General features: G+C 39.6%; 1 protein-coding gene across 2 annotated transcripts; it reads right to left on the reverse strand.

The window, feature by feature from the left end:
- Positions 1-5,902: 5,902 nt before the first annotated feature.
- On the reverse strand, positions 5,903-55,264 carry EMC2 (ER membrane protein complex subunit 2). 2 transcript variants are annotated; one of them, XM_064442231.1, is made up of 12 exons: positions 55,157-55,196; positions 53,513-53,555; positions 46,250-46,363; positions 42,761-42,825; positions 38,588-38,673; positions 35,042-35,099; positions 20,029-20,114; positions 19,799-19,858; positions 17,202-17,283; positions 15,968-16,078; positions 13,519-13,623; positions 5,903-6,433 (listed from the first exon to the last, which is right to left on the reverse strand). In XM_064442231.1, exons 2-12 carry the CDS (start codon positions 53,547-53,549, stop codon positions 6,347-6,349), a joined length of 891 nt encoding a protein of 296 aa, XP_064298301.1. In that variant the 5' UTR covers positions 53,550-53,555; positions 55,157-55,196; the 3' UTR covers positions 5,903-6,346. The 2 variants fall into 2 exon arrangements, with proteins under 2 accessions (XP_064298301.1, XP_064298300.1); XM_064442230.1 differs by lacking the exon at positions 53,513-53,555 and having other exon boundaries at positions 55,157-55,264.
- Between the last annotated feature and the right edge of the window lie 16,825 nt (positions 55,265-72,089).

Raw genomic sequence — 72,089 nt, forward strand, 5'->3', positions numbered from 1 at the left:
AAGAAAAAACAGACATAAATCTCTCGCCAGGCTCCTTCATCCAATCCCCTCCCAAAGCGATGGTACCACGTATCGATTTACTCCAGGTTCGCTCCCAAGTGGCCGCCTCTACATCTCTGCTTTACGAGAAGCTGGTTTGTATGTGGAAAAGCCTTGACGTCCTTCGAAACTACTCTGGTAATAGGTGTAGCTGTTTCTTTCATACAGCAAATCAAGCCCAAAATTACCTGAATATGGGAGCTTCCCAAGAGGAGTAAATTATCTGTATTAGCGAAGGCTCCTTTCTCAGTCCAGGCAGTGCCTACGCTTAACTAAATCAAAGTTTACTTAAAAGCTTATTAGAGCTTTTGGCTCCCTACAGACATCCCATTTCTGGGAAGTTTTGATCAAAAAGCTTGGCATGGCTACAATTATAATATTGTTACATGTCACTAAATGTTATTGATATGTTTAAAACAGAAATTCTCTGTTCGTTTTATATACAATTTATCTCAATTGCAGTCAGAAAGACCAAGGTATTTACAGGTTTTTCAGAATTTTCATCCTCCCTTTGAATCTCTCGAATGTATTTCCAGCTTACAATGAAGCCTGCTAATAATGCCCAAGCAGTCCATGTCATAATCATTCAATAAAAAAACGGCAAAGGAGTAACAAGGATGATTACAGAATTAAAAGGACACATCGGCTATTGATTTTTAATCGACTTATTAATTTTTCATGGTTTTCATTTTTGATTCCAACTTAAACAGAATGAACTGCAACAACTGTCCAGGGAAACAGACACCAGTTTACTGGGCAGTTTTCTTACGCTGCTGCCCACATCGTGATCTATCCACATTTACACGACTTCCGAAGTCTAAACTGAAACAAATATTCTCCAACGGCCAGTGACAGCTTTGAGTGTCCTATCTGTATTTAATGGAATAGAAAACACAAACCAACTTGTCAGACACACCACTGTGTCAAGCTCAATTACCTACATAAACAGAAGTAATGGTTAATTTTACTTGCTGCTCACTTTTTTTGAAACCGCCTCAGTGGTGATTTTTGCAGTCTCTTCCCGGGTGAATTACGTCTGCCTGGTTTAACGTTTCACTTCCAAATACCGTATCTAAAAGCAAAAAGCTCACTGCAGAAAAACTGGCTAAATTTGGGAAAAGATCCTTCACTCTCTAGGGAAAATTAGCCTTGATCCTAAAAGGAACCTTATTTAAGCAAGCACCATCTGAGGGACAAATACTGCTATGATGGATGTCCATCAGGAACCTCTCCCATGTGAGCAGCCACTCTAAATGCATCTTTCTTCACTGGTACCTGCGGCAGATGCCTAGGTGCTAGCCAGTCGGCATGAGGAGCTCTAGCATCAGAAGGTCACACTGAAAACAGTTAAAATACACAGGGGTGAGGAGAAAAATATTTTTGTACTGCAATTTCAGGGTTTTTTTTAAACACTGCCCTACACCCCTCATTATTTGTGCAATGCAAAAGCAGCAGATTTTATCATCCTCTACAGCGAACTACTGGACCTACGCTGACTCAGGCAAGCTGAAAAGGTGGCCCTTCTTCCCTCCAGCCATCCCTTTTAACCTTGGGTAAAGGATCTCCCTTCTGGAAGTGTTTTCCCCAAGTTATTCACTCTGTGCCCTTTCACACACGCACACAGAGGCCCCTTGACTGCGAGAACTAAACTGGGCTCACCATGACACCATGAGTACTAGGTCTTTCTATACATTTGCATCTTGTTCAGCATAGACAAAAGCCACCCACTTACAGGAGCTAAGCAGACTGCAGATGTGTCACAGGACAGGTCTGCTGTCTGATGCCCTTTCAGTCCGAGGCAAAGGCTTATACGCTGACCTTTAGGTGTGCACTGGTAATTGAGTGCCCTGAAGCTGAGGACGTACAAAGCCCTTGCACATCCAGGATCAATCCAGCAAACCCATCCACCCATACCCTCACCTCCACGCCTAGCCCCACTGAAACTGGTAGGGTACCGCATCAGCTGGAATCTTCTCTAAGATTCTCTCCTGGCTCTGCAGAGGCCAAGGGGAGAAAAGTAAAACCCAGAGGACAGTCCCTAGTAGGGGCACAAACCTGGAGGCAGATTCACGTCGATGTGCAGCCCTACCAACAGCTGGGTGGAGGCTGGCGCACTGCACTGGGTCTCTCAGCACGCGTACCCGAGCACCTACTCTGTGGGCTCGGGACCGTGCTGGTCCCGTCTTATTGAGCCCTTTTCTGTTGCAACGGTGCCTGCTCACCAGGGGCGCTCGCCTCCGGGAGCCTAAGTGCAGATGAACGACCTTATCTTTGCCGCTTGCCATAGGAAATCCTGCCATGGCATATGGGTTGAAGAGACCCTTGTGCTGCTCTCCAGCCCTTCTTCCTTCTAGACAAGCATTAAAAGGATTGCACTGCTTTATACAGGGGATTTCCTCATCACAGAATAAAATAAATTCACCTATGAAGTGCACTGATAAAGGTTTTGCATTTCACATCTAGTAGCTGAAAACCAACTTTCTCTACCAGAGGTGGCTTTTGCGGGTTTGGGGTTTTTTTTGTTTGCTTTTTTTCTGGGGTGGTGCTCAGGGGGTTTTGGGGTGTGGTTTTTTTTTTTGTTTGGGGAGTTGTTGTTTGGCTGGTTTTTTTTAAGAGACAGGTAGAATAACGACCATTTATTTCTAAAAACTAGTCTCTGGGTTGAATCCAACTTCTAGCTAGTACCGATCAAGAGGATACTGAACTCCAGGGGTGCAGAGTCATTCCAGATAAGACTAATGACTAAATACTTTATTCTCCATGTAGACTCAAGTAGCTGTAGTTAAGCAATAGCTAGTCCTAAAATTCTGTACATGCATTGAGCCCTGCAAGAAACAAGCAGTATTCTGAGATATACTAACCAGTACTGGTCTTCTAGACAAACCACATTCAAGAACTGACCTAATGCTCCTCCACTCCGACACCAACTCGAGGGAGGGTGGCAGAACTGTCCTTTCCCTGCACACCGGCGTACGTGCGCACTGTGCAGCACTGTTTCACTGGAATCTGTATGGTTTAGATTTTGATGGGTGTTGGTTTAAGGGCTGAATATATGGAAGCTCTTGAGTTACAAGAAGAATTATTATTGCAAACCCGACTACAGCTACAGTTGGTGTTCTTGGAAGATGAGGATGCAAGTAACAAGAAGCTAACAAATCCATGCCAGTAAGTCAAGTTTAATTTGCTTTCCTTTTCCCCTCCCTTCTAAAGCTGGCTGAAATACAAGTTCCATTGTAAATGCAGCGACTAGCAAACACGGATGCCATCACAAATACAGCGCTGCCAAGAGGAAGTCCTCCGTTGACTAATAACAGAGTTTCCAATAGCAACTGCAAGATATTCTGGGCACTGAACTGAAGAGATTTAGGGATATATTCTAAACAAGATGTGCTTTTTGCAACTACAGAATATGAAACGTGTAACATTTGGAAAAAGGTTTTTAAGTCACCAGTAACTTGTGTTACAAGGCAGAATCCGAGGTTTTGCTGGCTCTTCAATGACCCTTACCTCAAGAGGTAACACTAAGCTCTCCCTATCAAGCATATTATCAAAGTACGACTGCAAAAAATAAAGACACGAGTTATAGCTACACAGTTTGGCATTGCAAAGGTCTCAAGTGTTTGCTGTTGACTGAAAAAATATAAAAACACAGCCTTTTATTTTGGGAATTATAATATTTTTGTGTAGCATTTGTCACTGTCAGAGCACAATACAGAACATAATCAAGTTCATTTGTTAACTAAGTAACCCCATTCTTTGAAAACCTATTCTTCAATGCAAGACAGCGTCAGTGACATATTACAAAATCATTTACTAGAACTGGAAAAATAATTTTATAAAGATCACATTGTATCACAGCTTCTCTTCTGTACCCTTTGCTTGCTGAGACTGCAGGGCATTTCATACAAGCACTTCCCCTGCGGGCACAGGATTTTAAAATTTCTTTTTCATTTGAATAAGGAAAACCCCCTGAATTTCCACTGCCACAATTCAAGAGTTCCATCAAAGACTGCCCATGTATTTTCATAGGAGTAATTTATCTTTGAAGTAAATACAGATTTGTCAAAAATATTTGCTCGGTCAATTTGTAAGCTCTACCATGTGGGAATTATGCCAACTACAAGCACAACTCTTGAGTGCTAAAGAGTAATTTAAAAAAGATGCTCAACAGTAGTGAAAACTAGAAGGTTCTAAGCAGACAAACGAGATTAAATTTGTCATCAAATCACTGAAAACAAGAAACAGAACAAAATTCCTTACAGAGAAACTGATACACTATACACCCAAGTCTGACATTGTTATGTTAAAAGTTGCCTCTGAATAAAACGTTACGTGCAACACCTGCCAGCAGCACAGATGCCTGCGGCACACGAATACTGCACTGCTGTTTAATACCTTGGAGGTAAATGTTAAGCACCGCTAAGTAATTTTAGTCTACAGTACAGCTTCCCACCATTTGTAATTTTAGAATACAGCCAAGTTATTTGAGATATAGGTAAAATAAAAAAAGACCAATGGTTTAAAACTCTAGATGGCACACTCATACAGTAAAAAGACTATAAATCTGAACAGAAATACATAGATTCACCTAAGGTATTTTCTTGGTTTTCCACCTGGAACATACATAATCTATCTGCAAATACTGTTCTGAGGCCACTTCATGAATTACTATTATAAAAGGATCTGCACTATTTCCCCAAGTTAGAATTGGGTGATTTAATATAACGCTATGCAGTATTTGCAGTTTTATATTTCAACAGTACAGAATTAAGTTAATTTAAGATTCCACATACAGTTAGTTCTCACGACATAGCAGCCATCCTGTCACACTATCATATCCCATCCTACTTCATGGATAATGGGAACAAGATCTCACACGTTTCTTAAAGGCACGGTCTCATGCAACAACCAGTTCAGTCACACACACTCTCAAGCTTTAACTCACAGGGGAAGTTTTTGTCGCTGCTTTGTTTTTAAGCAGGAGCTCAGTTTTGTTTTATCACGTCGAGTTCAGCGTCATGAAAAGGACATTTTAATACATAGCCTTTAACCTACTCATCTATGTAGGATAGGCAGTATAAAATCTGAAACTCAAACCAGTGCAGATGGTGGCAACAGCCATGCAAGTGACATTGCAATATTTGTCATGGCCATGTTGCTGCTGTTATGCAGACTTACTGAAACTGTAATAAATGAGATGTTAGCTGTGCGACTGAATTGCCGTACTGCGCATCTGAACAACATCCAGAATGGTCAGAACTGCAAAATTAATGTATTAGGGTGTTTGACTAGTTATCTGAGTAAATAACCAAGCACCTAAGGACAAATACAATATAGATTTACAGCGTGGTAGATGCTTCAGTGCTAATGGTGTCAAAACACTTTTATCCTCCAGCAAGTACAAGGCAGTCAAACAAGTTACTTCATCCTGACAGTGCCATAACACTTGGTTACGGTGGAGAAGCTAATATACTGTAGCTTACACCGCAGTGAAGGGGTACCCACAGCGTAGGTACAAGATCAGCACAGACCAGCATGCAGCCCTCCATTCAGATGGTTTTTAAATCCGTGTTGTGGAACATATGCACAACAAAGGACACACAGAAGGAATAAAGAAGTGCACGTGCATATAATGACTGGAGAACTACGTGGACACAGAAGCGTTTGCCCACAAAGCCACAAAGAAGAATGTCTTTGGCCTTAAGCCAGTATAAGAGTCCCTCTGAAGCAAAGTACACAAATAAGTTTCTCCATTTCTACAGTACCGGATATCAACTCCTTATTAAAACTATTAACATCAACTTTTCTCTCTACTGAAGTGTATTAATAATCACTCCTTGCCGTAAATATTTATCAGGAAGTGTACATCTGTAGCATGCTTTTATTCTTAAATATGCAAATAAGATAAAAATTTCTAACATACATTATTTGTCTACATATATACATTTGTAAATTCCATTTGCAAGTCGAATAAATCACTGTCATGTTTCTTAATCATTTAACAAGTTTATTTCTACAAATTATGGCTTAAAGGCAGGTACTGTAGATACAAAAATCTAGAGACTAATGTGCAGCACAATTTCTTCATGCTGTCTTCTTTGTGGATAAGTTACTCATTTCAGTGGGTATTCATCACGTATCTCATAGCAGCAATAAATAGGCATTTTTCTTTTCATAAAACATTATTTTAGATAGCATGTTAATCAATACAAAATTAACTTTTAACAGCACTAGGGTAACACAACCCATGGGTCATTACAGGTTGATCATGGAATTGGAAAATTCTGCATTGGATCTCTGTGCCAACCTAAGACTGAGTGATTTGCAGGGTCTCCAACATGTCTTCCACTGCCTTCAAAGAGTATTTACTTTCTTTCTTACTGCGACCTGCAAACTAAACAACAACAAAAAGGATTGTCATTTGTCATAGATCAGAAATTCTGTGCATAGATCCTGTACAAATAACAGTTCTAACCATTAAGCATCAAAAATATACTCTAATTACTACAAACCTAAAAGCACAGACTTTGTTTCACTAAAATTCAGCATTTTTACTAGAATACAAGCTGTATCACCCTGCCTCTAATAAGTAATGAAAACTACAACAGAACTTAATTTCACTCATTTGCCCTGAATTTGAATATTCAAGCACTAACTTGATACTTGAACTTAATATTCCACTTTGAAATATAACATTTATCTCAACAGAGATTTTCCTGTTGTTTTGTTTGCTCTGTAAAGTTTAACATTATTTTTATATCAGACTTGAATTTTTATGTGATCCAAATTAGATTATATTCATGATTTAAATAGCAGCAAGACTTGACCTGTTATTTAAGCTAATCTCTTTTCTATTTTTGTTATAGCGAGACAGAGACAATCTACAACAGAATAATCCAGTCATCACATAATTATATTTTATGGTTCAAAGTAACTGTGAATAACGACCTTGTATTTGATGGTAACCTACTATTAAAACCGCAATTTCAGAGAGCGTTTGAAATAAAGACTGCCTTGATAACAAAGAAAGATACAGCTTAATAAATACTATGTATAGCTTTAGATTCCCCAAGACACATGCTGCCAAGTTGGGGAAAGGAAGGGGTAGAAGGGCAGGAGATGTTCATCACCCCACACTGACCTCAGAAGGGTTTTTCTAACTATACTGACGATTCCCATCACTCATCGGCCATATATAACGCAGTGGATTTATTGACTAGGTTGGTCTTCAGTCAAATGAAACTCTCGACTATTTTTAATGCACCTGCATTAAAAAGTTTTGCCTTTGGGGTTGGGAGTGTGGTAAAGAAATTACAGAAGCAGTAACTATAACTTGCTGCTAGTAAAATAGCCTATTCTCTACCTAAATGTTAACACCTAAACACTCAATAAATTTTCAATTTAATGTTTTTTATTTCAAATACCACTGGTGTCTTGCATAGTTAGTCCTTGATTTATTAAGTGTCCCTTCTCTCTTGTAATTAACTTAATTTAGCAAACTCTTCATGACCTGTTAAGAAAGATTAAGTCATCAAACCCAGGTAATATCACACCAGCAACAAGCTGCAGGTCCTGTTAACCTGCTTTTGACCCCCAGGCTACAATCTAACATTGGGATTCCCAATCAGTACCAAGTTCCTGAAAAATAGTTTTGGCATAGTAAACGAAATGCTATTTGAAATTAAGTAGTTAGGAGAATAAAATGTTGTTATTGTGACAACACTTCATTGTTAAGAGACATACTGAAACACTTCATTTTCGTATTTTGTATTTTCAGATGATGAACTGAAGTGCCATGTTTCAACTCCAGTTGTATGTATAAACCTATTCTTCAGGTTGTGCAGTTTCCATAGTGACCTGCAGTAATCAACTTCAGCGGAAAACTGAAGATTTCTTAACACTCTCCCAGGTGAGAGAAGTAACTTTTGCTTGGGTCTGACTTAATACAATACCCTCTTTTTGTTCTCACTACACAAGAATAGTCCCAAGCAGATACCTGGGGAGTCCAAACCCTTTCATAAAAACAAGCAAATGAAAAAACAGAACTCAACATCCTCGACCAAAACATTATTTCAATTCGAAGCACTTAGAGATTTCAATAAAAAGCACAGAAGTGTGAATATATTTTGGTCAAAAAGCAAGTTTGTCAAGACACATAGCACACAGAGGAAAGCTTCAAAATACAAAGAATTTTACTTATTTTACTTCTCTTCAGGGACACTGAAAGCAAAACTGACACAAGACATTAGTTTAAAAAATGTTACTTGCTAATTTCAAGAGTGGATGCCTTCATGATACTGACGTGTACTTTAAGCTGAATAAATAAAACCAAACTCTGCGTCATAACAAACACAAGTATACTTGGAAATGTAATCACTTCAAATTTGCCCTGACGAACAATTATTTTGTCTATTCTGCCATTACACAGCAATTTGACTGATTGAGCCGGAATCCATTTCTTAAAATCGTGATTTAATTTTCTGTTTCCCAAATGGTTTGTAACAAAATCACCTCTGCAACCATAAATAACGTGCGGATTGCAAACACAGAAGAATTTAGCAATGTACCCAAGAAGCATGTATCTGGAAAATTACTACAAGTAGGATCACATTAAAGATTTTTGTGAGCATTAATCAAACTTGCCTGCCTCTGCTGAAATGCTTCTACCAGAGGACATGCTAAACCAATTACCTAATTGAAGAACACTAGGTAGCCATATTTTGTTTCGATGTTAAAGTAACTGTGACTCATGTCCTCAGCCACAACAGATACACATTCTTCACAGGGTCTGCGCAGAGACAATATAATGCAGTTTCCCAGTGATAAGGCAAAACTAAGCTTATAATAAACTTATAATAATTCTTTGAGTAAGTACTTCTCTAATATCTAAAATAAAAGATTAAAACTAAGTTGTTTTTTTTTTAATCCAGTCAATTAAATTTAAGTGGCTTAGAGAATAATGGCCTTTTTTTTCCAGAGCATGTGTTAGCAGCCAGGAATTTCCAGCTCCACGCAGCAGCCTTAGATTCAAAGGAAGAAAGAAAGGTTTTGTAAGTTTACATTTCTCCTAGATTAGGCACAGATGAGAAGTACTAATCAGCATGGAGGATTACATATTTAACATCAAAATAAATGTATTAACCAGATAGAATGTCAAATATCTGTACTTTTCAGAAAATTATTTAATTCAACTATTCATTACCACCATATTTTCCTGTAAAGAAACTGCTGTACAGTCTAACCAACATCAGTGAAAGTAAGGTTTTATTTTTACACCCAAAGATTGTTTTCTTTAAATGACAATAAACTACAAAGTTCCTCTGATTTCATACAGGAATGCACAGGAAAAGCAAAAATCAAGTGCCAAAGCAAACTGTCTGAATGCGAGAATAAATCGAATGAAGGGAACCAGTAAAAATATTTCACGTAAATTGCATATAAAATAAAAAAAAAAATTGCAACTACAGCCAGTGCTGAATTTGGAAAAATAAAGGCAGTTTCTCAAAATTACTGAGCAAACTGCTGGTAATTCAAGTTCAAGTCCAGACTAAAAATGGGGAAAGCTCTTACTTTAAGACAACTGCTCGAAAGTAACTTTTTATTAACTTCTATATTAAAGCCACAAACTCATATAATTTATCTAGACACCCAAGTCAAGATCCTAAATGCATCTTATTCTCTAGAACATGACTATAGGAAAAATTGCATTTAACAGTATAAGAAAGTCTAACTAATAAAACAAGGCAATGCCGAACTCAACAAGCTCTTAAGGCTCTTATTACACTTTACAAAGCGCTTTAGATAATGCAAGGAAAGTGGGGATGATTTATAGAGATAATACAAGTATCTAGCTTAGAACCTGGCTAGACAACCCTCCACTAATGGAGGAATGCTATAAGGGTTTCCACTGGCACAAGCGACCAAGGTTTCATCCTTAGGTCCAAAAGGTGACCGTTTCCAACTGCTCAACACTCTAAGGAAGCAACAAATCAATTCTGACTCAGAGGAGTAACTCCCACCTTCTACATCACCAAACTCCATTTGCTGTAGCAGTTGGACGTTGTAAGTCTCTGACACACACAGTGGAGTGGCCAAACCCTTCTGCAGTCATGTAACAAGCTCAGTAGGGTTGGACTGGGGCAGTCCAGCCCAGCTGTAGTCTTTAGAGCTTCTTGTGGTACTTCTGTGAAGAGGACGGGGGTGTTCACGCCCCTTGCTTGCCAAATCCTAGCTCAAGCACTTACATTTTCTGTATAGCTCAATTCCCCATATGATTCCAGTCAGATATGGTGTTCGTCACTTTATGTCCCAAACAGCTAAAAAGAGCAGCTGAAGCATGCAACGTATCACAAAAGTATGAAGTCACAAAGAAGTTATGACATGTGTTTTAAATACGTTAGTTGTGTTAACGTGAACTGTTCTGGTAAGCATCAACCAAAAATGCTAGCGTTGAATCCCAAAGAGCTTCACAGAAAACAGTGGAACAGCACTTTCCAGTATGTATTGGGTCTGCGTGGCAAGGCTTTAGTAGCTGGGAGGCTACAGGGGTGGTTTCTGTGAGAAGTTGCTAGAAGCTTCCCCTGTGTCAGACAGAGTCAATGTCAGCCAGCTCCAAGTAAGACCCACTGCTGGCCAAGGCCAGGCCATCAGCGACGGTGGTAGCGCCTCTGGGGTAACATTCAAGAAGGGGGAAAAACCCCTGTGCAACACCAGCAACTGCAGCTGGAGAGAGAGGAGTGACAGTATGTGAGAGGAACAGCCCTGCAGACACCAAGGTCAGGGAAGAAGGAGGGGGAGGAGGTGCTCCAGGCACCAGAGCAGAGATTCCCCTGCAGCCCATGGAGAAGACCATGGTGAGGCAGGCTGTGCCCCTGCAGCCCATGGGGGTTAATGGTGGAGCAGCTGTCCACCTGCAGCCTGTGGAGGACCCCACACCAGAGCAGGTGGATGCCCAATGGAGGCCATGACCCGTGGGAAGCCAGCACTGGAGCAGGCTCCTGGCAGGACTTGTGACCTCCTGGAGAGAGGAGCCCAGGCTGGAGCAGGTTTTCTGGCAGGACTCATGACCGCATAGGGGACCCACGCTGGAGCAGTTCATGAAGAACTGCAGCCCAAGGGAAGGACTCATGTTAGAGAAGTTCATGGAGGACTGTCTCCCATGGGAGGGACCCCATGCTGGAGCAGGGGAAGAGTGTGAGGAGTCCTCCCCCTGAGGAGGAAGGGGTGGCAGAGACAATGTGTGATGAACTGACCCCAACCCCCATTCCCCATCCCCCGGCGCCGCTGGCGGGGAGGAGCTAGAGAAAATCAGGAGTGAAATTGAACCTGGGATGGTGCTTTAAGTTTTCTTTTTATTTCTCATTATACTAGTCTGATTTGAGTGGTAATAAATTAAGCTAATTTCCCTGAGTCTGTTTTGCCTGTGACAGTAATTGCTGAGTGATCTCTCCCTGTCCCTGCCTCGACCCACGAGCCGCTCACTGTATTTTTCTCTCCCCTGTCCAGCTGAGGAGGGGAGTGATAAGAGCAGCTTTGGTGGGCACCTGGTGACCAGCCAGGGTCAACCCACCACACAGTTAAAAAAAACAACCCACCCAAAACTAAACCCAACCCCCACCCCCAATACAAGTCATACTTTGTTAGAGATACTGTCATGTTAACAGAAAGCAATGTGGATTAAAAAAAAGACAAGCTTATCTGGCTGTGAGTCAACTAACTACAAACCGTCATAATTAAACTTTCACTATATTTAGAACCAGAAGATGCCTATTTCTAGGTCTTAATCTTGGTGTGCCACTATTCCACAGACAACACTGGTTCTACACTACCATCCTGATGCACCCTGAAAGGGGCTGTTTCCAGAAGTGCTAATGCTGGTGCTTTGAACTGGAAACTTCAGTCATAATATTCACTTAAAACGTGTTCAAAACACCTCTAATCTGAGCAGTTCATTTTATTAAATGTAAAACATGGAATAATAGCTTTCACTCAAAGCTCACACGTCTTTTAAAACCTGTTTTGTTCTATCAATGATGAATCCACTGTGTATTCTGTTCTTCAAGGGTTTTGCCTTTTTTTTTTTTAATCCTGCAATACTTGGGTTGTCCATCAATATTGTTCTTACAGGAATGTCAGACAAACTGACGTCAAAGAAGTCCTGCTTATTTATAGGGAATCGGACAAAGCTGGTAATTCATACACACCTTACTGTCATGAGCACATAGACGGTTTATTCACTAAAAGCAGAAAATCATTTAAAGTGCAAAACAGAGGAAAAAAATTCAGGCACAAACATAAAATGCTTAATTATGTCCTCAGGGATATCATATTTTTCACTGTAAAGCACAGTCAGAGGCTACAGGGCCAATCAGGGGAAATGGAAAATACTTCAAAGTTGTAAAACATCAAAAAAACAGTCAGCCACAAGAAGCTGCACTCTTGGCAATGAACTGACATACAGTGTATTACGAAAACTGCATTGGCCATAAAAGAAAACCCTAATTTAATTCCATAATAGATGGAGCTGGCCATTTGGTAGCATTAACTGTGAAACAGCAGTGGCAAGAGAAAAATTAAATATTGTGTCCTGACACTGAGATATTAGAGAGAGAAAGGAGTATTACATGTATATGAAGTCTTTACACTTAATACCAACATTTTTGCTCAGAAAAAGTTCTGGGGAGAACTGGACAGTATGATGTTGATGTTCAGGGTTACTTATAGATAAACTTTGATCGGTAGATCATTAAGAATAGCTATAAGGGAGTCAGTCAGAAATACTATGTTTGGGATGAACGGACAGCAGAACCTATGAGCTAAAACCTGTTTTCATTCACAGCTACAGAAAAAATAGAGAGGCTTATAATACAAAAGCAAATATAGATGTTTATGCACAACTTTTCAAATAGCTGAAAAGGCTCCTAATGACTTCAGTAAGCTTTGATTGTGGCCCACAGAGTCTGTATTTTCTCAATTCAACTGGCATTTTTCTACAAAACAGCATGAAACCAACTTCAGTCACAATTACTAAGGTAATTATTAAGAACACCGTTAAATATTAATTTGAAAGGTCAGAATAAACTGAAGGAAAATAAAATTCTAGAATTGTATTTTCTTTCAATTAAAATAGAAGTAGATGACCAAGCCACTCCAAGAATTAAGACATACCAAGTTTTATTAAAACACTTAGCTGTAGAGCTGAGTCTTGGAGGTCAACATTAGACCAGTGTACATTCAGTTAATGTTAGTAGAAAAAATGTTTAAAGGTAATAAGTAAATAATAGTAATTAATAACTGTAAAATATCAACCTTATATTAATTAAGGCTTCCAGAAAATCAAACAGAAGCAGGACACAAAAAAATCCAAGCAAATTATGCTGATTTACACATTGTATCTAACCTCTCGAACAGCAGCTGATAAAAGTACAGAAAAGAACTACAGATCATGTTAAGAGTATCATAAAACAATGATGTACTAACCTGGTATGCTCTATTTATTTGGTTAGCTGCCCAGCTGGCATATTTCATATTATCTTTTTTCATTTTTGCACTTGCTTTTGGATTGGAAGCAATATGACTGGCAGACTAGGAATGCAAAAATAAAATATATGCCCATGAAATAAACAGAGTATTCAGCACCTTTGCATTCAGAGCCCCACGCACAGTGATAGCAGAAAATAAAAACCCCCAAACATATACCGGTGAACAGCATCCAATGAAGAATCAGGTAAACTTTTTAAACAATTGTTTGTTCTAATTAAAGCTAAACTAGACTTCAGTTGTGTACCGCGTTAGGAACCAAGCCTGGACATGATCAGTTAATCCAATTTGCTTTTCTTAAAGTGAGAGTTATGAATTTGTTTTCCCCATTCAATTTGTTATCAGAGACAATATAAACACATCACTTGTGTGTCCAAACTGTCATTAAAAACATGACATTCTTCCCTGTGGCATCAGAAAACATGTTTTAAAAGCAGGTAAGACTCTATAGATAAACTATGCCCATCTTCCCCTGAAAAAATAAAGTTTACTTACTTCAGAATTAAACTCACCTCGGAGACTTTTCCACTTAGATAAAGAAATCCACTTCACAAGGAATCATTGCTACTGAGAGCAAAAGTACTTGAATGTAAAGAACCACAGAACCCTACTCTCACCCATCAATGAAGAACCTCCAGAGAAGATTTTGTAAAGGTTCATGGAAGCAAATGGCTACATGAATACTACATTTTAAACTCAAAGAACATTCCCTTATAGCTATTTCCCTGAAACTACCTCCAGGAACGGGAGAGGATTAGGACTGTCAAAGAAGCAGCCTCCACAAACTCAGGAACACATTCTCTGAAGCCATGCCCCCATGAGCTGAACTTGTGATGTAGTACAGGGTTAGGGTCCTAACATGAAGAGGCGTTGTTCTCTCTGGTTTCCTGAATTCAATGAAGTACTGACCAGTTTCCTTGGCAGACACGGCTGAAAGCCTTTGTAGAAAATTTAGCAGGGCTATGGACATTCTTTACGGGCTACAAATGCAGGGCACGTCTGTCAAGTACAAAAGCAGCAGCCACAGCAAAACCAGACCCTAAAGCCTGGAAACAGCATTACAAAGAAATCAGGAGCCAAAGGGTAGATTCAAAGGCAGCGATGGCAAGCTGTGCTTGCAAAAACCACCTAGTGAAATATGACAGCAGCCAGCTGAGCAGAACTGAAGAACTGAAACAGAGTGTGCACACATTTTCTGCAGTAATGAACTTGTGTTAAGCAAATCAGTTTATGCATATGACTTTCAGGCACTGTCAGAACAAAAAGTTTCTCAAATGCGTGGGTGATATTAGCTCATGGTTGCCAGCCAGATCATCATAGATAACAGGCTCTAAATCTACTCTCCAGACTGAAAATAACAGGCAGGATGTAAGATCTGACAGAGGACCAGCTGAGATTGACCATAATAAACCCCCAGGCCTGTTCTAGTCTGTATGTACACACACCTTAAAGATCAGTTTAGGCCAATAAACAGATTTGCTACAAAACTTACTCCTAAAAAGCTAAATGATCTAAGGAACAGCAAGGAACCAGTCTTTTCTCCTTCTTGAACATACAATCAACAACCCAAGAATCTCTGCAGATGGCCTAAGAAGATTAGGTCCAAGTGTCTTTGAGTATTAAAGGTGATGCCTAACAAGTCCTTGAGAGGAAGCTCCTATTGCCTGGTATTAATAGGAAGCCTCAAAGTTATCTGCCTGATGTGTCTCTGTAAAGTGCCCTCCTCTCAAGAGACAAAAGGGTGGCCTAGAACTCCTTTTTTTAAGAAAAAAAAAAAAAAAAAAAAGGAAACTTTCTGGTTTTGTCCCTGAAAAGATCTTTTAAAAACGATCTAAAGGGAGATCTTCAACAGAGGCTTCAGGATCTTTGGAGAAACTGAAGAACTGGTACCAGTACACACTACCCATAGCTACTGTAGTCATGGCTACATTCAAGCCAGCAATGCTGTGCAAGCTAAAGACTCATTTTGAAACTGAAAGTAGAAAGTTGTGTTTAGAAATTGGAGTGAGAAAAAACAAAGAAGAAAAGACAGGGGGCGGGGTGGAGAGAGAAACAACCATCATGCTGTGCTGGTACTCTTTGGCAGTTCACCGTCACTTTAAATCCTTTTTCAAGGAGTTCCCTTCACGTGCCAATAACTATAATTCTTTGGAAAACATGGGTAAGACTAAAAGGTTAAGAGCACTTCAAGTAAGAGTACTTACTGGCATAAAATTGTCCATACTCAGTATTTAAAAACAGTGTTAATAGCCTGAGCTATTGAGTTAAACCGGGGGGGGGGGGGGGGGAACAAACCCCAAAACACAAAACCAGCAAATGGTAAAGGATCCTATACATGCATCAAAACATATTCAGAATGACAACATGAAAAATATATAATCATACTTACCATGTAAAGTCCAAACAAAGCTCTCATATTTCTGTTGTTAAGCTTCAGTGCTTGTGCAAAATACTTTCTTGATAGCTCAAGGTTTTCAAGCCCCCCTTGAGTGTACTTAACCTGTAAAAATTTTAAATTCCTGAAACTTGCACATGTCATCCCTACCTCAGGCATTCACTCTTGAAGCAAAGATATTACAGAACTTCACTTCAGGTTTGTTTCACATGATATTTCAAGTCAGGTAAGTCCTACCCAAAGGCCAAATACTGGCTTGGGAGAAATCAGAGCTCTTCTCAATATACACATTTTAAAATATTTAACTATAGGAGAAAAAAGGCAGAATTAATTTAACTAATTTATTGCTACAAGAATAAAATAATTATTTTGCACACTTACAGCCTTGGGATAGTCTCGTATGAAAAGAAATACAAACTTAAATCTAAGGCTAAATTCTGACTGCTATAAAATCCACACTAACTCTATATTCCTTCAGCACAGCATTACACCAGCACACAAAACAACACAGCACCTTTCATTAACTATTCAACTGCAAAATAGCGCACAAAGTTTAGAAGATTACTCCATTGTTCTTCTATTCATTTTGCCTGTTATTAGATCAACAAAAAGAGGGATAAATACTAGAAGACATGCTTCACAGTCCTGCTACCAGAAAGCTATTTAGACTTTCAAGTTTTAATGATAGCCCAATTTTACCCATGTTAACAAAACCAATTAAACCCTTCTAAGCAGGTAACAGTATCATTTAGGAAAAAAAATAATATGTATCTGGGAAAAAGAGTGTGAATGGCTAAAAACCTTGAGCTCAAACTTCTAAGGGCCCTCTCTCCCCACAGTGCTCTTTCAGGCAAAACTTCCTACGTGGATTCCAAGATCTGGCTCCACAACAACAGGCAATATATCAGAACCTCCAAGGCAGCATTGCTGGGGAAAAGTTTAACTCCTCATGCATATAATTTGAAAAGTGCATAAACGCTTCAACAAGAATAGCTCATTTAAAATGAATTTTTATCTTCAATAATTCCTGCCCTTACTCTTATATTTAGCTTAGTCACCCAGTTTTCTTAACATGGTAAGTTCTATGAGATGCTAACATTCCCTGTGTGCTCTCTTAAATCTCCTTGGGGAAAAATAAAGCAGCCATTTTTATTCCATTTTCACCACTTCAGTAACATAAAAACAGAGCATGTATTCAAACATAACGGATTTTTCTGAAAATACTTACTTCAGCATATTGCTGACAGTATAAGTGGTTGTGTGGATTAGTCATCATAAGTTCCTCTAAGCAGAAGGCTGCCTTTGCATAGCTGAGGAATATAAAAAAACAGTGACAAAATGGAACGGAGTATACAGTTTTTTGCTTTGGTTTCTTTACAGCACAAGAGAAGAAGTCTTACTTTCCCCCCTGTAACTTCACATGATTCACAATTAAGAAATTTATTTTTTTTTTTAGATTCTGTTTGAAACCTCAAGTTACTATTTTTACATCATAGATAGTGAAAAATATTCAAAATTTAATAATCTAGGTATATATGGAACAGCTCATGGAAAGCATTTAATATACTCATCTCTTATTAATAAGTGCCATTTCTGATTGACAAGAGTGATGAGTGGAAATAGACGTTAGGTACTATAAGACATTTGAACTCAGACTACAAACTAATTCTTTTTTTCTGCAAGAGAATTCAGCTACCTGAGGATTCAAACCAAGCTACAGACCAGAGCACTTACACTGTCAGTTAAGTTCACCTGCTCACAGTCAACCACAGAAGTGAGATTGAAAAACCACACTAAGAAGTTTTGAAAATCAGACTTCAAATCTACAAATGAAAATAGCATCACAGCAGTCCAAATGGGCCACAACTTACCACTGCAAAAGAAAGGGCTAGTACTTGTTTTTAAATGAAAGCTTTCAGTAAGAATTAAGAAGTCAAGCTCAAAATGCAGGTTTAATTAATTGTAAAAATATTAGCTTTATAATCTTTCAACTAATAGAATTTCCTGCAGGATTTGCATCTTCAACCGATATGTGATAGCACTATTGCACAGAGTTTACACGATAGGATTCCACAATTCTGACGCAATGTTTATAATGACAGTGTGGGTGGATATTTAATATCAGAGTAAAAGCAATTTAATAATTATAAGACAATATTAAGTGATATAATATGTCAAATCTTATTTCTTAAAACGAATATACTGTGGTTTTCTCTTATGCATATTATCATAGTCACGTATATATTTCTAGTATTGATTTGGAGATAAAAGGATAGCCGCCACATTGTCCAAAAGCAGGAGCCACAGTCCTTCTAACAGGACAGAGCGTAGAATTGAGGACTATATAAGCCCTGTATATCTAGGTGTGTTTATGAACAATGGTAACAGCATGGCGATCCCACAAGCAAGACTAGATTTGTGACACTGACAAAACAAGTAAGCTGATTGCTTTTTTAAAAAAATAATCAACTTTTAATTGCCTTTTAGTCAACATTCCAATTTTTCTCCATTTAATCATCAAAATAGTAACAATGATGCTCATAAAAATACAGTGAACACAGTCATTTTTTAGTAAAGTGGAGAAAGTTGTACGTATTGTTTTTTATTGGAATTATAGACCAAGACAAATACAAGCAAAAGCAATTCCTTTTCTCAAGTTTTATTACACAATTTTGTAATAAAGATTATAGGGGGGAAAAAAAAAAAAAACAACCACCCCCCAAAAAACCCCAGCAACAGGATATGTATGTTTGCACCACTCCATCATTCACTTTTGTACTGACAGATTTGACAAGCTTGAATATCTTTCTAACCATTTAAAAAAAAAAAAAAAGCGCTATTTTCTTGGAAAAGTGGCTGGTGAATTTCCCAAAATAAACGGAAATCTGGATATCAAAACTCTAAACTATTCCTGAAGTCAGCATTTGAAAGAGTTTAACAATTATTTTCTTTGAGAATGGGATGGAGTAGAGGTGATGGGGGAGCAATTTTTCTATCACATTGAGAATGGCTATTTCTTCCTTCAGAATTTTATTCTTTTACTGCTCTCTAGAAAGAAAGGAAGGAAACAATGTGATATAATTGAGGCTGGGCTGAAGAACTAAAGAAGGGGGGAAAAAAAGATATGCCTTTGGGTGGAGGTTAGGATTAATGCTGTGATATTAGAAAACTTGCACTAAGGCTTTGAGCTAATCCTCTCACACTGGGATTTCCTCCTGTCACTACAGCAATAAAAAAAAAAGCTAACAAAAACATTAAATACCCAATAAGCAAGATACTACAACATTCGGCATTCTTGATTGCATTGGGGTTTGTACCCAGGCGACCAGATGCCTCTAACTCTGGATACATGTTTTGTTTTGTGGGGGTTTTTTTGGTGTTTTTGTTTTGTTTTTTAAAGGTTACTACAAGTTCTTGCAGAAGTAGGCCAAAAGTAAATCAGAGTATCAGTTGCCATGATCAATTGATTTTAGAAGAATTTAAAATCTGTAACTAGTAAAAAACATCACTTGAATGAAAAATTGTGGGAAATAAGCGCTGTTCCGTGTTACACTCAAACCTCTTCTTTTAAATATTGAATTTTAAAATAATGACTGAAACATACAGGTAATTAAGTGAACAGTTTCTTTTTGAAATCAAATGATTTCTTAAAGCATTTTGTAGTCAAATAAGGTTGGTAATTATTTCCTGCTGATGCCTGTTATATTGGAAATGAGACAGCATACTTTCTACACTAGTCCTTCAGAAAAGATCATTGAGATCTTTGGCTTACACAGAGTAGGTTTCAATTTAACAGTTTTTATGTGGCCTTAGCAAACAACTTACTCATGTTCATTGATGTAAAGTTCTGCAAGTTCATGCCAAGCTTCTTGGTCCCCAACAAATCTGTATAGGGAAGACAAGAGAGGAAAAAAGGAAAGAAAGAAAGAATGTGCAAGGGATTCTGTAAATAACCAGCATGGAAGCAAAAGCGTAAATCAAATGCAAATTCCATTTTAATTAAAAAGATTTATCAGAATAGCAAAACACAATCCGTATTCTTGTAAGACACTCACTGTTCCAGATACTCATTCAGCTCTCGGATGGCCTCAAGATTTTTCCCCTGGGCTTTTCGAATGGCAATCTTACGCTTTCTTGCTGCCTATGGGTTGACATTAATAAAGGATTAGGGTCTCATAATTCCCTGGGTTTTTGTAAAGAAACCAATTTGACTGTGCAAATTATTATCTCAATACCAGTGGAATTCCACTGCAGAGCAACTGCTAGGTTGAAGTTTATAAACATACCCTATGATATCCCACTGAGAGACTGAAAACCTCTTCTTACAATCACATTACATATGCTTTTCTTTGGAGGCACAAACTGTATGCGTTATTTCATTCAGATAAATGACTGTCCAGATTCTGATAATTACAAAACAGCAGGGGAAGCTAATCTTCAGCCATTCCAAAGACCCCCACCTTGTCATTCACAAGATCCATCACTATAGAGGAGAGATGCTGACTGAGTCTTAGAGAATCTCACAGATGCATTTTGGTTGCCACTGTATAAATATGACTTTCAGTCATTTTTAAAGATTCTTGTTGGATTGCTGAATGCATCTTTAATTAATGCTGAACACACACCAATTTCAAAAAAAGTTTCACATTATTCTTGGAGCACAAAGTAGGCTCTTCAATGTAAAGGGAATACAAAACCAGTAATTTCAATGCAAAACTGAGCAGTATTTTGATATCTGGGTAGAAAATATATTTCAACATAAACAATATGAGTTGTAAGAATTATAATGTAGTTCAATTTTGAACTCTATAAATGCTGTTACAGACCACTGGCAGAAAAGATACACAGATTTTTAATAGTTGATTTTCTGTACTTCTACCTAATATTCCAGTTTCTGAAGTATGTTGGTTACAGTTCTCTAAAAGCAGTTTTCAGACCTCTAGGAGTTACGAATCAAGATATACTTGAGGTGTAATTCGAAACAACGGACATCTTCCCAGCAGTGTGACAGAGTTTGGAGCAAGCAGGGCTACACCTCAGGCAGCCTGAAAGTCATCAGATCAGGAATCTGACAGAATGAAAGTAAAACCAAATTCCAGCATAACATGCCTTGAAGAACAATCACCATCAGCCTCCTGCCTTGCCTGTAACCCCTGTTCTCCTGGGTGATCACAGCCACTGCAGTCAGACAAGAGAAGACAGGCAGTCTGGTGCGTGTGATGTGTCTGCATGTGCACACACACTTACATGCCATTTCTCCATGAGATAATACAAAAAAAAACCAACCCCAAAAACAAACAAACAAACCCCAAATGCACACTTTTCCAGTAACAAAGTCCCACTGCTTATTCCCCTTACAGCTCTCATCCCATTTCATATCTTGTAAAGAGGTTATACAGTTGGGTATCATCTTACAGAAGCCTTGACAACACAGGAATGGACAACTCTTCGAAAAAATCTTGAACTATTTTAATCTTTGAATTTAAGACAGCTCTGAAATTAAGTTTCTTCATGATGTACTGTCTTAAGATCACAGTCACATAATACCCTGAAAGAGTTCTTGTATTTTTACAGTATTTTAAACATAGCGATTCTCTTAAATAATTTCTTATCCTTTGATCATCATTTGAACAAATGTACTGCTTCCGGAAGGAGAGTGCAGCATTTAAGTAAACTAGTTCAAGCTACCAAAACAGCATAGCTAGAAAGGCTTAACACCAACTGTAGATTTATTCTTTCCTTTGAATTCATTCCCTTCACCTCCCGCACAAACATCCACAAGCATATAATTGACGAAAATTCTGCAAAAATTACTCAAATGATGAAAAAAATATTTCACTTTTCTGCTTAAATGCAAGGCACAGGCAGAGAAAACTAATCAAAACAATCAAAAGATAAATTAGGACACAGGCAGCATGGTGGGTTTACCCACAGTCATTTTGTTTTCCACTGCTTCTTTGTCAAACTGCAATGTGTGAAGTTAGATTCATCATTCTACTGTTACTGGGAAACATTTGGCTAAAAGCCATAACTGACTCTAGAAATTTTAACTGTTGGCCACATTTATCACTATAACAATAGTACACACTGTTTATTTGTTTTCTGAGTTTTTAAAATAAATCTAACCATGTAATTAAACTTATTTTTTTAAATCTTAAAAGAATAATCCAACATGCTTATCATATTACTACCATTACTGAACAAGAAAACTAAAACAAACAAATAAAAAAAACCCCCAAAACATTGGTCTCGATCACATTTCATGAAGAGGTCTCAAAGCATTTCGTAAAGCAGGTCACTACCTTTGCTATGGTGGGAACACCAGGGCAGCGTTAAACTCGCTACCCAGGGCTGATACTACACACAGCCCAACGACTTGCCCACCGAGCCCGAACCACGACAGAAGGCAAAGTGGGGATAACAGCGTGCACAGCCATGCATATCATGCAATTACAGCTTACAAAGACAGAGGGGTTTTTTGCAGGTGACAGACTATCTACTTTAAAGTGTAGCTTTTGGATTAAAAATTCTGCTGTTATTTTCAGAATTTAAAGAAAAAACAATCAAGAGGCTGAATCGATCAAAACTAAACTGCTTGAGAACTGAAATAACCTGCTTAATATAAAAAAAAAATAATCAAGCAATATGCCTGACAACTTAATTTGCAATGGCAAACAGGAACACTCTACATAAGTCACCCTCCTTTTTCGTTTCTAATGCAACTCCTTCAATTGCATGCAAGTAAGTCCTCCAAGAGAGTCCGGAAACACATTTTCTCCATGGTTGCTTTATTTCTTAACCACAGCACTCCCAAATAACATAAATCACTCTAACCGCAAGACTTGAATTTATGAAAAGCTACAACTATTTCTAGTCACAGATATAAACTGATTTTTACTTATAACAAGTGTGTCATCTAATGCAATCAAATAATGAGGATAAAAGGTTTAGACATAATTAACATGTTCTGATGGTAGCACTTAGGAGTAAAATGAATTACATATACATTTGACAAGATTTATTTGCTTCTAAACTGCACCAAATCCCACAATATTTCTTCAAAATTACACTTTTTGTTTCTTATTTGAGAAAAGTAGAATTTAAAACTTCCTTTTTTTATCCACCTTCCTTACCACCAAAAATCAAGCAGCATCTGGGCTTGAAATCTGCGCTCTCTTCACCCTCAAACAGACCTTCAAAAATGCTGGGATAAGCCAGTTTATTTACAGAGAACTCTTTACAAAACAGAGGCTCAGACACTCAAAACAGCATGACAAACAAAATGCTGTATAGTAGCACAGACTTTTTGAAACTCTCTTTAAAACCACTGGGAAGAAATCAATGAGGATACAGGGTTTTTTTAAGTAATTACTAAAATTTTTCAATCACAAATACAACTGTAACACACATAGTCTGACTGTATTGCCAAGAGACATACACATAGGTGTTTGGTAAATCTGAAGTGTTTAGATCTGTGATTCCTAGGAGTGATATGAAAGACTAAAAAAATAAAGAAAATAAAACAAACCACTATTGCTTTTATCTGTATTCACAGACCACCCTCCTATCTGACTTTGTAGCTTTTCTTCCATTCATGAAGACTGTTTTTTTCAAATGAAAACTGAAATTCAATATGACTCCAGTAAGTCAATGCTTTAAGAAAAATATATATGAAAAAGCTTGCATTAAAAACAGGACATTGACCATTTTGTGTGCTGTAAACTTCTAATTCTTATTCTGATTTATGCTGTGTCTGAGCTGCTATCTACCTTCCTGTGTGTATTGGCTTCCTCCTCAAGAGAGCTGGGGCTCACACTCGGTATGCTTACTGAGCATCCTGGGGAAAGTGGCATAACTAATGGCAATTTACACACATAGCATCAATTTTTCTTTATTTCCATCAAATTAAACAAAATGTTTGACAGGACAGAAACACTGCCAACACTAACAACCACTTTACCAGACAAAACCTAGTTATTTTATACGAAAGGGAAGACTTCCACCAATTCTACAGAAGCTCTACCTAGCATGTTACATACATCTGATTTATTACCTACCTTAGTATCAGCTGATAAAAGAAAACTATGCCAATTTCATATGTTTTATTACGTTTCAAGGCTTTGTTTAGTAAAAATCTCACACTTCAAAATACAGGCTCGTTTTTAAGGGACCTATTGTAAGATACTAAAAAAATGCAGGATGCAGAGTAAAAATTCATGACTGAACATATTTGAAGTCCACTAAGAATAGTCATGAGAAAGTTATTTTTAATTACAAGATTTGAGATTATTTTGACATCTATGAAGCATACTAAAATAGTTGTAACAATTTTGTTGACAAAGACAGAAAAATAACGTTCAAGAGTTACATTCCGGTTCTTTGCATCAGAACAGTAAGATTTTTAAGAACAAGCCTGATTCAAAAGTGAACTCAATATCCTTTCGCCTTCCGCCTTAAATCAAAAGGAAAAGACAAAACTTTCAGTGCTGCAACAAGATCTGCAGTGTTTGACCATGCAGAACCTATGACATGGAATTCCCCCTATCAGTTTTTCCAGAGTTTAAAACAAAAACGCTGGAATGGTTATTGGCAGATTCTATAAATCCAACATTCTTAATGGAATGATAGATGCCACCTTAAAGCACACTTATACTGTAATCAGTATCATATGGACCAAGGTACTTCAGTATATCACGTATTTATTAAACACTGAATCTTTCCAAGCTATTTCTTTTAAAGACTAATAATCCCCAATCTGGCACAAGAACTAATCCTCCATTTGTCATGATTCTTTTTAACAGGCATTAAGTAGACTCAAAGTGAAATGAGGATTTGAACATTTATCAACTTCTGCATTTGATTAGTAACACACACCAAGAGAGAGTCTAAGATTGTTCTAACTTTCATGGTTGTAAAGAAAGTATTAGTAGGAGAATTTTCTCCTACTGACGCCTCTAAGAAAGGAACGATTTCATATCTGTATACTTGCTGCAGCACTGAATAAATTACACTTTGCATCTTGAAAAAAATTCTTAAATCTTTAAAATTAATTTTTATCAAGGACTTAACTTCTTAGAAAATGCGTATTTGGTCTAAGAGTTTGACACATTAAAATAATTTCCTTCAAATTGCAATATGCAAATCAAAAGAGAAGTATAAACAACTACAACAAAGACAAAGGGAAGGAATTACACAGATGTCAAAAAATAACACAAAATCTGAATACAACCACAATACTGAATGTACTCTTTCCAGACTTTTTCCAGACTTTCCAGAGTTTTTTCAGTTAACCATGGAAGACAGCCAAATCAGGCCAAATCTTGCAAATTAATCTATACAGGCACAGAGCTGCTGAGTTGAAGCCACTCCTTTAGGGATAACATAAAAATACTAGTAGCAATGGCGAACACAACTTTTTACAATGTTCTAGGGGGAATCAATACAACTGGCCCATAAAGTCTAACACCAGCACACAGCAAATTGGTAGAAACTATAAAGGGTAAAAACCTAAAGCCTGGAAACAGGAAACATGAAAAATGCTATAGTGGGTGAGCGGAAGGCTGTGGAAGTTGTCTACTCGGACTTTGGTAAGGACTTTGACACTCCACAGCACTCTCCTGGAGAAGCTGGCTGCTCATGGCTTGGACAAATGCACTCTGCGCTGGGTTAAAAACTGGCTGGACAGCCAAGCCCAGGGAGTGGTGGTGAATGGAGCTAAATCAAGTTGGCAGCTGGTCACGAGCGGGGTTCCCCAGGGCTCAGTGTTGAGGCCGGTCCTGTTCAATATCGTCACGGATGATTTGGATGAGGGGATCGAGTGCACCCTCAGTAAGTTTGCAGATGACACCAAGCTGGGTGGAAGTGTCGATCTGCTGGAGGGCAGGAAGGCCCTACAGAGGGACCTGGACAGGCTGGATCAGTGGGCTGAGACCAACTGTATGAGGTTTAACAAGGCCAAATGCCAGGTCCTGCCCTTCGGTCACAACAACCCCATGCAGCGCTACAGGCTTGAGGAAGAGTGGCTGGAGAGCTTCCTGGTGGAGAAGGACATCAGGGTGCTGGTTGAGAGCCAGCTGAACATGAGCCAGCAGTGTTCTCAGGTGGCCAAGGTGGTCAACAGCATCCTGGCTTGTATCAGGAATAGTGTGGCCAGCAGGAGCAGGGAAATGATCGTGCCCCTGTACTCGGCACTGGTGAGGCTGCACCTCGAGTACTGTGTGCAGTTTTGGGCCCCTCCCTACAAGAAGGACATTGAGTTTCTGGAGTGTGTCCAAAGAAGAGCAACAAAGCTGGTGAAACATCTAGAGAACAAGTCTTATGAGAAGCGGCTGAGGGAGCTGGGGTTGTTTAGCCTGGAGAAGAGGAGGCTGAGGGGAGACCTTATCGCTCTCTACAACTTCCTGAAAGGAGGTCATAGCGAGGTGGGCGGGGGTCAGACTCTTCTCCCTAGTAACAAGCGATAGGACAAGAGAAAACAGCCTCAGGCTGCACCAGGGGAAGTTTAGGTTGGACATTAGAAAAAACTTCTTCACCGGAGTTGTCGTCATGCATTGGAACAGGCTGCCCAGGGAAGTGGTTGAGTCTCCATCCCTGGAGGTATTTAAAAGAAGGATAGACGTGGTGCTTGAGGATATGGTTTAGTGGTGGACTTGGCAGTGACAGGTTAGTGGCTGGACTCGATGATCTTAAGGGTCTTTTCCAACCTTAACAATTCTATGATTCTATATACCAAAGACGAGTAAGAACAGTTTATGCAGAGCCAAGTACGGCTTCCCAGATCTACTGGAGTTCTTCAAAGGAGTCACCAAGACTGTGGATGAATAAAGATCCATTTAAAAGTCAATTTCAACTTCAAAACTAATTTTAACAACATGTCTCGCTCTGAAGCCAAAACCTCTGAAGGACCCTACACTGCACCACAGGGTAACATGGGAAGGACTTCACATGGATAAATAAATAAGCCAAAAGATATAAAATAGAGGAGAAAAGAGTTCTTGTCTACCAGTGACTTCTCTGCACTGAGAATCCCAGAGTCACCTGCACTAAAAATTACTGCTCAGTGTCTTCATAAGTGATCTAACAAGGGAATTAACAGTGATGTGATAAAGTTACATGATGATTGTGAACTACTGAAATATAGAGAACAAAAGCCAACTGCAAAAAATAGCATTCACAACAGTGACCATCAGCATGATAAAACAGACCCTGAAATTTATCTAAATAAAGGTTTGGACAAAGGGTAAAACAATACAAATTTAATATCACAGCAAAGTGCTCTGAATTTGCCCAGTTAAGGAGGACAGGCTGGAGTTGCAATAAACAGTTCTATAAAATGTCACTTCAGTATTCAGAAGAGGTCTTAAACAAACCAAAACCCACAACACTATGATGCCCGAATTACCAGAAAAAACTACAGAACACACCAGTGGCATCACTTTGCCACTATAAAATTCCATAATGCTCTTGCATTTTTAATACTGACTGCAGTTCTGTCCTCTCCTTCCTCATCCAAATACAGGAAAAAAAAAACCAAACCAGAACCGACATTCAGAACAGCAGCAGAATTTCAGGGTACAGAATAGCAACATGAACTCCTGGACAGGTAGTAGTCAACAGCTCAATGTCCAGATGAGATCAGTGACAAATGGTGTCCCTCAGGTGTCCGTATTGGGACCAGTACTGTTCAATATCTTCATCAATGACATAGACAGTGGGATCGAGTGCACCCTCAGCAAGTTTGCAGGTGATGTCAAGCTGAGTGGTGTGGCTGACACACCTGAGGGATGGGATGCCATCCAGAGGGACCGGGACAAGCTCAAGAAGTGGGCCAATGTGAACATCACCAGGTTCAACAAGTCCAAGTACAAGGTGCTGCGCATTGGCAAGGGCAATCCCTGGTATGAATACAGGCTGGGCGATGAAGGGATTGAGAGCAGCCCTGCCGAGAAGGACTTGGGGGTACTGGTGGACAAAAACCTGGACATGAGCTGACAATGTGCGCTCACAGCCCAGAAGGCCAACCGTATCCTGGGCTGCATCAAAAGCAGCGTGGCCAGCAGGTCGGGGGAGGTGATTCTGCCCCTCTGTTCCATTCTGGTGAGACCCCACCTGGGCTATGCGTCCAGCTCTGGGGCCCCCAACATAAGGAGGACATGGACCCGTTGGAGTGGGTCCAGAGGAGGGCCACAAAACTAAGCTGAGGGCTGGAACACCTCTCCTATGAGGAAAGGCTGAGAGAGTTGGGGTTATGCAGCCTGGAGAAGAGAAGGCTCTGGGGAGACCTTATTGTGGTCTTCCAGTACTTAATGGGGGCTTATAAGAAAGATGGAAACAGACTTTTTACAAGGGCATGTAGTTATAGGACAAGGGGTAATGGTTTTAAACTAAAAGAGGGTAGATTTAGATATAAGGAAGAACTTTGTTATGATGAAGGTGGTGAAACAGTGGCACAGGTTGCCCAGATAGGTGGTAGATGCCCCATCGCTGGAAACATTCAAGGTCAGGTTAGATGGGGCTCTGAGCAACCTGATCGAGTTGAAGATGTCCCTGCTCATTGCAGGAGGGTTAGAGTAGATGGCCTCTAAAGGTCCCTTCCAACCTAAACCATTCTACGATTCTGTGACAGATTAGGACTTCTCAGCTTATAGGGAAGAAAAACGCAAAAGACCCCTAAAATCATGAGCATGAATAAAGTGAACAGAAAACAACTGTTGAGCATAACAGACAAATTAGGGGTATCAAATAAAATTGTTAGATTGAAGGTTTGGGGCGGGGGGGAATATTTCCCCAATCCATGAACAAATGATGAAATTTCATTCCTGAAAGATGATGTAGACACACACAAATTTATAGAAGTTCAAAAAGCAGTTTAAAAAAAAAAAAAAAGAACCAACAATGCAGAAATTTCATTAAGAGCTATTAAAACCAGTTACCCCTTCTGGCATAGGAAAACCGTAACAGGCAGATGAATATAAACTGGCAAAAGAGACCAGAGCATACTGTATGACTGCGCTTTTCTTACACACTTCTTTCAGTATTTGCTATTGGTCACTATCAGAAACAGGACAAACAAAATGGACTTTTGGGACGACTCTGGTGTAGCTGTTCTTATGTTCTCATGTTCTTAATTTCAAGGGACAAAATCTTCACCAACATTTAAAAGTGCTACACTCACAAAAGTAAAACATGGGAAAAATGCTGGAATGCACTCTGCTCTCTCACTTCACGATTGAACAAGAAGCAAAAGCAACCCAGCAAAGGTCAACGATGCTCTGTCAAAAGAAAAAAACTTTTTTTTTTTAGGATCCATGTAGCGCATCTGCAGCTCAATCATCCAGCCTCCTTGAGGGACTATCTGAAGCAGCAGCTCCAGCTCTACACAACTCTCACCAACTCCATCCTGTACCAGACACAGTGCCAAGCTATCTTTTTCAATTCCCTTTAGAAGTACCACCATACAAACTTAAGTTTAGGACTAGTTACATCTTTCCTGGCACTGCTAGCCATGTATTTAATGAAACAGACACACCTTCTCCGAAAATTCCCTCTGTTAGTAGATACTTAATTTGGTGAGTAGTTCTCCTTTTTGAAACTTAAAGTGTCCTGTAGCTATATGTACAAATCTGCAATAATGGGAGGTCCCTCGTCTGTTCAAAATGAATGCACAGCTACTGAAGTTTTAAAAAACTATCACTGTTCAGATGATAAGCAGATAACCAGTGCTCAGACCTAGTCTCATTATTCTCATTTTATTTGATGGAGATAAGGAACCGGAGGAAAAAAGTCACCTATATAGTCAAGAAGGTAGTAATGCACAATTATAGAACGACATGCTAGGAAGAATAGACTCAGATATTCATGACATCTAATTGCTGCCTATTTACATGATACTAAGTTTTTGCTCTGAATCCTTTCAGTATCTGGATTTCCACACGTCTTCAACCACCTGCTGTGCCTCTTCTGAAACATACCCAGCTTGGCTATAAAAAGAACCTCAAAGTAGGGTAACCATTTTAAGCTAGTAAGGAAAGTGTAACTTCATAGGACCATGTTGTTGACCATACACTTGTTCCTGCACACTCCTATAAACAACAGAGCTGTTAGTGAAGTATTTTACAAACCCTGAAAGACAACAGCTTCACCCAGAACACAACTTTGTTCTCACAATTCTATTTTTAGTTTTTTGTTCACACAATATTACTAGACCCATGAAGTTAATGAGATTATCATTCACATGCCCTAAGCTAAGCAAGCCTATACAGTGCCTTCTTGTATTAAAAGCTTAGTTGAAAAAGCAGTAAGAAAAACAGCAGAAGAATTATCCCATGGAAGACACCAGATTTTCTGTGGATTAAAATTAAGGCAGAACTATGTGCCTTATCTTAAATTCCCCGGGTGTTGACCAAGTGCTCTGCAATCTTGATGGTTGAGTTGAAGCATTAGGAGAAACTGCAGGTGCACTAGGATGACAGTGGAGTGGGTTAGACACCAACCCAACTCGAACGCATGAACAAAATTTCTTTTCTTATCATCAATCTTCTTTGCACTCCTGGACAGGCCACCTCAAGAAAAGTCTGACTGACAAAAATATTTAGCTCTTTAATTAAAATAGATGGGTCTCCATTCAAATTGCTTCCCAAACGCAGAATCTTTGCTAGGGTAGAATAACGCAAAAATGCATTCAACTTAATCTGATACAGACATGTACATTCAGTTTAAAAATTACTAATTTAATATTCATTACAGAACTAAAATCAATAGCACAATCAGATAGCTAACTGCCTGCTTAGGAACCAAGTCCTAAATAATTTTGCAGAGATGGGCTTTCATCTGCTCTCCATACATAAAATGTCAGTACTGTTTCATCTCACATGGCTGCTGTGGGACAAATGAAAGAAAAAAACATTCATACTTCCATTTGTAATGTTCTTATGTAAGAGCCCCATTCCCAGAAACGAGGACTTACATATCGAATAGAAAATATGGATATATCAACTCCATGCAAATTTCCTAATTAATTTTCCACAAGTAATCCATCCAAAACATAATCCCCACTGTAGTGTCCAGAACACTAATAAAGATACCGAGAGTGCTGTGAAGATCAACTTATGATTCAAAATGCCTGGAGTTTGAATGTGGCATGGTACCTCATACTATAAAATTATATCAAAAGTTTAGCTGTTGTATCATCTGAATTTACAGAGGATACTGCTAAACAATAACTACTTCCAAAGAGTACCAGTCCTTAAGGGCATGCAGATCCTGGCATTTTTAAGTAGCATGGTTGAGCATTCAGCCTTATCTCCAGAAGGTACAAAGTGTACCTGGGTTGTCTTTAGTGAAAGAACAGAAATTCCATCTTGTAAAACTACAAGTTTGGTTACTTTCAGCGTTCAAGTGGTAAATGTCTTCACTATTAGAGCTAAAACAGTTACTGACAGAACTAATACACACCAGGTACTACAGGGAATAAGAAACATTTCACCAGTAGGTCTCAAAGCTATTTACTGACAGCAGAAAATACAGTGCCCCAGGGCAAAATGTGATTTTTTTTCTTTTTTCGGGGGAAAGAGGGGGAGAAACCCAAGACATTAATGATGATAAAAATCCCTCTGTTCTGATCTCCTACCCACCCTTCAAGCCATCTGCTGCATGGCTACATCTGACCTGACCTCTCCTCCTAATCAACCACCTAGCCTACACTACCTGCTCCTCTCTCTTTTGGTCATCACAGTTCTGCTTCTTCCTCTTTTCAAGCAGTTCCTTCTGGATTTCTTTCCCCTTCTGCTCATCCCTTGGGTGCAACTCAGAAAAGAAAGGAGTCTCCCTACTTTCTGCCCCTCTCCCACAGTCCTACAGCCATGAGGAGCAACGGCAGGGAAGTCCTGCTTAGTCTCTGTAGCCTGGAATAGATCATGCTCAGTACAAATGGGATTTTAGGATGATGTATTTAATAAAAATTCCAGCACACTCTACTGAGAACATGAAGTGAAGATTTTCAGATGCCTGTAACTTAGCCACTTTGGGTGTTTTTCTTACAGTATAATAGAAGCTGCATTCTACTAAGAGCTCTCTTCCTCTTGGTATCCAAGGCTTTTCTCCAAAGCAGAGCAGAACGAGGATTTCTCAATGAAATACATTAACAACAAAAAAACAATCAAAAAAGTCCTTTCTACCAATCCTGCTAAAAAAACAATGTCCCCTTCATTCTGTTCTGAAAAACAGACTTAGCATTCTGTGAGAAGACCTACAAACAACTCAGCCACTGTTCCGCACTAGTATACAGATTTTCAATTGGATACTACATTAAATATCATTAATAAAGAAGTCCCTACTATGGAAAATGTTATGCAACTTTAATAACCGAGCCGTCTGCCAGCTGCAGCTCTAATAAGCCTTCATTTCAAGCAAAATGGACAAGAATGGAAAAGGTTCCCATTCCTATCCTATTAAAACGCACAAAAGTTGTGCTTTTCACAGGAGTCACATTGCATTCATAAATGTTAAACTCTTTAGAGAAGGGATAGACTCTTACTCAATGCCTATATGCATAGAAAAATGAAACATGATCTCTGAAGTGACAACATTAACATTGCTCCATTGTCAAATACATAATCTTTTTCAGCAAGTAAGCTCATAGTGAGATAAAACATTGAGATGATCACCTTTGAAAAACAAAGAGTACTTTGAATTCTGTCCTAAGAAATAAAATAAAATAATTACTGTTATCTTGATTTCAGAGTTTTGCATGCAACAAAACCTCATCCAAAAATGTGAATGTCCATTACATAATGAGTTCAAAGTTTCATAATGGAAAAGTCTGCTAGGTGCCTAAAAGAAATAATTTTTTGAAAAAGCTTTTTCCATGCTTCTATTTGAAACTGTCAGTTGATGCAAAGTATGATTTTTACATGATTCGTGTGAACAAATGTCTACATTTCACTTAGAGCACTTGCCAAAACGTTTAATGTATATAAGCAACTCCATGTGTCAGCAAACCAGAAGAAATTGCTATAAGGTACGGTGAGTGCCAAGACAAACTCAGCAACAGTTGCTTTTTAAAAATCTTGAAATATTTATTTTCCTACAGCAGCCACATGTGTGCATGGAAATAATTAACAGGTAAAAGAAAGAAATCAGCACATGACAATTTATCAAAACTTGCTATTTAACTTTCAGTCTTCACATGCAAGGTGTAGCCAACCTGTTCTATGGTTATATAGCAAGGAACCTTTGCTTTGCATTTAACACTCCAGTTCTGTTCTCAGATCTTAAGAAATCCAATAGATCATGCAGCTGTTCTAATATTTACATCATGCTTCTAAATATTACCATTTTATGGATCTTTATGATTTTATTAAGGAGGAAATCCAAATTAGGTAAAAGTCATGCATATTACTTAAATATATCATTTTGATTCAGAAAACTATCCAACAAACCACTCAGATGACGTTAGCCATGTTGAGACAGCTGAAGAGTAGAACTGCCAAAAATACACACTTCAAAGATCTGTGGTCCACAGAAGTCTTTGTAATATGGTGCTTCATTTTGCACTGGCTTCAGCCAAAGGTCACCGAATGTGCACCTAGGTGCCCTGTTCTTGTGGTTTCACTGTAGGTGGGTTCCATCTTGTTTTAACGTGACTCTGAAGACTTAGTCTCTCTGAAACTCTTTGGGACGTACACTGATAAAATCACCAACATTTACTGCAGACAGCTATGCACCTTGTGCTCAAACTTCTACTTAAGAACACTACAGACCTCCAAAGGACAACTGCAGACCACCTGTATTTGTCTCGCAAAACACAGTTCAAGTAGTACTGCTCCAGGGAGAGTGAAAAATAAGAATGAAGAATTGAAATAATTTTTATCCTTGCACAAAAAATATGATTTCTATCACTTCTAAAAGACACAGACTTTAATCTACCACTGTCATCCGAGTGCTTAACTTAGTATTAAAATTTTCAGACGCGATGCTTGAACATATTTTTCTGGTTTGGAGGTTTAGGTGTTTTTTGATTGTTGTTGTTCTGTTTAAGATTTCAGTTGTTTTGTGGGTTTCTTTTTAATGTTTTACTTAGTTTAAGTGATGGCACTTCATTGATATCCAGCTCTGGCATACCCTAGGTTAACCCCAGTTATCTGTGCTTCTGCAGGTTTTTCCCTCCTAAACAGCAGACCACATCAAATAAGCTGACTCAAGACAGGTAGAGGTTCATAATGTACCAGGGAAGGTTTACATGTGAATGCCAAAACATCTGCAATAGCCCAAGTACTACATTTACATAGAAGTTTACCCAATAAAGAGAACCAGTGCCTCAAAACCAAGTAACACAGACAAAAACGTACCCTCAAATAGACAAAAATTACTAATAATTAACTGCCTTTGCAACATATGGTATCAAAATTTGAAACACCAGAGTTTCTGCATATTTCCAGTTTCATCTTTGTGGAAAAAAAGTGCATGAAAATACATTGCTACAAGTTTCCCTAGACTTTCATTTTGGCACCTAATAGCTCAAGGTGGCTTACACAAACAGTATTCCAAAAACGCTTAAAAGAAAAGTACATTCTGTCTCAGCTTTTGTTTTATATGACTGGCAAGCTTTACAGCATTTTGATTCAAAAGCTAGTAAAGTAGCCCAGACAATAAATCAACTGCTACTCAAGCGCTACCTGAGTGTATTCATACTTAATCTTTAAGTAAGATTAAACATTAGGAACACAGAAGACACGTGGCAGACTATATTGGTCCTTTAAATACTGAATAATCAGGGAAAATGGTAAAGCAGAAAAGCCCAATCTAAACCCTACTAAAACTGCTGGAACAGTTGCTAGTTATAATCCTGTCTTCTAAATTCAGTGTTTATGCAGGTATTGCATTATGTCTTCTCATCATGAAACAAATCTCATTTGTTCCAATGAAGGTAACATAGGTTATTATACTAGGAAACCAAAGGAACCAAATACAGTAATACAGACATACGTTTTTCCACAGTGAAACCCACAAAATGTAATCACAATTTCAAACAACAAACTACTGCAGTGCAGAAAAATCTTTTAAACTTACCGTATTAGTTGAATCTTCTTGTAAAATTCTATCGTATAACTGGATAGCATCATCATACCTGTTCAAAGAAATTATTCGCATTTATTTCTGCTAAGACAGAGCTCCTGACTTTTTGACTTTCCTTGCAATAGTTAATAACCCTCCTGCACTTTTTATACTAAATACATTTAAGCAGACTACATTCACAGAAAAATCTCTTGAGTGAGTGCTAAATATGAACAATGGTATTTTATGTCACCAAGTTAAAAAAATACATGGTAATTGCTTCATGGAATACTGTTTCAGCAGCAACATCTATTTTACACACAATTTCTCACTCTCCTGTCTGTTCTCTCTTTTTCTGTACCCAATAGGTCCAGTCATCACATCCCAACTCTCCCTTTCACCTTTCCCAAGAAACAGAAACCTCAGAATTTGAAAGGCCATCCAAAATAATGACTTTTCACTTCACTGCTGTAATTTAAAACTTCATGTAAGTTTCTTCTGTTACGATTTTATAAAATATAAGCAGCCACATACAGTAAACTGGGGGGATTCACACAAGAGTCCATCTCTAGAGAATACCACAAATCTTGAAAGAAAAAGCTTTCCACCATCACTACATAGGTTGTATTAATTAATACTGCTATTGGAAGTACGCTTGAAACAAGTTACTTCAGCTGCTATAAATGCTTTAAACCTTCTGGGAAGCAGATCAGTGTGTTCAGCCAGCTGTGTACAGGACCCAAACTGGACAAATGAAATAATTCAATTCAAAATACATTTGACTACACAGCTGTTGTGCTATCACCACATAACTAGGGCATACTTTGTGTCTTCACAGGTAGTTTGACAAGTAGTTTTTCAGAGGTACTGCTGATTTTAATGTTACACATGCCCTTCTCACCTTGGACACCCATTTACGTACTCTCACTGCTCCCTAAGCACTGCTGACGTTTGCACAGCTCAGCTGTCCAGTCCAGTTACCATAAGGTATGAGAACAAATGTGAAATGAAGCACAAAAGCAAAAACGAGTAGAAGGTGACTGCTCCAGACTTGAGCAGGCGTGCTGTAAAATGATGTATTCGTGTTCTCTGTTAGTTGTTACTTTAACAAATATATTTTACAAGACTGAACACAATGGTCCAGCTTTACAGGGTAAAGTTCCAGAATACTATTCTTTTGATTAGCAAGTGTCTACAGGGATGTCTCAGTCTACAGGGATGTTCTTCACTGTTTCCTCTTGCTGCTGGAGAAGGCAAGATCCTTCATAGGTCCTAGAATTCACTCAGAATTTAACAAGCAGCTCACTTTTTCAACTGAAAATGTGATCCTTCCAGCTTAAGTCTCCCTAGGCTTTATTTATAGTCAGTGAAGAGAGGCAGGCTTCTTCAGGGCATGGCTTAGAGCACCTGGAAATGAGTTCCTGTTCAAGACAACCCAGAGCTGAAGTCTTTCTCCTCTGACTTCTGGAGAGAATCTATGAAGATGAAACCTCAGCTTTTGTTAACGCCTCTGCTCTCCTGATATTCCAATCTCAAGGATCTAACCTGACAGACACATTCTGTCGAGAATTTTTATGAGCACTCTCCAAAAACTGTGGCTCCATAGCACATCATTGCTGAAACAACACTATGTTTGTGCAGCAGTCACCTCCCACAAAGATCTGTTCCCATGCAATAATGTCTTCAATGTAGTCACATAAGCCTGAACAGAATTATGATCTTTTGCACTTCTGAACAGGTTTCAGGAAGGGCAGAAATATGCCATTCTCTCACTGTCTTCCTATCCTATACCAAGTGAAGACAGAAGGAGAACTAAGTTTAATGGAAATTCTTCACGAATGTGTGTTTGATATAAAGTGAGTGTGAAATATGGAACACCTAGTTGGCTAGTTGACTGCTTCTGCAGTTGTGGAGTCCAGTTATCCACTTTTCTAGATCCAAGCAATAGACATTCATTGGTGGTTCATACCAAATAACATTTTCAAAGTTAATTTTGCAAGAAGGTAGAGGATGAAGACCATCTGCTAAATACATTCTTTTAAAAAAGCATTTAGGGTTTACTTCTAAGTTCTGGTCCTTTGTATCAAGATTGCCCAAATGCTCCAAATCTTACCAACTCTATGCAAAATGTGGCATGGAACAGATTTGCTAGCATTCAAATGTACTAGAAGTCCTTCTCTACACCCAAGACAAGTGCTTTAGAACAGAATGTTGATCATATAATCACAGAGCAGTTTGGTTTGGAAGGGACACTGAAGATCATCTAGTCCCAAACCCTGCTGCCATGGGCAGGGACACCTTCCACTAAACCAAGTTGCTCAAAGCCCCATCCAGCCTGGCCTTGAACACTTCCAGGGATGGGGCATCCTCAGCTTCTCTGGGCAACCTGGTCCAGTTCCCCACCACCCTCACAGTGAAGAATTTCTTCCTTATATCTATTCTAAACCTACCCTCTTTTAGTTTAAAACCATTACCCCTTGTCCTATCACTACATGCCCTTGTAAAAAGTCCTTCTGCAGCTTTCTTGTAGGCCCCCTTCAGGTACTGGTAGGCTGCTATAAGGTCTCCCCGCAATCTTCTCTTCTCCAGGCTGCATAAACGCAACTCTCTCAGCCTGTCTTCATAGCAGAGGTGCTCCAGCCCTCTGATCACCTTCATACCCCTCCTCTGGACTTACTCTGACAGGTCCATGTCCTTCTTATGCTGGAGTCCCCAGAACTGAACGCAGTACTACAGGTAGGGTCTCATGCAAGTGGAATAGAGGGGCACTCTCTGCTGGACACATTTGTTTTGATGCAGCCCAGGATACAGGTGGCTTTCCGGCCTGCAAGCGCACATTGCCAGGTCATGCTGAGCTTCTCATCTGCCAGTACCCCCAAGTCCTTCTCCTCAGGGCTGCCCTCAATCCTTTCTCCTCCTAGCCAGTATTTGTGCTTGGGATTGCCCCGACCCATGTGCAAGACCTTGCACTTGGCCTTGTTGAACTTCATGAGGTTAGCACAGGCCCACCACTCAAGCCTGTCAAAGTCCCTCTGGATGGCATCCCTTCCCTCCAGTGTGTCAACCACACCACACAGCTTGGTGTTGCTGGCAAACTTGTTGACACTGCACTCAATCCCACTGTCCACGTCGCCGACAAAGATGTTAAACAGCGCCAGTCACAATACCAACCCCTGAGAAATGCCAGAATGCATAGGAGAGCAATGAAGACAAGAAAGCTGGCACTGATTTTCATATGCTGCTCTTGCTCTGTATACCTCAGACTTTGCCAAAAAAAGTGCCTAGTGTTTTACTCTGTAATGACTTATGGTGTCAAATAAGAGATCTTTTTAATTTATGAAGTCTGATGGGAAGATTGCAAAAATGTAATGCTGCATAGCACATGTAAAAATGCAATAAAAATATCTAAACATCATAATATGATCACGCACACCATTATTTTCTATAAAGAAACTGCCCAGCATTGCTTTGCCGTACTTTCATGGTGCCTGAATGGCTTTTTAAGAAATAGCAAGCACCTTTCCAGACAGAAAGTACATTTTTTTTAAACTCAGGTTTTACCTTTCCATAGCTTCAAATCGCATTCCAGTTAATCGTTTAACTCTGTGGCTCCCAGGAAACTGCCGCCTTAGCTCCTGAAGACAAAACTATACAAATAAAACAAAAACACTACTGTGAATATAATTAGCTACACAGGACCTGGAAGAAGAAAAAAAAAAACCAGTCCTTGGCTGATAATTCAAAAACCTGAAATGGCACTTCTGAGTAAAAGCAAATACCAAATTCTGAAATAAGCAATAAAGTGTATTGATAAAGAAAAGCTTGGAAACCAAAGCTTTGTCTGTTATAAGGCTAATTCTAAGAAATATCTTCCATACAGGTCATTAGATAGTCAGGCCTTCTTGGAAGTAGTTATTTGCCTAGAAAATTAAACTCACCTACTACAACAGTTCTGATACTGTTAAAACTTGAAGTCTACTTAGTTGCCTCATAATAACACAAGACAGGAAAAAAACCAAAATAGAGACAGTAAAAGCTTATGTGATACTTCTTTAATAAATGGATAGCTCACAATGGTACAAACTATGCTAATACTATGCTCTGTGTTTATTTTTCAAATAGAACTTTGAAATCCAAAGAAAATGTTTGTCACTGGTTTGGGTTGAGCCTGCTGGCAGAAGAGGCATAGCTTCTAACTCCTGAAATCAATGAGACACCTGGGCTGGATAAAAGGAATTAATCACAGGCAGATTTCTCTGGATTAGCGAAAAAGGATGTTTGGTAAAGGGACTGAGTCACAACTTCCCCAGAACAAACTAACTCTAACCATATCATGAATGTGGCTATATAGCACTGCAAAGCTTGTAGCTGACTCATTATGGTGGGAGGCAAGAGTCCCCAGGCTCTCAAAAGACCAGTAGTTTGAATCACATTAAAAGCTTCACACAGAATCTTCCTTTTCCAGGCATTTATTTATGCAACTCATCTTATAAACTTTTTCTTCAGACTTAAGGTTCTATCAGAGGCCTGTCTACATAATCTGTTCCATCTCACCATGTCCACTGGTCAAAGGAAAAATACAAAAGCAAATCAGTAAATATTAGTAGGTTCCCTCTCTGTTTCTGTAGATAAACAGGGTGCTAGAGCACAGCAAAGAGAAATATTCACATCTCTCCCAGATGCAAAAAATAGAGAAGCGAGAAAGGAAACCGTAATCAAAGAAGCAACGCTTAGCCGCAAGTAAATGCAGAATATTTTTATTATTATCATCTGAGTTTCCAATGAACCAAGATCTCAACAACACAATTTCACATAGCAAGACTCAGGTTTTGCAGACAATAAATTCCCCCTGTGATTTGGGAATCCTGACGGACAGTGATCTTCAGTATAAAAACATGCACTGCTTTTCTCCAATAAAATTTTCGTATGTCAAAAATTGTAATGTTTGCAATAATACTAAACTCTACAATCTGCAGATGGACTTCTACGCCTAGAAAAACACCATCGACAATATAAAAAGAGCCGATGAAGTAGCACATCACCAGAATTGTTCACATTAGATGTGACTACATGATCATTATTCAGCAGAATACAGCAGCCACAAGGCCAAAACAAACTCCTGCAGATTACAACATCAGACGCAAAAAGTGACATGAAAACTTGTGACACAGTCATGAATAAGTCACTGCAACACTTCTGAAAACAAAATTCATTAATAAAATACATTAGCTATACCTTCAAAGTGTTCTGGACTCAACAGCACTGAATGTCCTCTTTTTAAATTTAACCTGTAATCCCCATAATCATTTATGTTATCGACAACTGGTTCTGCATTATGTCAATAATCTACTTTTGAGATTCTCTCAGAAACTCAGCAGTTAAAATGACAAATCTCATTTGTATGTAAAACTTTAATTTGTAGTTCATTTGCTTTCTGATTCTTTTAATGACGTAGGTTTTTAATTGTAAAGGTCTGACAAAGGCGAAGAAATATAAACCTGGAGTTCAGCACGTAAAACACTGGTAGTGCAAGTGCCTGCCAGCAGCAGGTAATTTCACGAAAACATGCATGTGAAAGAACTGGCTGACTGCAGTAGGGACATGCATTACGCAGTTGTTTTGTGCAGGACAAAGGGGACAGCAGTAATCAAAAGAGGAAAGAAAAATAAAAAACCAGAAGTCAGATAATTTACTCCAAACCATTTCAGCCCCCTCGTTTGGAGCAGATGAGTGAGACCTATCCCCCTAAGCAAAAATGCATCGCAGCTGTCAAAAGCTCACTGCTAAAAAACAGAAGTTCTAAAGCTGTTTGTCTACTTTGGGGCTATAGCTATAGCAAAAAGCCAGATGAGGTTGACCTATTTAAATTAACTACTACTTTATTTTAAATCAATCAAATTTTTAAAAGCTAAAAAAAGCAACTAAGTTTCCCTCTAAGCTTTTAACCTCCTTTCTGAGCTGCATATAAAATATTGCACTCCCTCAACTCAAGCAATATTCCTTGGAGGGCACAGAAACTGAAATTTAAAATCGCTGCCAGGGTTAGTGAAAATAGTGTTTCACAACTGATCTTTCAACACTGGCTCCCTCAACAATTTTGTGAAAGTCTTCCTAAAAAGACCTGTAAAATAAAGACCAAAACTGTTTTAGATATAAATCAGGAAACAGAAATAGATTTATTTAAACAGTAAGTCTATTTGGTTTTGCTTAACCAGACAGCTACACTACAACAGTATTTTCTTCTGAGGAACAAAAGAAAGGGAAGTTCAGTGGGTTCACAACAAGTTCAGTGTGTTGTGCTGTGTTTTCCAGCATACCCCACTCTACCGTATACACATGGGATGCAAGATAAACTTGTCTAGTTCTGCCTACTTTCAAATTGTCCTTCTCCCAACTACACCCTCTAGTCTGACCCCTTGTATATCACACACCATTAAGTTTCACCCAAATGACATCACATGAAGGTCAAAGACTTTATGGGGTATTTTGCCATCTGACAGAGAACAAGGCACAGGAAAAGTAATCCCCATGAAAGACCAGGACTCCTGAAAAGATATCTCTTTTTGCTTTGAATCAGCTCAAGCCTGCTAGCTTTCAGGGCACAAGACAAGCTCATGGTTTTTTTCCCCAGCATTTTGTGAAGGAGGGATGAAAAGGCTACTAATTTGCCTGCAAAATACACTTTTGCCTTTTTCAGTCACTGCCTTTAAAGGACTAGCTAAGCTTGGTTGGGTTTTCTTGTTTGTTTTGGTGGTTTTTAAATTTCTAATCCAGTGACTAGGTATTACAATTCTACATAAAATTTTATCCAAATTGTTATTTGTATAATTCAGATAAATTTTCATATAAGTTGACTAAACCCAAATATCCACTAACAATATTTTTATCAAGAATCATTGAATAATTTGGATTGCAAGGGACCTTTGGAGGTCACCTGCTCCAAATCCCCACTCAAAACCAAGCCAGCTTCCAAGTGAGTGCAGGACCTTATCCCAGTCTGTTTCTGAGCATCTCCAAAGGAGATTCCACAGCTTCTCTGTACCACTTGTACCAAAGTGTTCATTAACTCCATTGTTAAGAACTTTTTCCTAATATCTAATTGGGATTTCTTTTATTGCAGCTTAAGTCTCTCGCACTTGTCTTTTACTGCACATCTGCAAAGGTCTGTCTCCACCTTTTTATACCTTCCCATTAGTACATATTCAGACAGCAATAAAATCCCCTCTTAGCTTTCTCAAGACTTAAAAAACCCAGATCTCTCAGCCTATCCTTATACATTATGCAGTCCAGCTCCTTATTCATCTTGAAGACTTGCTCCAATATATCAATGACTTTCTTTGATGACAGCCAACATGACATACAATACGATATGCATGACAGGACATTTTTTCTCAAAATATTCAAAAAACAATATCATTTGAGAGTTTTTCAATAAACAAACACTCTCTGTACAATTTGGCAACTTCAGTATTATTCTTGACATTTAGCCCATCCCAGAGTAGTTGTAAATATTTTCATGGCTATCAGAAGAGACATGATCTGTCTAAACAAAAGTTACACATTAGAGAAGGTGGGTGGAGGCAGTTTCTTCCCAGCAGTGTATTTCTTGATAGTTATTTTGCAAGTCCAAGCTATGGAGTACAAGATATCCTATAACTGTCCAAAGAACTATCTGGAAGAGATACCCAGGAATAAAACTTAAAGTTTGAGGGAAAAATCAACTTGAAAACTTACCAATGCCAAATCATCTCGACTGCAGTCCAGGGCAGCAATCATCACCTGTTCATATATTATCCAAACTGGACACAAGAGAGACATTAAATGCAGATAATTGATTTTTTTTAAGATAATAGGAAACACCTACAATGTAAATAAGATTAATGAATTCTGTCTGTATATTTTTCCCCTTCTACTCCCATGGATCACTACTGAAACATGGGCATTTAAAGAAACTGCTGGAATTAATTAAAAACGCATTTAAGCAATTTTATTGCTTTTAGTAACAAAGTACCTTTTGACATCTTGAAAGGCAAAAAAGCTCTAGTTCTCTGCTTTTCCTAACATTATAGCTGCAGTCTTCTAAACAGATCCCCATTAGGACTTGCTCTCTGATCAGACCTAGAGAACAGCCATTTGTTCTAGAAAGAAAACAAATTTCCCTTAACTGTTTCACTGCTGAAAGTCCTACAAATGTTGCCTTCTTCCTGGATTTGAACAATTTCTCTAAATTGGTAACAGATTACATTATTCCTATTCTAGGTCTGCTGAGGTCTTGAGCAAAAAGAACTTAACAGTGTAGCTACACAAGTTGCCGAAAAGAGAGGTTATAGTAGAGGGAAACACATAATGTGAGTATTAGAAGTACTAAGTATTTTGAACTCAAGTAAGTCCAATCAGGTACACCCAATATTTCACAGAACTGAAACAGAAGCAAATGTCTTCCAAAATAAAAATCTAAAATAAAAATAAAAGATAACAATAACAAAGGCCTTCTAATTTTTAAAAATAATATCTATGATATAAATTTCCAATTTATTTTTAAAAAAAAAAATACTACTTCTTGCTAAGTACACAAAAGAAGAGAAACAAACATTAATTTGCCTGAAACAGCTTTTCCCCATTGGAACTGTTTGTACGACATTTATTCTATTATATAATGTATATATTTTTTCCATTAATGTAAAAATACATGGATACAGACAAAATACAGATTGATAATATATATCAATTATATATATTATATATTATTTTTAAAAAAACTTTCTAATCACAAGTATAAGATACTTTTATATTTTATGAAATTGCTCTCCCCTTTCAATCAAACCATCTACTTTGAAACTCTGCCTCTAGCACAGGTTAGTGTCAGATATTAGGCAAGAGAATACTTGTAATAGAATCAAGTATCCAGGCTAGAGGGATGTGTTTTTCTCATCTGTACACTAGCACTTTCTTGTTCAAGCTTAACAAAAAAAAAAAAAAAAACAAACCAAAACACAAACCCACCCCAAAGGTCTTATTCCTCTACTTTGAAGTCCAACTCTACAGCTTCGGACTACTGATCGTCCATTAGAAAATTCCAACTTTTCACTAAAATTATAATGTGGATAGTAGTATCTCTACCCCTTTGACTGAATAGTCTGTAAGTTATTTTTATTTTTAAAATACTAATAATGATAAAATCTTCTTTTCCCACCAATTACACTGGATGTCTTCTGCCTGAGAAGGCAGGTTAGAGAGATACCCAAGTAATCTACCCCACTGCATTCATTATTTTCCCTTCCATACGCAGCCTGAAATTAGTCATTGTAATATCGAGGTATTTTCTGAAAACACATGAAGCAACAAGACTAACATCCATCATATACAACTCACTCACCTTCTATGGCTACCTAAGAAAGAACTCTAGGTCTATTGTGTGTTTGGGGTTTTCTTTAGTTGTTGGGTTTTTTTTGTTTTTAAAACTGTACACAGTTGCCATTCTGATACTATTTTTAAAAAAGAAATTAAACCAAATGTAAATATGTAAGTAAATTTCAGATACTTCTATGCATTTGCTCAGAACCTCAGGAACATTGCAGCTAACTTATCTAATGAATCTTGAATGCCAAGTTTGAGAAAGAATAAAATACATATATCTTGAAAAGAAGGACAAACTCAACACTGACAAGACAGGAATGACTCAGTCTGTATTACTGAGAACAATGTTTCAGAAAGTCATTGGTAAGATCTGAGAGGAGTATCAAGCTCCTCAACAATTTCTTACTAAAATAGGGTTCTCATTAATTACTAGCAACATACTTTCTTCTTAGCAAAATCAATGTTAGTTCTCAGAGTTGTTCTAAAGCAGAAGGAACCTAGAACAACTCTCTTGCAGGTGGGTGTGTTCAGCCTATCCACACAGTCTAAAACCAAGCATGTTCCTCACAGTTACAGTGTAAGACCCCTCACGGTGCAGGATCTTCTTCAAGCACTGAATCTCCAAATGCAGTTCATGACTCACTGCTATGCACAGAGGTGTCTTGAATACATGATACTTTGGGTAGATTATCCACGTATTTATATCAAAAAAAGTATAACATTTGCAGTGGCCAAATTCCTCAGAACGGAAAGAACTCCAGAACAGAATTAGAGCTCGGAGGGTGCAAGACAGAGCCAGAGCAAAGCACTGAAGCAAAGCACTAAAACAAATCCTATCTGCAGAACCCCAAACCCAATACTGAAAGATTCCTCATGTGACAGGGAAGGGAAGCAAAGTGTCCTTCTGAAATGACTATGTGGATTTTAATTCCTGGAACTCTATATTTGGAATTAGAGTTAACTTACTAAACTAACTGAACAAGTTAACTAACTGAACAAAGTTAATCATATGGAATACTGTAACTTTTATTAGTAAATTCAATCCACTGTGGTGGCTGATAAAATCCCCTTGTGACTATAAAACAGTGGTTAACAAAATGAAGGAACTACAAGAGAAATTTATTAAAGAATGTCTATATTAAATTTCCTGAATTATAAAAAAGTGAAAAAAAGAAGAATGAGCATTAAAAACCTGTGTGAGATTAATATGCAAACCTATACAAACTTGATAGCATTTTGTTATACTTTGGTTTATTTTATGCTTATAGTAAAGAGTGCTATTGTATTGTGACATCTTTCTGAACAATTCTCTTTTAGTATGAAATATTATATCCAAGCTTCTATCTACTGAAATTTGTACAAGGTAGTTAAAATCCCCTGAAAATAATAATTTCATGAATAGTAGAAACTTTGACTTACATTCAACTGTAATATGACAAATGTAATGTTATAATAAAAACATTCATTAATTTAATATTAATTCCTGCAGCATGTATGACTTAAGGAATAGCTTTCTCTGTTATAAAAAGATACTTCTCAATTTTTGCCACAGTGTTTAAGAACAGAAAATCAGTCAAATGATAGCTAGACAACAGTCTCATGCTAAGCTTTCACATAATGGTCTAACCACTAATCTAGCAAACTAACATTCTAGCAGGTAATTTTTCCACCTGTTTTCACTGCAGCCCATATTTAGGAAATACATAAAATCTAGGAATTCTTACAGCCTGTTACACTAAAAAAGGAATATATATTTCATCAACATCAGCAGATACAGAAAAGCAACAGAGAAGTACAAAATAGAGACTGAAAAGAGAAGACAAAATCAGATAATGGTAATTTTAAAAGTAATGATTGTTTACTTACTGTCATCCCCAAGTTTAGATGCATATTCATTAATTAACTCTTCTCCAACATCTACTATCTGTTCACTGTTTCGGTTGTTTTCTTCCCTCCATTTCCTCATTTTATCACGCATATCTGGGGGCAAAGGGGAGGAAAAAAAATTTGAGATTTCTGGATAGCAATGGAATTTGAACTTTATTTCTGAATAATATGCATATGAAGAATGGGTTTAGAGAGCAAGAGATCTAAAAAAGTGGCTTCTATAAATACTAAAAAACTACTAGAGAACAGATAGGTGTGTATCAGACCTCTGAAACTGTATCACACAAACCATGCCCATGCTGTAAGATAATTGATTCAATTTCTGAGTTCACAGTCCCTCAGGTTAGTAACATATTCAGTAAGAAAAACTTTTACCTAGCCATCCAATAAATAATAAAATTTAACTGACATATAGGTGTCAAGATCGGTACATCCCTGTGGGAGAAAGTCAGGCAGAGGGGCCAGGAGACCCACATGGATGAGCAAAGAGCTTCTAGAGAAACTCAAATGGAAGAGGGAGGTTCACAGTATGTGGAAAAAGGGACTGGCCACTTGGGAGGAAAATAGGAATGTAGTCAGGGTATGCAGAGATGCAACGAGGAAGGCCAAGGCCCACTTGGAACTCAGTCTGGCAAGGGATGTCAAGGATAACAAGAAGGGCTTCTTTAAATACACCAGCAGTAAAAGGAGGACTGAGATTACAGTGGTCCCACTGCTGAACAAGGAAGAGGCCCTGGCAACGCAGGATGCAGAGAAGGCAGAGGTACTGAATGCCTTCTTTGCTTCGGTCTTTACTGCTAAGGCTGGCCCTCAGGCATCCCAGCCCCCAGAGAAGAGAGGACAAATCTGGATAAAGGAGGACTTCCTCTTGGTTGAGGATTGGGTTAGAGATCACCTAGGCAAACTGGATTCTCACAAATCCATGGGCCCCAGTGGGACGCACCCACGAGTGCTGAGGGAGCCAGTGGATGTTCTTGCTGAAGCTACTCTCCATCATCTTTGAAAAGTCATGGAGGGCAGGAGAGGTGCCCCAGGACTGGAAAGTAGCCAGTGTCACTCCAGTCTTCAAAAAGGGCAAGAGGAGGACCTGGGAATCTATAGGCCAGTCAGCCTCACCTCCATCCCCAGAATGGTGATGGACCAGTTCATCCTGGAGTTCATCTCCAGACATGTAGAGGAAAAGAAGGTTATCAGAAGTAGTCATGGTGGATTCACCACGGGCAGATCATGCTTGACCAACCTGATAGCCTTCTATGATGGCGTGACTGGCTGGGTCAATGAAGGGAGAGCAGTGGATGTTGTCTACCTCAACTTCAGTAACGCATTCAACACTGCCTCCCATAGAGAAGCTAAGGAAGTGTGGGTTGGATAATTGGACAGTGAGGTGGGTTGAGAACTGGCTCAACAAGAGAACTCAGAGTGTCATGACTCAACAGGGCAGTCTGGTTGGGGGTCCGTAACTAGCAGTGTTCCCCAGGGGTCTGTGCTGGGTTCAGTCCTGTTTAATATATTCATCAATGACCTGGATGATGGGATAGAGTGTAACCTCAGCAAGTCTGCTGATGATACCAAGCCGGGAGGAGTAGCTGATACGCCAGAAGGCTGTGCTGCCATCCAACGAGACCTGGACAGGCTGGAGAGATGGGCCATGGGGAACCTCATGAAATTCAACAGGAGCAAGTGCAAGGTCCTGCACCTGGGGAGGAACAACACCATGCACCAGTACAGGCACAACACCATGCACCAGTACAGGCTGGGGGCTGAACCACTGGAAAGCAGCTCTGCTGAGAAGGACCTGGGAGTGCTGGTGGACAGCAAGTTGACCCTGAGCCAGCACTGTGCCCTTGTGGCCAAGAAAGCCAACGGTATCCTGGGCTGCATTAAAAGGAACGTAGCCAGCAGGGCAAGAGGGGTTATCCTCCCCCTCTACTCTGGCCTAGTGAGACCACATTTGGAGTACTGTGTCCAGTTTTGGGCCCCCCAGTTCAAGAAAGACAGGGAACTACTGGAAAGAGTCCAGCAGAGAGCTACCAAGATGATCAGGGGACTGCAGCATCTCCCCTCTGAGGAAAGGCTGAGAGACCTGGGTTTGTTTAGCCTGGACAAGAGAAGACTGAGGGGGGATCTCATCAATACTTATAAATATCTAAAGGGTGGGTGTCAGGAGGATGGGACTGGACTCCTTTCAGTGGTGCCCAGTGACAGGACAAGGGGCAATGGGCACAAGTTGGAACACAGGAAGCTCTACCTCAATATGAGAAAAAACTCCTTTCCTGTGAGGGTGCCAGAGCAGTGGAACAGGCTGCCCAGGGAGGCTGTGGAGTCCCTTCCCTGGGGACATTCAAAACCTGCCTGGATGCATTCCTGTGCCCCCTGCTCTGGGTGTGCCTGCTCCAGCAGGGGGGTTGGACAAGATGGTCTCCAAAGGTTCCTTCCAGCCCCTGCCATTCTGTGATTCTGTGACATGGTTAGGAAAAACAGGCTACAAGAGATTTCTCCCAAGTAGTTTCACTCATTGACAAACAGTATTAAAATTACTTTTCTGCTCCAGGTGAATAAATTCTCACTTGAAGTATTAGAAAAACTACGAAAACTCAATCACTGCTTACATTTATCAGTAGAAGGAAAATGCTGTGAACTTCTACTCTAAAAAGAATCTACACACTCCTACGGAACAGAGCCTGAAGAAAGGCAGACATGGAAGTGAAGGCTTTCTACACCAGGGGAGTGCCCAGAAGTATAAAAATTATCACTGTTTATCTACGTAAGATAGAAGAGAGTGCTTCTTTTAGCATTAGGATTTTTGTTTCAAGAGTACATTTACTATGACTCAGATCTCCAAGACAGCAGGCATACTCTTGAAGTCAGCAGGAGAGCACTACCTAGACTAGGTTTTATTTATTCTCTGGATCACGAATTTCTAAGCATGTGGTTTTCTATACACATATACATTTATATACAGGCAGATGTTCCATAGACAAGAACAAATTTTGAGGAAACTTACAGAAAACAGTTTTCATTAATAGATAGGGGCTTTACTAATATGAAGGTACCACGACAACTGTCGCCAATATTTTTTTAAACTTTACAGCAGCTGGAAAAAAACATACAACGATAGATCTAAACACTGTCAGTTTTTCTTGCATTTCAAAATGCATAGTTAATGTAACTGACAATAAAATTTAAGCACTGAACTTTCTTCCATCTACCTGCATTGATCACAGATTGCTCCTGAGGCTTTCAAAATACAAAATGTAGCACAATAACGTTCAACCAAAACCACCACAGGGTTACATTACATATGCCTGGGTAAAGTTAAATGGTTCTAGACACATGACAGTCCCTGGAAATTCAAAGTTAGACAGCAAGAATGTGAGAGAACACAAACATTCACAAAAGCTGACAAGCTAAACCCACAAAAATAAATAAGCTGTCTGATTTCTACCTACTTGTTTACTTAGAAATTATCAATGCCTCCATTCCAGTGTGAATCCAAATGAAACAGTGTTTGAATTATGTATAACAGACACACATCTACCATTCATCACCCACATACAACATTTACAACGATAGAAAAAACTGCAGGTCAGAGAATAGTGTATCAGCTGATGACTGAAAAACAAAGTAAAAATAAATGTTCTCTGTCATAAGAATTGATTGAGGCTCGTTAGTTTTAGAAATACTGAATTTTAAGTAAAAGGTAGAAGAAAGAAAATGCTAAAGGCTGCCATAAAACTTTTTAAATTTAAAGAAAAATGTTTAGTTTTTAACTAAAAAAAACCTTTTTACAATGGTGTCAATTTAATGAATTTTTTACTACAAAAGCTATCAAGAGTCAGCCAATAACAATTTAAGTCTTGGAGGCAAAATACATACAGCACATAATAAAAGGTTGCGCAGTAGCAACCAGGGGTTTTAGGAAAAAAAAATTGTTTCAGTTTTATTTACAATCACTCTTTTCACATACATAGGCTGGTCCTGAGCAATTGACACATATGTCTTAGTCTTAAGTTCTCTTAATTTAGCAAGCTTTGCACACATACATCAAAACATTAGAAGTTCAAAGAAGCAGATGCACTTGCCACAATGTTTGTTGTTCCCTAAAAAACACACAAGCAATCTACAGGAAACCAGAATAAATAACCTGTGTTTTATTTTTGTCTGTTAAGGAGCCAGTTAATTTGGCCTGAGCCACCAGATATGAAGTAATCCTCTTATAATTACTTATACTTCAATTGTTTATGTGGATCATAGTTTTCAAGTCCTTGGTATCTAAAAGCACCTCATGAATGGGGGTAATAGAAGTTACCACTATTAGTAGAGACATACATTGCACACTCCAAAATGTCACCTCAACATACAACAACTGCTACCACCAGCAATCACTCAGGGACCCCATAACCATTATATTTCTAGAACTCACTTGTACACTGTTCTGTTAGTCACCAAATCTTCCACCACACCTCAGCTCCACCCACTCTCACCAAACATGAATCAAACCAAAACAAACATAAACCCGGCAATTCAACAAGCTTCCCTAATCACACAGGGAGTGTAATGACCCGGCAACTGCTCTCGCCAGGTCTCCAGACCCCTCTCCTTACCTGGACACCTGACCAGTACTTTGCAGGTGCAGGCAGAGGCAAAGGCAGCTCAGCTGGGCACTGCAGAAGCTGCCTTTAACCATAACTACTCAGCCTTCAAAGCCGCCTCAACTAAAATCCCAGCATCTTACCTTTGCCTGTTGTAATCCCATAATTTCATATATAAAATCCAGTGTAAACTGATCTGTCCCTTTGATTAAAACTAAAAACTAGCTAAAAGCAAGCGAACACAGCATGGCACACAACAAAAACATCACACCAACATTTGATTGCACACAGATTGCAATACAGATAAAATGTTGAATGCTTTCTATTTCCGAGAGTCTTTCCATACAAAGTAAATGTGAATTCAGACTCTAAGTCATAGGAAGGAACCAATTTTGTCATATAAAGCAGACTCTAATGACTAGAGACACTAAAGATGTAAATGTTCACTTTTAAAATTCATTTGGGATTTTCTTTGTTATATATGATGTTCCCCAATACATACATTTGCAAGAAAACTGTCTCACATATAGTGTTAAATTTCATCTTACAAGGCGTTTTATGATATTTTCAAAAAAAATCAAAGAATTCCTTGAAAAAAGTCTCACATGAACACGTAACAAAACCTCGTAGTATGCCACTACTTAAGCAGCGCAATTTTTAATACAGAAAATAGAAATACTAATGTAACGACCCAGGAAAGTTAAGTAATTTAAGCAACAGTCATCATGAGCTATTCAAAATCTTTTCAAATATTCTTTTCACTTGTTTTCAATTTATATTAAAATAAATCTAGTTTAGAGAATATGGCATCTCTTTCTCTTTTTGATATCCAGTGAAGAATTATTGACTGGAACAAGAATTGCCATGACAGCATTCAAAAATCTCCAGAAAACCTGACTGTCACTAGCCAAAAATCACTGCTTCATTTCAGCTGGGTTTGAGATGTTAATCCTATTATGCTTCTGTGCAATGTAGAGAAAGAAAATCCAGGTTATTTTGTCCAATTCTGACAACACGCTAGATGAGTTTGCTGTGAAAGCCAACTGTCCTTTTATTAGTTCTTGACTATCATGACTTATTTGCTTCCTATTTGCAGATCATGCTAATTCTGCACACACAAGCTAACCTGCTCCTAAACTGAAGTTATACAGGTGTATTTTTCCTTCCCCCCCCATTTCCACTCACAGGCCAAATTAATCTTTAGCGTATCACTGACACCATGTTAAATATTTATGAGCAGTCTGCATGAAATTCTACATGGCTCAAGAGGCTCCTGTAAGAGGCTCCACATCACCAGTTACAACTGGTAAACTACTACATCATGCTTCTTACAATTCTTGGCTCCCTGTCCCTCCATGCTGTTTCTAATTCTTGGAAGCAGGAAACAGAATGCCATTTTCTATAGGATAATTAGCAGCAGTGGCAAAAAAAAAAAAAAAAAAAAGCAACACATCACCTTAGTATCAAATAAATAAGCTGTAAAATATATGATGCATGTCCACATATAAGCATTTATTTTAAAACATTAGCCTCATTCGTATCATGTAAGTTTAATACTGAAGCCACATTTGGATCATTTAAGTCCACTGATCAAAATCCTGAGGTTAAGTGAGAGGTTTTCCTACTCCACAGGTTTAAAAATACACTTCAGAGCTCAAGACACAGCTGCAGACCAAGAAAAGAAAGAAAAAATAAAGACAACATCTCCAACAGTGGAAATCAGAGTTATTTTCCATTATACTTCCTAACCACCTGTGCAATACATTTACCTAATGTACAGTTTAATCACTGTTAAACTTCCACCTTTGCCTCGAAGAACCTTAGCAAAAAGCAAGGTACAAACTATATTTCATTTGCCTCATGCTATTCTTATTCCCTAACCTCCAATCACAGTTTCATCTTGAGCAATACATAAGGAAAAAGCATCTTGTTTAGAAAGAACTGAGTATATAATGGACATTTTTCAGATTAATACCAACTATACGCCTGGTTTCACAGAAATTAGGCATCTTAGACCAATTCAAGATGAGCTACATTCAATTTCTAGAGCTGTATTCAAGTTCTTTGCTAGGAACTAGGTCACAATGCTGCTGGGATCACCCCTCTCATGAAAAGCCTCACTGTACCAAGGGTCTGTTAAAGTACACAAAGTAGAGAAAAGAACCTTTGCATGATCTGCTGCAGGAATCTGTTCATTTTCACTTTACTTGCCATCTCTTAAAATAGAGGAAAATATATAATTTTTCAAATGTGTGCTTCGCAAGCACAGACAGCTGCTTGTACCAACGCAGATCTTCAAGGTTTTCCCCTACATGCCAGGTCTTTCATCTGGATCTAAACTGGAAGATATCAATTTAGAAGTTGATAGGACAAAACTCCCCAGCCAGTCCCCAAAAACCTCCTATTTAGCATACCCATGTGCAAACCCACGCACCTAGCGCAATGCCACAAACATCAATCAATAGAATATGGAGGTTATTTCCAAGTGTAGGACGCTCACCTCAGTGTATTAGCCAAGTCCAAGAGCAGTAAGCTTAAGCATCCCACACCTGGCCTTTACATTAGAATGTAAAGACACCAACTCTGCTATACTCTGAGTCAAAACAATCTAGGGCTAAACATACAGAAACATATCTACAGTGCATGTTACCTCTCCTGTGAAAAATCTCATTTCTCCTTCCAATCATGGACACCTGAGAACAACAGCAGGGAAAAAAACCTAAATCTCTGGGTTTTGTTAACAATTTCTGTTCAAGCAAAATGAAAACTAGAAAAGTTCTTTACATAAGCTAGTTTTAGAACAACTTTTGGGAAGGTCTAACAATAACACTAGTAATGCTCCGTGCAACTTCCCGTATAGTGGCTCACCTGCTCTCTATCCAAGCTGAGCTTCGCAACCACTACACCTTCTCACATGAGATATAAAAGAATGGGCAACCCATCTTTTGCCAAAGTGCTACAGTCATCTAACAACATCACGGTGATGCAACCAAGTATCACCAAAACTACCTATAAACCAGCCACCAGATATGCTGGCAAGAAAGCCCTCTTCTTCATCCTTAATTGTTCCATTACAGCACTATTTTCCTCAATATCGGCCAAAATATTTTCTGAGATTAATGCAATTTCAGTTGAAAACAGAGTATTTAAAATTCCATTTTGTTTTGGAGTCCTCTAGAAAAAGGTGCAGGGAAGACAGAATGGGCACTATTTCTGATGGGCAAGTTACTACTGTCTGCTAAAATACATCCCGTGCAATGCCCCTCCTCTTATCTCCATACTACAAAACCAAATAACCAATAATCTATGCTCAGGGAATTATTCTATCACTCCATTATTTCTTCATAGATTAGCAGTGAATAAATAAAAAAACCAAAGATCACACAGCTTCTCTCTGCATTATCTTCTCTACCGTATAAGGTCTGCAATGTATTAGACCACCTAGCTAGAGGTTCCCCCTTTGTGGCCAAAGTTATGGAGAAGCATTCATTTATTCCTGACAGGAGACTGTAATGGGCTCGAGTACTGTATGAATTCACCTTTGAACACGTACTGCTTAAGAGAGGAGACCCATTCAGAATGGCAGGTAAACCTCAAAAGGCATTGCTATTTAAAAAGAAAAAATCGCTATGATCGAACAGATATGAAAGCTGCAAAGACCTGGGGAGCAGGATTTTCAAAAACTGTTATGTCACTTCAGAGCTTCCGGGAGTTCCTCCGCAAACGCTAATGAACAAGTTTTAGGAAAACATGAGAGAGTTTTCAGGCGTTCCGAAAGGTGAGCCGAGACACAAAGCGCTGACCCAACCAGGGGCCCCATCTTCCCGTCAGCGCTGCGTTAGCACTGGGGGGGATCTGCGAGGCGGCGGGAACAGCGCCGAACACCGTCCCCCGGGGACGGGGCGGGGGCTCCCTCTCCGCAAGCGGGGGGCGGCTGGCGGGCCTCCGCCTGCACCGGCGCCGGGGGAGCTCCGGGCTGGAGCTCGGCCCGGGCAGGAGCCCGGCCCGCCGCACGCCGGGGCGGGGCACGGCGCCCCCTCCGCGCCCTAGGCGGCCACAAGCCGGCGGGGGGGGGGAGACGAGCGCCGCCGCCCACCGAGGGACGAACCACCACTCGCCACCTCCGCTTCTCAGGCAAGGCCACCCCGCTGCGCTGGCCGCCCACAGCCGGCGGAGCCCGGCCGCTGCCAGGACCGCCGGGCCCCCGCCCTGACCTACGGGGCTGTCCCCCTCCCTGCGCCCGCCGGAACCGGGCCCTGCCCCTGCGGAGGCCGCCGGCCGGCCGCGGCGTTACCTTCCCAAGTCACGTCGTACATCTCCGACACCTTCGCCATCTTGGCGGCCGCCGGCGTGACGCGCCGCCGTGACGGCCCCGGCCGTCATTGGCGGGGAGGGAGCGCGGGAGGGCGGCGCCCCGCGGCGGGGCGCGGGTCCGCCTGAGGCACCGCCCGCCTCCGCCGTCCCGCCGGGCCGCCGTCCTTCCCTCCTTCCCTCCGTCCCGGGCGAGGCCGGCGGGAGGCGGCCAAAACCCGCTGGGCGCCCGACCCTGGAGGACGGGGGCGGCAGGGACGGAGAGTTAAGAAGCTGGCGCTTGTCCCGTCCCGGGTTTGGGTTTTTTTTAACCTACCTGTGCTTCGAGAGCGTGGTGACCGGGGCAGACGTGTGGTCGCCTTTTCCGTGGCACCCTGTGCTCGTCCTGCCCGCTGGGTTAGCGCAAACCAGAGATGGCACAAAGGGCCACACGTTAATTTATTTTATAACCCACCTAACCTTTCTGTGTCCGGTTCGCATGCCCCAAAGCTTGACACCTTGCATGTGCACTGCGTGAGGAGGCGCCCGCTTTGGCTTCTTTTCAGCTTGTGACATGTCACCGAGTTTCACACACACCCCCCTCGGCTCCTTCTGGAGACGAGGATGAGCCGTCGAGGATGAACCACCCGTTCCTCTGCATTTGCTCCAGTCACCCTGTGGGCAGCGAGCCACCGCAGCGACAAACGTTGGGCGATGAGTGGGAGAAGCCCCGAGTGGGCATACAGCCAGGAGTGGGGCCCAGGCCTGCCACCGGCTGGGCCCGCCTCTGACTCCTCTCCAGCATTTATTTTCTGACACTCTGGCTTCTGCTGACAACCAGTCACAAAGATGAAGGGTTTCTTAGTCAAGAAGGCTCCTGATTTCAGTAATGTGTAGTTGTTAAGAAATAAATGTGTCTCCGCTGAAGGTGTTCTAAAAATGGCGATGGATTTTTAACTTCATGCATGCTCAGGGAACTGGTTTCTGGAAAATATCACCAGAAACCTACTTGTCTGACATTCAACTCTGACAAGATCTCTTCTGGGAAATGCCTCAGTCTCCATACTCAAAATTAATCCCCTACCTCCATCAACAAATATAGTCTAGTATCAAGAAAGCTGTTTCTATATTTATTGTCCTGCTTTCTCTGAACCAGAATAAACTACTAATTCTTACTACTATCTACAGTGTAATGACTTTGGCAGCTAAAATGCCTCAACTGGAATTCAAACGGTGGTCTAGAAAGACTCTGTATGACTAATTTCTCTTCCCTTGAAACTGGTTTTTGATCTTCTAAGTCACTGAATTGTTTAGACCTTGTATAGCACAGCTGTACCCAGCTAATTTTACAATGCTAATGTCTGTATTGTCTGAAGACTTCCAAAAACATTTATGTATTTTTTCTCATAGTATTCCCATGGGTAGGGAACTATTAATCCTGCTTTATAGGTAAAGGAATGAATGCAGAATGGTTACGTGCCAGATCCATAAAGGATTTAGCACACACCTGCTCTGCACATTACAGGGTAACACTGAAATAGCTAGGTAAAATGAGAAATTAGCTTGCAGAGTTCAGTGCTGCTGGACTGCTGAGCTAACTGCAATGCCTAATGTGGGATGCAGACAGAACTTTTAAGCATATAAATCCAAAATTTTGATCCTTTTAAAAGCCCTGTTAGCTGCCACCTAATGCTGAAGGAACTGAAATTTGAGAAATGTGTGTTTGAAGTGTTTGGGAGGGGTCGGACTTTCAGTTCCCCAGACATCTAGTTCTGTGCTTCTGCATCTGCCCACAGCTTTCCCTCTTAGCAGGAGGCAGGAGACAGTACCTCACAGGCGCTTGGTCCAGTTACTGTTCTCAGCGATAACTCTCATCTCTCTGCTAGCTAGATTTAGACAGCTCCCTGGTTATGTTGGATTGCTTCCTAAGACATGCAGCCCTCCACCTGCACTGTAAGAGGAGACTGGATCCTGAAGTTATGCACTGTAAGTGTTGCCTGCTGCCTTTTTTGGACATAGTGTTGAACGACTTGCCTAAAATCACATATACCGCTTTCTGCCGAGCTCAAAACTGACCCTTCTGCTGCATTCCTCTGCTCTTACTGTGGAAGAGAAAACCATCCACACTCACCAAGAGCGGGGAATTATTGTTACAATATCCTGTTATGCCAGATACTGTTATAGTTGGAAACAGAAATGGTTTTGGTATTAAGCTTTTTCTTCTTGGAAACTAAACCAAGGATTTTGAAAGCTGTCTCCTAATGCCAAAGAGCTCCATCACTTAATTAAAAGTTGCAAGTGTTTTGCTAATAAACTTTAAATGCTCTAAAATGGCAGTAGTCATATGAAATCTCTTTTCTGGATCTGTCACATTCTGTTCGTGTGCCACTTCTGCAGGAACCCACCAGAAAGGTAGTGAACCAAGTCTCACATAATAATGGTAAATGCAAGGTGTTTTGAGGGGACCGTTTAAAAATGCAGAAAACTCACCATTAGCTTTTTATAGGTATCACAGCTAGTTCTGCATATTACCTGATGAAAATGAAAAAAAAAACCACAAATAACCTTTTTCACTCAGTTTCCTATTAAAAGACCTTTCTCTTTTGCCATGAAACCCATCAGCTACCTCAATAATAATTCATTCAGAATTTCAGTTCAGAGAAGTGACACCTACCAAGGAAGAAAAACATAGTAATGTTATTTATCGCTTACCAATACAGCAAAGCGTGGAAGTCTGTGTCCTGTGCATGAGATACGGGACATATAGAGATATTTGGGCTCATCACCTAATAGGATCTGGAACTTCTTTTATTTCAGTAATTTGGGGTTAGTTTAGTAATGTAACAATGGTGACATCCTTCAAGTAGGTAGGAGACAGGAGAAAACAACTCTGGGACAGTCGTGGCACAAGGAAAAATGTACATATGTTGGGTCCATGTGCGCTGTGAAGGAATGAAGTGCTAATTTATCTTCCATGTGAACCAAACGGTTCGCTTGCTTGTCAAGATGCACTTTCCCACTGTGCAAGAACATGGATTAACTTCATTTTATGTATGGAGTGTTTACAAATACTATTAATTTGTGTAGCGATAGTAAAGATCAGTCCCAGAAGATAAACTAGTCGATGAAAAATACAGGAAATTAAATAAATTTGAATCATGTGACTTAAGAACTCTGGTTAATGTAGCTGCCTTTGAGCCTGATCCTACTCGGTATTCATTTATTAATGTTGGAACTTCAGCTATTTTCTTACATCAAGTTTAAAACTTCCCAACACAAAAGAGAAATAGGTAAGAAACTAAATTAATATAATTTGCTTTAGGAGATTACTTTCAGGAGTAAAGATAGAGAGAACATTTTAACATGTTTTTAAGTTTTATCACCGCATCACCACAAATAAGAAACACCAAGTCAAAATTTTGTAACTCCTCTTGAAAAATTTGGAGTTTTTTCCCTTGATGAGTTGACATGAACAATCCTTAAGCAAGTTGAACAGCACTTCCTCTACAGCTTGATACTCTAAACTATATCCTGAGAGTCTCCTGAGATTGATTTTAAAATGGCAGTGAAGTGAACAAACACCACAGATCCAAGTTCCTGAGATCATATGATAAGGTAATATGTGCTTCATTTTTAGCATTTACTAGCTGGGTAATATACAAGCTTGAAACTGCTGTCCCAAAGGCAGCTCTCAGCATGCTTAATTAAGAGTTTTTGTAGAGTCTTAACTTGATCCTGTGGGCATTAACTAAATGTAAGAGTCCATTGATAGTAATATGTTGCAGAAGCTTAAATCTGATGTTGGAAGCTATTATTTCCTGTAGCTAAAGTGAACAAATGGAGTAGCCTTTGGTGGGGGCAGGCGGGGAGCGAGGAGGGAGCGTCATGCTGGGGCAGAGCCCGGGGCACTGTGGGCACCCCATGCGCCTGCTGGCCTCCTTTTCCTCCTGGTGGATGCCAATTATGGGGCCAGCCCGGCTGGGAGATGGGCAGAGTCAGGCCCTGCACCCCAGTCCTCCTTGACAGTGGTGCTGGGCGTGGGAGGGACCTATATGTGCAAATTGTTACCTAATGCCACAGTTTTAATCTGATTTCTCTTCCACTCCTAGCGCAGTGTGAATGCACCGCTCTCCTTAAGCAGGCCTGCAGGGCTCAGCAGTCTCGTGCTTGCTCGTAGCAAGCAGCAATACCCCGCAAAGGGCACAGCAGAAGAAATAAATGTCTTGCCCACATGCCTGCTGGAACGAGTACTTCTCTTGTGCACAAGAAACGAGGACAAGAAGTGGTGGGACCAAAGGGAGCCTCTCTCCCACAGCAGCAGACAAGCAAGTGCTCCCGAGCCATCAGCTTCAGGGGAAGCAGATGGGGAAGAGCCAGCGGGAGGGCTTGGAGCTGGGGGTCTGCAGCTGAGCAGGTCCCATGGACTTCGTCACGGGTGGTAGGGGCCACCGCAGGCAGCTGTATGCCTGTAGGCCTGTGGCTGAGAGGGGTCAGATGTTCCCTCCTGCACTTGCCTCTCCAGCTCCCAGACCAGTTACTCACCTCCTCATAACTACAGTACTGTATCATATACATTTGGGGTCTTTTTTGACTGACTTGAAATAAATTGTGCTGAAGTTAAGGGAATTAGAGTGCTCTCCCTGGGCTGAAGTCTGCTCTCAGAATGTTTTTTAACACCCTCCTGACATCCTGACCATTTAGGAATCTTCTCATTTCTGAACTTCATGTCTGTGTCAAAGAGAATTCTCCTGTGCTTTCCCCCAATCCTTATTTATTAACTTTGTTCCTTTTTGCAAGTTCTCTCCTTGGGTTCAGCTACATCTCATTATTTTTGGAATGTTTCTGAGATGATTTTGTCAGGACAATCACTGGACTTGGAGGGGAAATTATCTATTTGTAGGGCAGCATGTTTTATTTGTGGATACAATGGTTTGTGTTTCTACCCTTCAAAAGAAAGGTAAACCGTAGTGGCGACAGGGACTGGTTATCCCACCTGCCATGGCAAAATGATGGTGACAGCTTGTCGTTGGTAACTAATCCATTCTCACTTCAGCAGAGGCAGAAATTACTTTGATGCTGTTCCTTGAGTAAGGTGTCTCTGAGGTGTCATACTGAGGAAAACAAGAAGTTTCTGAATATGTGTTTCTCATGCTGGTATTAAAGGTGAGAAAATCAAAATACAGGGAGCTGATGTAACTTACCTAAACTCATAAAGCAAAACAAAGGACCCATTCATGCACAATCTACTTGTCCAGTCTGAAAGTCCTTATTCCTGGTTTTAACCATATTGATATTTGGTATTCACACACATTTGGTTTACGCACTGCTCACAACATATGCTGCCAGGTCGTGCTGCAGTTAGGGTAGGTTTGTGAGGGGTGGAACTTCAACATTAATTTTTCTAGATATTCCAGCCCTTCTCCTGCCTTGACTTCTTAGAAGCTTAGTGGCAATGTATACCTTCTTATTTGTCATTTAACCCCTCGTTTTCCTTACAAACTGTTCCAGGCTGCTTGGCCAACCTTTATGAGTTTCCACACTGCCAGCTAGCTGCTGTTTTACCAGTCCAACCAATTGTTCCCATACTGCAGGTCACTGGTTAGAAAAGTAGAGTCCAAATCCAAAGGACGGGGCATGTCTGGAGGAGCTACAGTGAACGCTACCATTGCAGTAGCAACGCATCACTATTGGCAGCAGCAACACATCACTATTGGCAGCAGCCTCCTCAGCTGCATTTTTATTCTACTAGAGCCATGAGCACACCAAACATATGAAACAGCTTAACTGGGAATCAAAGGGAATTCATTAGAGGGTCAAGAATGCCTTGACTACATACCCTGGTACAAAAACCTGAATTAGATACTTGCTGGTTCTCCGAACGTTAATCTGCTGATTGCTTTACCCAGTTCTTCTTCAGCCTGGGGCTTCTTTTTTGAGGCATGAGCAGACTGTAGAAGAGCGGTAGTAGAACATGGACACTGCAATAGCAGGTATCCCTCAGCAAGTGCAGAGCGATGTGCTCTGAATCTGCCCCATGAGACAGCCTGGGGAGGTTCTCTGCAGATGCTTTTGGTAGTGCAGCCTCAGCTGCATCCTGAGTTAGCAGGGAGTCACAATTTCTGCCCTCTTTGCTTGATTTTGGAAGAAAAATCTCAAGGGGGGGAGGAAGTTTTCTGAGGGGTTGATAATGAAAACAGTTAAGGAAGATTCTGACTTTCCTGGGGTGTCACTAGCTTTCATTATGGATAGAAACTTTAGTGGATGATTTACGCATCTCCCGCTGCTTTGCCACATCCTTGGCAGTATGGCTGCCAAATGAGGGAAATAACATTTTAAAAGCACAAGCCAAGCAGAAAATGCCTCATAATAATCTGAACTGTGATTCTAATTACCATGACATTGTTACACACTAGAGCTGTTACATAAGATTTAAAAAAGAACATACAGTACATCATTACAATCTGCATGAGTGAGTGTTAATGGACTGCAGCTTCAGAAAAAAAATTTAATCAAAACAAGGCTGTGATTTTGCCTGTAAATAATATGACTCCTTACATGGAAACTGTTCATGTTAAAAGCAGCAGAGGGGTTCATCTCACTTAACTTTAAATGCATACAGTCTAGATGTCTGTATACAAGCTATTTATCTTGGGTTCAATTTGTAGTCAGTGGAGCAAATTTGCATTTGTGGGGTGCATGTCATCCTAAAGTAGATGTCCAAGGCATAGGCAAAATCAAAACCTGCAGGCAACTCTTTCTTTCCATTAACTGTAAAGGGAATCGATAGGACTAGCTCAGCTGCGGATGTCTTCATTGACAGTGTCTATGTTTAGTTAGACAAATTCTCCCTAGAGAAGTATCTCCTGTCCTTGCTTAAGCCTTGCTACAGCCACTGAAAATGGGAAAGAAAAAACAATGCTTTTAGCAAATCTCTCTCAGGGAATGAATCATTAAAGTTCTCAACACAAAGCTCCTGAGAGTCTTCTTCTCTCCAGTGATGCTCTTCCTTTCTCTCACCATTGTAAAGAATTTACATTTGCAAGTTTTTGTACATTTACTAATTGGTGAGATAAGGAAATAAAAATTCCCCTTTGTCCATATATATATATTTTGCAGTCACAAGGCTTGTAAAAGAGAGTCTTTGAAGAAAGTTCTTCACTGGTGTGAAGTGCCACTGTGCTTTTCCAGCCAGGATCCTAACAACATGATCTGCTTGAAAGAGAGCAAGGGAGCCCTGGCCAGTGAAAGAGATCACAGAATCATTAAGGTTGGAAAAGACATCCAGGATCAAGTCCAACCATCAACCCAACAATACCATGTCTCCTAAACCATGCCCTGAAGTGCCACATCTACACGTTTTTTGAACACCCCCAGGGATGGTGACTCTACCACCTCTCTGGGCAGCCTCTTCCAATGCCTGACCACTCCTTCAGTAAATAACTTTTTCCTAACATATAATCTAAATCCAGGTCTTTTATATCAGCCATAACCATGTCCCGCTACAGGGAAATTGCTATTCACCAAGATAGGACACCATGGAAAAACTGGTAAAGATAATTAAGTGCTGTAAAAGACTGCTTGGGCAGCCTGTGGAGTCTTTGACACTGAAAGGTGTTAAGAACAGATGAAATAAGAATGATTGCATTAGGGGATGGGTTTCATGTTTCTGTGACTTTATTATTTGTATGAGAAAGAAGAAGACAACTTACCTTCTGACATGACTGCAGTTGCTTTGCCTTCTAGTGTTCACCTCTGAATTACCTGTCTTGGATATGTGTAGGCATAATAAAACTGTAAAATGCAGGCTGTAGCTTTGTAACACTCAAGACAGGATGTAAGAGGAGAGGAGGGTAAACTATATGTACTTAATTTAAAAGAAAACAAAACACTGAATGGACTAGTTTCATTTCACACTGACAACACATGGGGTTTTGTGGGGTGAGCTGCCTGCCGATCAACTTGAATATGGCCCTGCAGCTGCAGATGTCCAGAGGATGAACCCTAATGGTCATTCCATGGGTGCTGAAGAAGCTCAGCAACTGCGAGGCCAAGGCTGTCCCCTCTTCTTTCATACTTGTTCACTGGAGAAAAGATGAGAAGGGAAAATAGAAAGCAAAGGGAAGAAATGGTAGAGGGCATCACTTCTAGGGGGACCGTACTTATGCCATATAAAAGATTAGAGAGCAGGGCTGGTGTAGAGTTGCCTGTCTTGTCCAGACCTATTGTCTCACCGCTGAGAACACAGTGTATTCTCAAGTGTGCTGGTACAACTGTTTGCTGGCTCTCAACCAGTAAATATACGCAGGTGAAAACTAACCCAAAAAGAGCTTTTAAAAAGGAGGATCATTTGCTTCAGCCCAGGGCCAGGCTCTAGTCCCTTGGATAAGTTAACCATATTAAAGGAGCAATACATTGTGGCCAAGGATAGGAAAAAATGGCTAAGGATTTCCTTACACATGGAATGATGAACCCCTTCTGTTGTGGAACTGCAGCTGGATGGTGTGATCATTATTCTCTTGAACTTTAATTTTATACACACTTCAGTTTTGGAATTATTCTGCATTTTAGTTTTGCCGAGTCTCATTTGCACATTATTTTAGCATTTAAAAGAAAACACTTGTTTGCTTTTGGCACAGCTGACTGGGGACTTGTTTAGCTTTCTTTATCACATATTTTGCCAGTTTAATAAAATTCAGTGTTTGTTGAACAATTTATTGCTGTAGATGCAATTGCAATGAAACAGAAAGCCTCAAGACATTACTGAAATATTACAAACCACCAAGCAATATGTACAAGGCTCAGAAATAGTGTTCCATGATCTCAAAATTGCAGGCAGGAAAAGCTCCGATTAAATCAATACTTAATTCAGCAGAAAAATCAATGTTTTATACACTACCAGACTTAGAATTTATCAGGGATAACATCTGCCCTACAGATCAGCATCTTCTTCAGTGCAGTATTGCAACGGTAGGAGCATTTCCAGTCTATGGAATAGCATGTGGGTTAGCAGGTGACTTCTTGAAAGGATAACTATGTGTGGCATGAATGTGAACACATACATACTCAAAGTGCCATATGGGCTATATTTATTTGGTGTATTTATGCAGGGGAGAAAGAAGTATATGTGTTACATTTCATATAATAAAACAGGTGTTGTTGCTTTTTTGTAAAACACTTTTTGTCCTTCTCATGCTTTTCTGTGAAGGCAGAAAAAGTAAGCAGGAAAAAAATGTGAAGAATTTCAATAACAAAAGGTGCTATAAAAATGCTATTGACCATAAAGTGATCCTGAAAAAATTTGTAATTATTATACACTAAAGTTCCAGTGTGACTTTCCTAATTTCCCTAGTCTCTTGAACTAAGGCCTGCATTGCCTTTGGGAGCCCTTTCCAGATTTTCAGATCAGCTAATGAGTTCATCAGTATCTAGATATTATTCCAATAATAAAGAAAATTACCTCCAGTTTCCCATATGTTGCAAAAAGGTAAAGCAGGTCATCATCATATGTACAGCTTTTATAATATTGGCATTCAAGTGACTCTGGAAACCATGCCTTCTTGCCTCCAGCCTCCCCAGTGAATAATCCACCACCATTCCACAACAATTACCGGCTGTAGGAGTATGCACTGGGTGGATGCACTTTGTGTACATTTGGCTTCTTACGTCCTGGCAGGAGAAGCTAGATGGAATGCCCCAAAAAAACAGGAGGCACCTGCACCCTATTGAGAATGTTATTAGTGGGAGAGAATAAAAATCTCAGCTTGTCCAAGGGTGTGTCTTATCTGCTTCAAACACAGATGTTGTGTAACTTGCCAATGCCTCCCAGGCTGGTGCTCGTAAGCTTGCTCAGGGATCTTAAAGAACATCTTAAGATTCACCAATTCACCGGTTCCTTTGGTGAAAGGGCAAAAACTGAGTGTGTTTGGACAACCTATGACCTTAGGGCAGTTTGTAAGCCCCATTCTCTGAAAGCCAGACTCCAGGATTTATCGCTCAGAGTTTAACAGCTTTTAAAATCGCATCACGAATCTGTACTAACACAAGCAAGGGTTTTTCAAGAATGGATGCTTGTCCTGAGTGGCTTTCAGGTCATGATCTTATGCTGGCATGAGCCCTCTTATATGTGTGCTTCAATAGTAGAGTGACGGGTAGACTCTGTAGGCTGGCTGAGGAATAAGAGATCATTTGGGACGTGTTTTCCAAATCTGTTGTATTCTGTTACTGCTCCAGATCTTCTGGCCTTTAGCATCTTGGAAAATTCACCAAAGTTGTTCAGCTTCTCTCTGACCATCTGCCTGCCTCACAAACATTTGGTCCGCATTCTAAGAAGTTCTCCTGATGGATCTGTGGTTGTTGCTTCATACCACATGACTGGTTTTTGTCCCTTGATTTACAGCAGTTCTGTGAATATTTTCTTTAAGATGATACCGTCATTTTACATCTATTGTAACAGGAACCTCATCACAGCAACCCAAAGTGAAGAATGGGTTGTGGACTCTTTCCGGTCCTACAAGGATCCTTTTGCCCGCTGGCCTACTCTTGCAAGGCTTGAAACTAACACTGCCCATACCTTTCTGTTCTACCCTTCTCCTCTCTGCCATTGCACCTATGTTAAGCATTAAGAAGGACTTCTCTGTAAGGCAAACCTACCTTTTCTAGCGTGGATCTTAAGTCCCATTTATTCTATTCTCCCAACTTTCTCAGTATCATTCTACCTTTTGTTCTTTCTGATGATCTCCTAAATACCATCATGATTTCTGTGTAAACTGTGACCATTGACTATCTCCACCATATTTCTTCTCTTCTTCCTGATCCAGAATGTCCTTTCTCCTCCATCTTTTGTTTCTCCTTTCCATTCTCACATGAAGCAAATAATTCTCCTTTTTCTTCTGTGTTGTCCTCCTGGTCATATGATGGCTTACTGTTACCACTCATAAATCAGTTTTTCAGATGTCCTCATCAATACATGTCTGCAAATCTTGTTTTTCCTTTCCTCTTTTCCATCATGTCCCTCTCTTGACTTTGCTGTGGACTCCAAACACATTTCTGAATCTTCTCTTCCCTGGGGTCTGTCAGATGACCTGAGGTGGCTCAGACTGCTGTTGAATGCTCAAGTATAACACTCAACCTGCAACTATTGTGCAGATAATCTTCATTGTCTCTGTAATTTTCCAGATCTCCTTCACTTCTCTAGCAGGTACTGTCTTCTCCTCTCTATCTTACTTTTAACAGTAAAAGCACCACCCCATCAACCACAAAAACCAGATGTGCCCCCCAAACCTCTCCCTCCTTCTGCTCCCTGTCTGCTGTTGTCCTTAGTTAAATGTCTCTCAGGTATTGGCAAGTTAAGTTTAAAGTTTCCTTGATTCAAAAGAAATATTTCACTTTGGAAGTAAAACATTTGACAATGGCAAATCTAAAAGTTGCAGTGCTTTTCCTTCCACAGAAACATTAACAGTGATATCCATACCAATTAAGGATGAAAATGGGCCACTGATAATCCAAATTTCCTGCCTGTTCTACGATGAGGCCCTCTCATTACAAGCAAGGGGCTTCCATCTATCAAGGTCCACTCAAGTGTCCAACAGAGAGTTTGCCAGCATTAAATCCTGAAGGCAATTGATGAATCCCCTGTGCACCTATGGAGGAGATTATATATGCTTCCCAAATGTGGCCTGATTAGCCTCCGCATTGCTTTCCATGTGTGAACAGCCAGAAATCAGAGGGTTATCTGCCCTCTTTACACTTATTACCATGCTTAAGTAGCCCCAGCTTTATAACAGCCCATCTGCAATAATAACAAATCGTATGAGGTGCCTATATAATGCACTTTAGTATATACTTTTTTGCAAGCTACTGTAGAAATGGATGGTTTTGGGTTTTTGGGTTTTTTTTTTTTCATTTTCTGTATAGAGACTGATAAGCATGAGGAATTACTTCCTAAATTCCCTAATAAGCTACTTTTTTATTCTAAAATACATCTGCAGGCACTTCTTGGGTCTTTTTTCACATCTTGCTAGCTTTTTGGTAAAGGCCAGCAGCACAGAGTTGAAGTGAATACTATGCTTTTCCAAAACTATATAAACATACATCCAATTTTCTTGGAAATTTAAGGGCATACTCTCTGAGCAGATATTTTCACACATCTGCTACTTTTGTGTTGCAAGTAATAAAAAAATAGGTAATTGATACCATTGTAAGAAGAACAAGCAAATGCACACCCAAGACCTACCTAGGTTTTAATGAGGTTGTGCTGGAAGTATGAGTTACAAATGCATTATTTTACCTTTAAGTCCAATGATAAGCTCTGTTGTCTTTCTTTTACTAAATATTTCCTCTGCATTTCTTTTTTGTTACACATCTGCTGTTCCGTGGAACTGCAAGTTTTGCAAAAGGCAGCAGTGAATATAAAAATGCCTGGTGTGTCCTTAGATATGGATAAGTAGAATGCTGGTGTAAGATCTGTAAAAATTAACATCTTTGAAGGACACCAAAGTGAATTGCATATGGTCATTTTTTTTTAAATTTCTGCTTCACTCATCTCCAGGTCTTAAATCTTAATATCTCCAGATGACTCTGAGTGGCTATGCATCCAGACTTACCAGGGAAGCCAAAGACTTCTATAACCACATAAAATAATCAACTGCCTTTTGTCTAACTACAAATTTTCTCAAAAGGACCAAAGTATAAGGGAAGTTATAATCTCAAGCTGCACTCCAGACCTGCCTCAAACACAGCTTTGACGTCAAAAGCCCTTTCTTGCAAAACAACTGCTTGTCTTCCCGCTTCTGAAAGTAAGCTGCAGATGGAAACTTTGACCAGAGAGGAACACAGCTTATGTGCTGAAATTGCTTATTGTGGAAACATAAAGAAACTGTGCATACGTCTTTAGCCTAGTTCCACAGGCAAGAGGGGAAAAAAGGTGAATATATACATTTTAACAGCCCCTCTCAAGCATAAGAAACCATACTGTGTTGTCATTTATGCTCATAACATTTCCTGAAGAACTGGCGGCATAGAAGCAGAAGCGAGAGCTGATAGCTAGATCATCCTTGACTATAACAACAACAATCTGGAGGTTAGGAGAGAAAAACTTCCATGATACTCCTACAATGAACTTCCAACTGGTGAATGAATCACGGGACTGGAACTCAAGCCCGGATGCCAGGGTGTGAGAGCTTTCTGCTGAAAGACCGTTTGTAGTGAGAAATAAGAGGGTTATCGAAACTTTATGTACTTCTCCGGTAATAGAAAAAAGCTCATGCCTGTGGGTGATCTATTCAGACTGTCATATTCTGTATCCTGAAATTGCTGGTGAAAAACCTGCATTTATCGTGGGCGAGGTTTCAGAGGCTGTGCTCTGACATGGTCCTCACTGGCTATGCCAATACAAGTATATCAATATGCATAAGACCATTCTTTGGTACTACAGCAAACTGGCATTGAATGGTCTGCGTCTCTACTGTTAAACTCCCTGGTCCTCCAAAACGTGGTGGCTGCATCCAAACTGCAATGGTCTCTGGCCTATGCCTCTTCCTGAATTGCACCCAGGAATTACTTGGGAAATTGCTAGCTGGCCTTGGACACAGCCATCCCAGGGACTGTTTCGGTAATTTAATAGTAGAGACAGATGATTTCCTGCTTCTGGGAACACTCTTTGATTTACTTACCTAGATGTAGCCTTTGGTTGCCATGTAGAAGAGTGAACGAGACCACCAGCACATGTAAATTGAGAGATATGATGGAGGTCAAAGGAATGTGCGCTCAGATACTGACCGGTGAGTGCCAGTGGATTTGTGACATCCTTGCTTTTAGACGATAACATGGATTGTCACTGTGTTATTTTAAAGGTCTTTTTGGCAGCATTTTTAGTTTTAATATTTTGTCAGCCTGTACAAGCACATGTTATAAATCTAACGGAAAAATTTTCACTTTCAGTAAATGTTTTTTTACTCTGTGACTGGTCCTACAAATATTATTTCCACGGTATGTTCATACTCAATGGGTAGAAAAGTAGAAAAACATGTCCTTCAATGGTTAGGGGAATGAATTGGCTATGCTTGCACTCTCAGTTCTCCTAGATGCATCAAGGAGAGCTTTGATTGGAAAAGACAAGCAGAATCTGGACCAGTACATGTGTAACAAATTATTTAGTCATCAGCACTTTGCTTTGCAAATAGATGTCTGCTAAAAATAATAGTTGTTACTGTCTCCCCCTCAATTGCACAGTAGTTCTACAATGAGTACCAGAGATACATTAGTACAGCAATTGAAAGTTTCAACCACAACATTCTTCTCAAAGGTATCACTGCTAGAAACCCTAGGGTCATTAAGTGGAAAGGAACAAGAACTTATTCCACTACAAGAACTGCAAACTATTTCTGAACTAAAAATGTGCAAAAGTTGTCAAAAAATTTGCTACTGTGAACCACACCATACATGAAGTGTTGTAACCGGATCACTTCTCGGCTGAGTACTTCAGGCTGTTGCTCGAAAAATATTTTACATCTGAAAATCAGAATGAAGGAAGTAGTCTCTACTGATGAAGGGATTTTATCATTAGCTTCAGTATCATCTTTCATTTTACTCAGTATTTATTTTGGTTTACATTTAATGACAGTTGAGGTAAAATGTTTTACAATATGATGACATAGTAAGTATGATCTCCTGAAATAGTTGTTGTTCACCAGTGTATTGAAGAGATCCACAGATCATGTGTGGAATTTATTTGGTCCTGAATTTATTGGACTTGATCCTCCTCAATAAATTTGATTTCTGTTTCTATAAATGGCAAGAGTTTGCAAGATACTTCAATATATTTTTCCAGGAAATTGGAAGCAAGAGGCAATATGTTAATACTGTCCAGAGTGTTAATAGTAAGTCATCTAGAGCTATGCAGTGTTCTCTTCTTACCTCTCAGACATTTTGTATTCCATATATTTGTTAAGAAGAGAGAACATGGTATATTACCAGCACAAACAGTTTCTTAGGTCATCCTATGGGTCACACTTTGTTCTGCTGTGATCCTGATGCATCAAGCACAATCTATGTACTAATAAAATGATGGATTGCTATATTTGGGCTTTTGCAGAAAGTTCACATGGAATGGTCCAACCTGTATTAAAGTGGGTAATTTTAGATAGAATGTGTTTTACTGTACCGATACTTCCTGGTAGTAAACAAGAAAATTAACATTCTCATAACATTCTCATGTAAAAATCAAGGAACGCCTCAATTCCTTAGAAACTACAGCTTAGGGTGCTAGAGATTGTATGAGAGCTGTTTGTAACATTTAGTTTGTAATTTGTGTGGATTTAATGCTTGTATTTTTACCTAGAGTTAATGATATGAGTTCTTGGCAAACATAACTGAAATTTTGTAATCTAGGTGAAACTCAGTATACATTGATATTCTACCAGAGCCTTTTTACTGTTCGCATTTTCCATCTTTATTCAATAACAAAAATGCCTTTTGTTTCTGTAGGAAAAGATCTCCCCAAAGTCCTTTGGAGAACCAAAAGTGTACTGGCATCCCATGAATGCCAGAAGAAGTTGTACATAAATGGCTGTAATAATTCTAAGCAAAGACCTTAGGATTTGTGCCATACTTACTTTCATTTTACACTCCTCTTCAGACTATCAAAACATTGTGATTATTTTCCTTGCCTGGTTGAGAGACATCACCTTTTATTTTTCTGAAGGTGAAGAAATTGTGCTGAAGTAGTTTTAAGCAGAGAAAAAGAGCTCTTTTGTCCTGTTAGCAAGTTCTAACTGAACTTCTTTAGTCACAGCTATGAGAAAACTTGGCTGAAGTTTGAAAACTGAGATGCCACTGCTAAATTGACGAGACAGCTATAACGGTTACATTTGACTGAAAAATTACTTCTGAAAATACTCACTGGACATCTGTCAGGAAGCACCTCCTCACTCATGATCTCACATAGGAAATGGGAAGGGCATAGATTATTTATCTTCTGAGTTTGATAAAGCTGAGGCTGAAAAAGCAATTTTATAAAGAGGACTGCAAATGCCTCATTGCTATGTTCAGAACAGATTTCTCCCCCAAATTGTTGCCTTATCCTGAGGGAGAGGGTAGAAAATCCTGCAGGAGCTAAGTGCAGTTAGTCAGATGCTGGACCACACTGTGAAAATTTAAAAGGTCAGTATCCACAAGAAGCAGTGAGGTTACAATACCACCTTGGCCTCATTGTTCTGCCTGTGTATTCTGTGAGACCAATGTGTGCAGAACACAGGGGAACAAACGCCTACCACAAAATCAACACTGCAGTGGAGGGAGCAGTGGTAACGCCTTGTTTTCAGTTTCAGTTGCTCCATGTTTACAATATATTTTGCAATAGTTCTCTTGTAGGGAACAGATTTACTCGATATATTTCTTTTGAGAGATTTTTTTGTTTTGTTTTGAACTCTGCAGGCCACTAATTTACTACAGAAATGCAGTATCTCAATTACTCTGTGCATTTAATGGTTCCAGTTTCCAAAATTAACTAGCCAGTGATGCAACCAGTAAGTCCCAGCCCAAGAAGCCACTGTGACAGGTACAACACAATCAGATGACTGCCCTCAGCTTTAGACTCTGAGGTTTGAAAATCTTGAATAGCTGTACCAACCTCTTTTATTATGAATAGTTTGTAAAAACCTTTGGCCTATGGAAAGCAAAGTTTTCATACACATTTTATTTTCACTGGAAATTATTCTGATTTTGTGACTGCCCTAAATTTGATGTGTATGTGTTTGGCTGAACAACTCAGCCTATCAAAGGAAAAGAGACCACTGTAGTCAATGGCAGCTTTCATGATCTTCTAGAAGGAGGCAAAGCTCAGTTGTGGGAAGACCACAAAGGTAATCCTCCATGCGTTCCACATGTGTTGTCCTGAAGGAAATGAGTACATCTTGTGGGTACTATGAATTCTAAAGATA

Source organism: Phalacrocorax carbo, chromosome 2 (assembly GCF_963921805.1).
Source record: "Phalacrocorax carbo chromosome 2, bPhaCar2.1, whole genome shotgun sequence".
Lineage (NCBI taxonomy): Eukaryota > Metazoa > Chordata > Aves > Suliformes > Phalacrocoracidae > Phalacrocorax > Phalacrocorax carbo.

Coding starts and splice junctions, on each gene's coding strand:
- EMC2 (XM_064442230.1), bottom strand. CDS start 55,196: ATGGCGAAGGTGTCGGAGATGTACGACGTGACTTGGGAAG. Junction 17,284..19,798: donor CTTTACATCAATGAACATGA/GTAAGTTGTTTG, acceptor TATATTCCTCAG/CTATGCAAAGGCAGCCTTCT. Junction 16,079..17,201: donor ACTGTCAGCAATATGCTGAA/GTAAGTATTTTC, acceptor AAATTTTTACAG/GTTAAGTACACTCAAGGGGG.